General features: G+C 45.8%; 4 protein-coding genes across 4 annotated transcripts in view; 1 reads left to right on the forward strand and 3 right to left on the reverse strand.

Annotated features, from left to right (window-relative positions):
- Window positions 1-4547: 4547 nt before the first annotated feature.
- On the reverse strand, window positions 4548-7990 carry LOC134099456 (protein FAM124B). The gene is made up of 4 exons (XM_062552332.1): window positions 7804-7990; window positions 6796-6827; window positions 6075-6459; window positions 4548-5251 (listed from the first exon to the last, which is right to left on the reverse strand). Exons 1-4 carry the CDS (start codon window positions 7875-7877, stop codon window positions 4720-4722), a joined length of 1023 nt encoding a protein of 340 aa, XP_062408316.1. The 5' UTR covers window positions 7878-7990; the 3' UTR covers window positions 4548-4719.
- A 2011-nt stretch (window positions 7991-10001) lies between these two features.
- cul3b (cullin 3b) lies at window positions 10002-29783 on the reverse strand. Its single transcript, XM_062552333.1, has 16 exons — window positions 29525-29783; window positions 24514-24711; window positions 19607-19720; window positions 18826-18986; window positions 18072-18186; window positions 17309-17537; window positions 16942-17087; window positions 16266-16442; window positions 15757-15927; window positions 15244-15351; window positions 15004-15128; window positions 14620-14716; window positions 12464-12598; window positions 11035-11221; window positions 10697-10842; window positions 10002-10167 (listed from the first exon to the last, which is right to left on the reverse strand). Exons 1-16 carry the CDS (start codon window positions 29585-29587, stop codon window positions 10036-10038), a joined length of 2304 nt encoding a protein of 767 aa, XP_062408317.1. The 5' UTR covers window positions 29588-29783; the 3' UTR covers window positions 10002-10035.
- A 1034-nt stretch (window positions 29784-30817) lies between these two features.
- Window positions 30818-41800, forward strand: LOC134099730 (guanylate cyclase soluble subunit beta-2-like). The gene is made up of 17 exons (XM_062552717.1): window positions 30818-30955; window positions 31143-31216; window positions 31429-31523; window positions 31761-31921; window positions 32050-32149; window positions 32604-32830; window positions 32932-33007; window positions 33420-33523; window positions 33618-33834; window positions 34470-34790; window positions 35514-35662; window positions 36150-36296; window positions 38042-38196; window positions 38762-38916; window positions 39532-39654; window positions 40543-40738; window positions 41273-41800. The coding sequence occupies exons 1-16, from the start codon at window positions 30953-30955 to the stop codon at window positions 40734-40736; spliced, it is 2301 nt and encodes a 766-aa protein (XP_062408701.1). The 5' UTR covers window positions 30818-30952; the 3' UTR covers window positions 40737-40738; window positions 41273-41800.
- Window positions 41801-48374: 6574 nt separating this feature from the next.
- dock10 (dedicator of cytokinesis 10) overlaps window positions 48375-72089 on the reverse strand; it is a 91387-nt gene continuing 67672 nt past the window's right edge. Inside the window, 19 exon segments of the mRNA XM_062552066.1 lie at window positions 48375-49918; window positions 50690-50765; window positions 52715-52853; window positions 54251-54351; window positions 55257-55447; window positions 55937-56147; window positions 56905-57051; window positions 59144-59257; window positions 59812-59934; window positions 60505-60611; window positions 61723-61821; window positions 63389-63446; window positions 64496-64711; window positions 65065-65175; window positions 65449-65631; window positions 66078-66215; window positions 66697-66806; window positions 67376-67485; window positions 68755-68892. Of these exon segments, the coding sequence (XP_062408050.1) occupies window positions 49860-49918; window positions 50690-50765; window positions 52715-52853; window positions 54251-54351; window positions 55257-55447; window positions 55937-56147; window positions 56905-57051; window positions 59144-59257; window positions 59812-59934; window positions 60505-60611; window positions 61723-61821; window positions 63389-63446; window positions 64496-64711; window positions 65065-65175; window positions 65449-65631; window positions 66078-66215; window positions 66697-66806; window positions 67376-67485; window positions 68755-68892 (2431 nt within the window). The 3' untranslated portion in view covers window positions 48375-49859.

Raw genomic sequence — 72089 nt, forward strand, 5'->3', positions numbered from 1 at the left:
ACAGTGTTGAGCTGGAAGTTGGTTTTCTGAACATTCTTAAAAGACAATGGCCGGGTTTCCCAAAATCGTTAAGAAGCTCTTAAGTCCTAAGAACTTCTTAGGAGCGTTCTTAGAACATTCTTACAATGCTCCTAAGAAGTTCTTAGCACTTAAGAGCTTCTTAACAATTTTGGGAAACCCGGCCATTGTCAACGAACAGCTGCCAACTGTTGAATGTAGGGGTTTGTTGGCATTTGGAGCAGTGTACAAGCACCATTTCATTTGATTCCTATTTTTCTGGGCAGGCAGCTCACTGGCCTCCATAAGCACTACCCAGCCGGATAGTCACCAGTGTGCCAACATAGAGTGTCATCATTGTACCAACCATAAAAATAAACACTTATGTCATCTATGAAGTCAAAATGTTTCCATTATGATATCATTGACAGAAGTCTGGTACTTCAGTCAGTCATAAGTTCGAAGTGATCTTTGACTGTCTCTTGTTTATACTGATAGATACATTCATTCTGATATTTTTTTTTATATTTACCTACTTGTTTAAGAGGCACACAAGAGAAGGGGATACTTCAGTAATTATGAGACATGAAGCCCTATGTGGAACACACATAAACCATTATCTTATTAAACCAGATAGAGGCCCCTTCTCAACCTCTCTCCTCGATCCTCCAGGCTCATTCCCACTGATCTAAAACTAAGACTGGATAGACTATCCCACTGTTGCCGCCCCATCATTAGTTTATGTAGATCAGTGGGAACGAGGAGGACCAAGGCACGAAGAGAGGATATGTAAAAAGACGAATGAGAGGTGCCCACAGAGGCCAGTTTGTGTGGGCTCCCTCCTACAATGGACCCTGAGTGGCTTCACCTCTGTGCCTCCCCTCGTGTAGCTAAAGGAGGAGAGCAGAGCGCCTCCTGCTGGAGATGCTGGTATTGCACTTGGAAGTAGGCGGTATCCTGCAGGGAGGATAAACCGATTCCACATGGACGGCATCATTTGTGGACGATTATGTGCATAATTTGCGTCGTTCATGTGGATAGTCCCAGCAGGAAATTGCAAGCTCAACCACCAATCCACATGGACGACATAATGTGGCCATCAGTAATCTGGCACCCAATTGGCTTGTTTGTGAGAATGTTTGTGAGAGTGGAACCAAGTGAGCACATGTTTACAGATGGTGGCAGCCAGCTGGGATGCTAACTGTCTGAAGCTAAGCTAACCCTCCAAATCCTGACCCTGGGGTTTCGCATCGCCTTACAGCCTTACAACCACGTTACAGCTTGCACTTGCACCAGATATGTCCAGAGATGTCCACTCCTTCACAGGGAACTCCTCTCACTGGCACATGACATCTGGCTCCAAATGAGTTCAGGTGAGATTGTGATGTTGTTCTGTACCCAAACCCCCCTTCAGAAATACTCCACCCTCGCCAGCAGGGGGCGCTCAGAGGGCAGATCTGATGAAGAGGACCCTTGGAGGACGACCCTTCTGTGTGACTGACCGGTCCGCCGAGTCAGATGAAGAACTCGTCGGCCTGTAGCGTGTGATTCTGGCCCAGAGACGGACCCGGGTCCCCCCCCGCTGTCCGCTCCTCTGCACTCCGCACGTCACTGCCGGGGCTCGTGCACGCGTCTCCTGGAGACGCCGCCGTGACCTCTGCCCTCTGCCCGGCGCCGGCCGGAGACCCGGGCGCCCACATCCTGCTGATGCCCGCCGCGTGCGGGGGAGCGTGGGGGGGCGCGTGCGGGTCGGGCAGGCAGCGGCTCAGCTCCCTGGCCAGCGTCTCCAACGCCGACGCCCCCACGGCGGCCGGCCTCTCCACCCGCGAGGTGGAGGAGGAGGTGGAGGAGGAGGAGGGCACCACGGCGCAGCCCGTGTCCACGTTGGTCTCCGGTTCCTCCTCCTCCTCCTCCTCCTCCTCCAGGAGCAGGAAGGAGAGCGAGGAGGACGAGGAGGAGTGGTGGTGGTGGAGGTGGAGGTGGTGGGGTTGTGCGGAGCCGGGCGGGTGGGCGGGCGTGGGCACGGGAGCGGGGGCAGGGGCAGGGCTGCTACGCTGGGACGAGTAGCAGGAGCTGCCCGGAGGGGTACTGCAGCAGCTGTCCGAACCCACGCTCTCCCCACCCCCGCCCCCGCCTCCCGTCTGCCGTGGTGCGTACGGCCCAGGCTCGGCGCGCATCCGGCCCACGGTCGCCCGACTCTCTCTCAGCTGCGCCAGCCGGCCGGTGGGGGAGAGGGCGGCGGGCACCGTGGAGCTCCGCGGGATGCCCGCTCGGGAGGCGGGCAGGTTGGCAGGGGTGAGGGGGAAGGCCGACACCAGGGGGCGCTGGGCCTGGACACACCCTTTCACCTGCAGGGACAGACGAGCAGAGCAGGCGGTTAGTGAGGGTCCCCCACTTCACTGTGAAGCGCTTTGGGGGCCTTGAAAACCTAAAACCGTTACATAAAATGCAGTGTGTGTGTGTGTGTGTGTGTGTGTGTGTGTGTGTGTGTGTGTGTGGTTACAGAGGAAAATAGAGCTGCACAATGAATAGATTTTCAGAATCGCAATTTCATTGCAAAGTGTGCAATTAGTCCTGCAGCATGCCACTCTGTCCCAACAGTTAATCTGGTCACATCTATGATTTTCATAATCATGTTCATTGGTGACCTTGTGTGACAGACAGTGAAGCTCACCCATCAGGAGTGCTGTGCTTCCCATGCATTAGGCATAATGCTCCTTTAATCACAAGTGGCTCATCTTAAAGAATCATCTGGAATATTGAACTGAAGCTTGACTTTTAAAACCTCTCTGCTTCTAACAGGATCTCTACCAATGCAACAGTAAGCAACAACAACATCCCACTTTTTTAGATGTTTTTAAATGCACAGAGGTCTGGTATCATATGCAGTAACAGAGAGACTCTTTTCCATACACCTTTGTGAACCACTAAATCAGTGGGTCACTAGTGTACAGTACATGCTAGTGGCTACCCAAGCCTACAGAACACAGGAAGCATCTGGTTAATCATTACATTATTTTTTAATGAAAGGATCAGACAGAGCAGCTGCCCGCAAAGGAAATGTTGATGGAAAAATGGCTTTTTGGAGACAAAGGGCTGGACCTCACGTCCAACGCCCACTCCCCTGTGCACCGCACGGTTCAGTGACCCTTTCCTCTTCATTTGACTCCATCAGTTTGTGTTGGTCGGACATCTAAAAACCTTTTCCTTGGCAAGCTTGATGGCCTGTTTGTATTGGGACTGACAGCCCTCGCTGCTTCAGGAATTCAACCCGGTCCAAGCGGAGGACAAGACCGAGCGAGGCATCCGTACCGTGGCAGGCGGATTCCTCCCGGCGGGAAAAAAACTTTTTCCATGGCTGCTGCGCGGGATAATTACAGAGTGCTCTCCACTCTCCCCCGGCCCACTCAGTCACAGAGAATTTCTCTTGGCGTGTCGGCCCGCTGAGAAAGCCACAATGACTGAGCACGAGCACAGGCACAAGCAGGCCAACCACTGCCCCCCCCCTTCTCTCTCTCTCCGCCATAACACCCCCCTCTCCCCTCCAAACCCCTTCCCATAAGCCTCAGCGGAGCGACAGACAGAACTGCGGGTTTCCACTACCAGCGCTCCAGGCTTCCGTGCTGAAGTGAGACACAGAGCAGAGCAGAGCAGAGCAGGGGAGGGCAGAGCAGCGCAGCGGTTTCACATGCACTGAGAGAGAGAGAGAGAGACAGAGAAAGATAAATAGAAAGAGAAAGAGAGAGAGAGAGAGAGGGAAGGAGAACGAGAGAGAGAGAAAGAGAGCAAGAGAAAGAAAGAGAGAGGGAGGGAGAACGAGAGAGAGAGAGAGGGAGAAAGAGAACAAGAGAGAGAGAGGGAGAGAGAGAGAAAGAGAAAGAGAACGAGAGAGAGAGAGAGAGAGAGAGAGAGAGAGAGAGAGAGAGGGAGAGGGAGAACGAGAGAGAGAGAGAGAGGTTGGAAAAACACCCCCCACAGAGCCTGGGGTCCACAAACATGACCCTGTGTGAGAGAGGAGGAGAGAGGAGGTGCTGTGGTTCTCTGCGCTGTGGTGGAGAGAGGCTCGTCCCCTGACCGTAATCACAGCGCACATTCAGCCTCCTCGCTCAACCAGATGACACAAATCTCTCAACCCAACGCCATCATTCTGCCTACAACTACATAACCAACGTGGAATGTCAATTAGGTAATATAGGGAAAGAATGTCTAGCCACATGTTATGGTTACTGCGGTTACTACTAGAGCCTGCTAGCCAACGATGAGGACATTCTGTAGGTAGGTGCCATGAAAAGACATTTCTTAACTTCCCTCACAGACGCTATACCACAAAAGCAGTAGAAGGGCCAAATATAAAGATACACACAAAAGAGACTGCAGCCCTTATGATGACATGACATGAACAACACACGTGAAATGATGACACATCCACAGCTTATTTTTGTGCAGACGTCCCATTTAGACATCAAAACAGGCTTGGCAAACACTTCCATGGGATGACTAATGATTCATTATGATTGATTTCAGCACTGATTAATGATTAACGTGGATAATGTACAATGTCAAATAGACGACAATACTCTAAAAATCATCATTTACAGTTTCTTTGTGATTTATAACTTATAACTGAGTTTAGCCATAGACGAACAGCCCAACGTAAGCATGGCACCCTGACCACCCTGACGACAATACTCTAAAAATCATAATTTACAGTTTCTTTGTGATTTATAACTTATGACTGAGTTTAGCTCTTAGACAAACAGCCCAACGCAAGCATGGCACCCTGACCTGAAAGAGGATCTTGTTGCCGTCCAGGTCCTCGGTCTGCCAGCGGGTGGCGCTGATGGGCGAGCAGGGGTTGGGCAGCAGCGGCACCAGCTGCCCGATCTCGCCGGCGCGGAACTGGAGCACGGCCGAGCCGCAGGGCTGCACGCGGACGCCCGGCTGCAGCTGCTTCAGCGCCAGCTGGAGGGTGACGCCGCGCGACGGGGGCAGCTGCGGCGCGTACTCGCCCCGGTACTCGCGCGCCGGGTGCGGCCCGGGCCCGTCCAGCGTGAACCAGCAGAAGCCGGCCTTCTGCTCCTCGGCCCGGCGGCCCAGCACCGTCTCGTAGAGCCGCACGGCGTCCTCGTAGTTGTCGTAGGCGCTGTGGAGGGTGAGGCGCACCACCTCGCCCCCGCAGTGCACCGGGCGCACCCCCCACACGGGCATCCCCGCGCCCAGGCTGTAGAAGTCACGGCTGGGCAGCAGGTACGGCCTACAACACACACATCAGAAAAACACAGCAATTTACTTACACACATTATATTTATACAAATGAATATGGAATTTTGTACAGTATGTATAGTCACACTGATTTACATATACCAAATCATTTCATTTATATTATGTGAATAGGAGTGTAGTGACACATGTATACAGGGCACACAAATGATAACGCACAACTTACGCAAGATATGGCATATTTAAATGTGTATATGAATGGTACAACTGCACTATTCAGATCAGCACTTTCCAGACTATTGTGCAGTAGTTCCATAGTACCATTGGACTGTTCAGATACTTCTGAGGACCCCAACCTGTGCTTCTGTTGGGACCACCAGAGTAGAAGGAGTCCCTCATTAAAGTGTGCGTGTGTGTTCATATTGGTCTGAGCACTCATTGGCCCCTTCTCAACCTCTCTCCTCGATCCTCAATCCTCGGTCCTCCGGCTCGTTCCCCACTGATCTAAAAAGAACACTGGACTGGAACTATCCCATTGATGCCGCCCCATCATTCTTTTATAGATCAGTGGGAACGAACCGGAGGACATGGAAGGAAGGATAGATAAAAAGACGAATGAGAAGGGCCCATGGGGTGGTTCTCAAACTCTCTCCTCGATCCTCTGCCCTTGAGGCTCGTTCACTGATCTATAACTAACACTGAATAGACTATCCCATTGTTGCCGCCCCATCATTCTTCATCTAGATAAGTGAGGACGAGGATCGAGGAAGGAAGGGAGGGTGTATAAAAGACCAAATGAGAGGCACCCAAAGAGTGTGTGGCGTGGAGAGGTGCGGGGGGGGGGTGCGGGGGCGGACCTGAGCAGGGCGTTGCTGGGCGTGGTGCTGGACGTGATGTGGATGCCGGCCGAGGCGCGCGGCCCGCCGCTCTCCGTGTGGTGGTACTGCCAGGGCGGGCGCTGCAGGAAGTCCAGCACGCGCAGGATGCGCTCCTCGCCGTACGCCTCGTGCAGGAACAGGGTGATGGCCAGCGCCGGGTAGCCGGCGGACGGGCACAGGTGCGGCCGGGCGTAGCCCCGCAGCGGGCTGGCGCGCTCCGACACGTGGAAGAGGCGCATGCCCGGGCTCACCCACTTGAGCAGGCGGTCCAGCGTGTACTGCAGCAGCAGCGAGTCGCCAGGGTTGGCCAGCAGGTGCATGGTGACCGGGGGGAGCTCCGGAGACGGCACTGCCATCAGCTCACCTGGGGGGGGCAAGGGGGGGCGGGGGGCAGAGGGCAGAGCAAGTTAACCAGAGGGCATGCTGATTATAGACTGGGGAATAGAGCTGGTCCAAATTCAAAGTCTGAAGTCTGAGTGGGCATCGATTGTGCTTGAATTTCCCCTTGGGAATCAATGAAGAATATATCTATGTGTTTTTCTTTTTAGAAAATTAAGAAAAGTTTTAGATATGATGAATGAAAACTACATGGCTGCATCACACAAGCATCATGACACAAACCTATGGTGATACTAGCATGACACAAACCTATGGTACTATAGTGGTAATGGACATCATAGTAGGAAATACTTCTACTTACCGCAGCTGGATGACAGTTTGCTGTAGTCCGACCTGAGAATTTTAGATAGAAAAAAAATGTGCTTTCACAAAACGTCTGTATATCGACATTGGCGATCACTGTTTGTGATCACTGATGCGTTTCCTAACACATGGTAAGGTGATTTCAATTCATTAACCCAACCCCTCGCTTGGTGAGACTGCGTGCCTAAGCTTGGCTTAATATGGTCGCCTCGCCCAAACAGCGTTTCTCCGCTAAACATAAGAGGATGGGGACAAATCGGCTTTCCCCGAGACATTCATTTTCGAAATCAGACGGCACAGCACGTTCGGTTTACCAATGTCATGAACTTCATCTCTGGGCCATACGGTGCTAGCGTTATGTGTTTGACAAACCAAGTCTGGGACATAAATTCAACTTTAATAGGACGCTATCCATTGTACTGTGCCACTGTTCTTTTTAAGCACAACTCCACATGTGAAAACTGAAATCTTCTGAAGGCTATGTGAAAAAGATAAGCTGCATCGCTTCAATTCACGTTAGTTTTTCTGCTGTTGGTCCTGGTTGTCAAGACCACCTAAAGAGGGGGGTTTTCCATCAGTCAACCAAAGATGCATGACCATTTCAGTTTTCTATTTATATGTTGAATTAAGTAATCCCCTTGCTTTGATGACAACCATGAATTTTATGAAAGTGATAAGCTGCTAACTTCAACTCGTTGCAACAAGTTGCTCATAGTATACTGCCTGCGCATTTACCATTTAGACTGCTTTGTTGGAGTAGTTACCGTTATCTACATCATTCAGAAAGTTATATTATCGTTACAAAAATGTCATATTTGTTATTTAAATAAATTGTTTTCGATCAGCAATTTAGGACAAAGGTACTGTGTTTTCTTAACCACTAAAAGGAGAATGTCAGAACCTTATGCCAGCCTAGATACCGCAAACAAACCAACAAAACAGGGGCTAGCAACCAGCTGGCTAACTTAGCCCCCCAAAAAGCTAGCTAACCAAGTAAAAAACTTACTCTGCCGTCTCGGCTCCGGAGTCCACATTCTCATCGTCCGCTCTGTTATGGAATAAATGTGCCTTGCGTAGCATCGTCCAGAAGATCAGATGCCGAGATAATCCTGCTTACATGTTTTCCACAACCTGCCATAAACTTGCATGCTTTTGGACTTGTCGAAGGCACAGAAAAGTCAGTCCGTATCCATCTAGACTAGAGGACAATCTGGTAAGCATCGATTTCAGGGCACCTTGACGTCATCTGCTCCACGATAATTAATTACATTTTCAGGCACCTTTATCTGTCATCGCGCACGTATCTGAACACAACACACGTCTTATCAGCAGAAAAGTGTAAAATGCAAGAAGAAGACTTCAGGAAATCCAGCAAGATAATAAAAAAAAGGTATAATTTTGCGAGGTTGTCATAACCACGAGTGTCCCACACACACAACCGGGGTAATTATGGTTGTGTGCTTATGCACAAGCGGCAGATGGCGGTCGTCTCACCCCGGACAAAAGAGTATGAGCCAGACGGGTTAAGGAGGACTTAATATGGGTCCACACGGGGTGATGAGTGGTCTATGAGCACCAACTTGTTGAGGTCATCATATGTTAACAAGTTAAATCTCTTAATGTAAGCCTTACAGTGTAGGCTAGTCTAGTAAATTGAAGGAAAAACGCCTGTTAAGCGCATTTAACACGTGAAAACATTGCAAATACGGATCGATTTCTTTTGCCACCTGAACTCGTTTTTTGATAGGTGACGAGACTATGGATGGAAAAGGGGGGGGTTAGAGATTATCTATTCTCAGTTTGTTCCTTTCGAGAAGAATTTCATCACCAGAGTAGTCTTGAAAACCCCTGGTCAACATTTTGAGATATTAATTCACACTTTGTACGTCTCCTTAACGCACAGAGGGAGATGAGACACAAAGCAGCAAATCCATTTATTCAGGGTTTTTTTCTACATTTAATATGATGAAAACAAGGCCCTGTACAGTCCACCTCAGCAGTGAGTACAATAACAATTATTTTACAATTTATACACTTTAAAACATGGTGTTCTGTTGGATCCTTTGTTAAATCCTGCAAAAAAGAGAAATGATTTTGCTAGACTGGACATGGAAGATCCCACTATCCAAAACCAAAATAGAGCCGACAGTCCCATTTTACAAATGGCTACACCAATTTGGAAAAAAAAACAAAACAAAACAAAAACAAAAAATAAAAACAGATCAAAACAAAATGAAAATAATCCAAAGAAACATGACCGACTAAGCCACCCAGCCCCCAGTTTTAGACTCTGAATGTGCCATTTTCATCTCTCTTCTGAAAAGGCATGCGCTGGGGTCTCCTGCTTTGACCAGCAGGCCCCATCCCTGTACAATATTTTAAAAAAAGAAAAAAAAAAAAAGAACAAAACAAAACAAAAAAACAGCCTCGTCTCGCCCTGCCTTGCCTCCTCTCATGCATGCATACTGGCATAGCTCCGAAGTCACTGCCCAGGTGAAGCGCGACAGCGGAAATGCCCTCCGTCGCCTTCACCGGCCTGTGGCCTCCGTCTGAAGAGCCAAGGCAGGAGAAGGAGACACTGGGGTCCCCAGGGGCCAGGCTTTCTCGTCTCAAGCCTCCCTGCTTTTACTATGGAGAGCCAATAGTGTCAGACAATTTGTACAACCAGCATGGTGCCACACAACAGAAGCACATTTACACCGACATTCAAAAAATAGATATATAATGGAACAAAACTACTCTGGGAGGAGACTCTTCTCCATTGGTTAGTGGATGGTCTCCAGGGAAACAGGTGGGTGTAAGCCAATCGTTGTCTCTTTTTGAGTTTGTGCACATTTTTTTTTGTATGCTTTCCTGTTCTAACAGGCGGAAGTGAAACAGTGAGGTGCTTTCACACTCCGACGCCAACTCCTCAGCCCCCCCCTCCCATACACTCTGCCACCCCTACCCCTCCCCACCCCACCCCACCCCCCCATCTGGGATCCGACCCAGCTCCTCTGGGACCACAGAAGAGATTTATTTAAAATTACCAAGAGCACTTACCAGGTTTCTTGAAAACATTTCGGTACAGAACTCTATGGTAGGAAAGGCCAGTCCCCCCACCCATCCCATCCCCGCCCCAGGGTTTTGCCCAGAATCAATGAGAAAAAAAGAAACCCCCAGTTCATGCGCGTAACACAGTCCCAAAAGAAAGCTCTCTTGTCGTTTTCGTTTTCCACGTCACTGTATTTTGCATTCTTTATGCTACATATGTGTACACTTTGCGATCTTCGGGTGTTCTTGCCAAGTACTCTCTCTCAATAAGTCCTTCAATGCGCTTCTTAATCACCACAGGGCTGGGAAGGAATCGCGCTCTCAGTTGCTGGGTTACCTGGAGACGACAGAGCGAAGAGAACAAGGAAGTTATTCACGAGCGACATACATCTAGAAATCACTGAAGCAGGCCCTTTGCATGTGACAGGCATTAGAAGATCCTGCTTTCATGTTCTCCAGACAGCCACAAGCTGCAGTTCTTCACTCAACCTCTTTCTGTGAGAAAGCACTGCACCGTTCTCACACGGATCACATATCCTGTTTTTACGCAGACGCCCATGACCTGTTCTCCTAATTACATAACCACTCTTCAATGCACTGAGGCACTCAACATAGCGCAGCTGGGTTACAATAAAGACAAAGAAAATAGGTGTGTGTGTGTGTGTGTGTGTGTGTGTGTGTGTGTGTGGCTTACACATGTGTGAACTACTTCGGATTCATTACACTGTGGCAATACTGTGGACTCTTTTCTTCTTGCAAAATTACGCAAGGTTAGGCTAACATTATCAGCAATGGTGTGGATATTAAAACCAAACTCTTCTTGGAAATTATCTCCCAAAATACGATGCCATTGTTGCTTGTCTCACCTCTGCAACTAGAACATTGTGCTGCATCTTCTTTCTGGACTTCATGATGCGCACGATGGCCGCCTCGATTTCGTGCTTCCTGTCGTCATCCACCTTCTGCCGCGTCTCCTTGCGCTCTGGGTCCGACTCGCCCTGCTTGGCAGCCACTGCAGCGTTGCAGTACGCACACGCACACACACACAGACACACAGACGGATAGACCAGATTCAAGTTAGAGAGTCATGTCAGGCTCAACTAACTTAGAACAGATACATTTGCAGTAAAACAGCAATAGAAAAACCCTTTAACGCCAGGATTTGTGTGTGTGCGAGTGTGTGTGTTGGCGGGCAGGTACTCACCTGTCTGGATCTTTACTCTGTGCAGTTTGGAGGTGAACTGGTCGTTGACAGTGAACACGTGTCCGTTCTCGATCTCCTTGGACTTGGGCTCCTTGGTGAGGACCCGCTGCGTGGGCTTCCCGCAGGCCAGAGACTGCAGCGCCCGCACCAGCTCCCGCTCAGGGATGTCCGTCTCCTGCTGGATCTCCTGCACACGCAACCACCGGCGGATGGATTGGGAGAGAAAGAGAAAGAGAGAAAGAAAGAGAAAGGGGAGAGAGAGAGAAAGAAAGAAACAATTGGTGAGTCAGTGCTTAGGACAATGGTTAGCGCCTTTGCGTTGGTGTGAATGTGTGAGCGAGTAGGTGAGGCACTGATGCAAGTAGACAAGTGCTACATAAATGCCGTCCACTTCCCCATTCATGACGACGTTGACATTTAATGATGCTGACATTTATCCCTCTGACCTCTACAAGGTCACTGGTTCGCTACACCACAACACAGCCCAGCCAAATCCTCCTCAGGTCTACCTCTCTACACCTCAGTATGCATGTATAACTCCTCTGTGGGTCTGTGGGTAGGAGTTATAACCAAACCAGAGTCCAGACATGGACTCATAACTGATGTCAGCATGGGAACAGTTAAGCCTGAAGCTTAGAATCTGTGTTTATCGGCTAAAATAGTGCACGGACACCAGCACAAGGTGGTTTTTGGAAGCCTGCCAGCAAACAAACTTTTGTTTATTCACCCAGTTGGCAATTAGTACATCACGCTACCATGAGACAAGAAGAAGAAAAAAACGAACTGGACAAAAACACAATTTCCCGTCAAAACTGGCCGCACACAGAAGCCACACAAAAGCAGCGGTCTGTGGCGGTTTGTTTTGCATGTCAGTAAACAGGCCTCTTGTGTTCAAAGCTGACTGCTCTTGGCTACGTCCAGAGGCAGGGAGGGTCAGGCATTGTGCCAGCAGCCAACTCTGGCTTGTGAAACTACGGGGTGACCAAGGACTTTAAGAGTCCTTTCCAAAACAGCAGCGGACTCAGGAGCAGGTCTAGTGCTGATCCGGTCCTGGTAGTGATCAGGACGAGAGGCTGGTCAAGGTCAGGGGAAACGTCTACACAGCCAAGTCCAGATTCACTCAAACCCGTGCCAAATTTAAACAAAAGCTGAAGTGCATCTTTGACCAACAGGTTTGCTATGCCTGGAAATGACATAAGCAGTGCACCATACAAAATATTGTGCAGTAGTTGAAAATTTGGTTGAAAAAACAAAACAAACAAAAAAACAATACAAAACCAACATTTGCCATTGTGCATTAAAGGTATGACCCTGGTGCTGGTATCACCCACATTTATTTTGCTGGAGTTACAGTAACAGGGGCAGTGAGTGTCATCCCTGAGGGCTGTGTTGAGATGAGCACTGAGTGATAATCTGAGAGGGCAGTTACCTCAAAAGTGGATTTCTCTCTGTTGTTGAAGAGCATCAGGATGGTCATCTGGAAGGTGGACACCTGCAGTATGTGCTTCCTGGTGTTGGAGCCCGTTACTTGGGCTCCGCCGACGCCTGCATCTGAACCGTCCTCCTGGGAGAGAAGGGAACGGGTAAAACGGTCAGACTAGAACACCTCCAATCTCAACCTTCCTCTTGGCAAGGAATACAGCAGCTAAAACAGTCAGGCTAAAATAACTCAAACCTCACCATCCACCTGAGAAAAAAAAGGCTGTAAAATAGAAAGAGCAATACTGAAAAACAATTAAAACTTTCTAACTACAGTGCCTATAGAAAGTCATCATACCCTTTTGAAATAGTTACTTTTTTTGTCTTACAGCCTGAAATCAAAACCCATTTTAAAAAAAATCTTTTCCAGTTTTATTAACAAATTTAGCTGTACAACATCAAAATAATGAAAAAAAAGTAAACAGTTCTGAAAATTAATAAAAAATGAAAAACTAGAATAACAGGGTTGGGAAAGTCATCATACCCCTGACTTAATACTTTGTAAAGCTTCCTTTTGCTTTCATTACAGCCATCAATCTGTTTGGATATGTCTCTATTATAGCTTTGCACACCTAGATAGGGGAATATTTGCCCAATTTTCCGTACAGAAATGTTAAAATTTAGTCAAATTCTGTAGGGAATGGCGATGGACTGCTCTCTTCAAGTCAATCCACATATTTTCTATAGGATTTAAGTCAGGGCTCTGACTTTGCCACTCAAGGATATTCACCATCCTATCCTTAAGCCACTGCTTTGTTCTTTTGGCAGTATGTTTAGGATTATTGTCGTGTTGGAAGGCGAATGACCTCCCCATCCTCAGCTGTCTAGGAGAGGGACGCAGGTTTTCCTTAAGAATGTGGGTGTACTTGGCAGCATCCATTTTCCCTTCTATCCTGACCAATTGCCCAGTTCCCGCTGAAAAGAAACGTCCCCACAACATAATGTTGCCCCCACCATGCTTCACACTAGGTATGGTGTGTTTTGGGTGGTGTACTGTGTTGGTTTTCGCCAAACATTGCGCTTGGAGTTCAGTGCAAAAACACATCTGGAATATTCTGCTACCATGTGGAAAAAGCTTATATGGTCAGATGAGACTAAGATCGAACTTTTTGGAGACTAAGATTGAAGTTTTTGGACTGAGCTCCAGGCGCTAACCAAACACAATATACACACCCAAACACACCCAAAACACACCATACCTACTTTGAAGCATGGTGGGGGCAACATTATGTTTTGGGGATGTTTCTCTTCAGCGGGGACTGGGCAATCGGTCAGGATAAAAGGGAAAATGGATGCTGCCAAGTACACCAAAATTCTTGAGGAAAACCTGCGTCCCTCTCCTAAACAGCTGAGGATGGGGAGGTCATTCGCCTTCCAACACGACAAAAATCCTAAACATACTGCCAAAAGAACAAAGCAGTGGCTTAAGGATAGGATGGTGAATATCCTTGAGTGGCAAAGTCAGAGCCCTGACTTAAATCCTATAGAAAATATGTGGATTGACTTGAAGAGAGCAGTCCATCGCCATTCCCTACAGAATTTGACTAAATTTTAATAATTCTGCATGGAAAATTGGGCAAATATTCCCCTGTCTAGGTGTGCAAAGCTATGATAGAGACATATCCAAACAGATTGATGGCTGTAATGAAAGCAAAAGGAAGCTTGACAAAGTATTAAGTCAGGGGTATGATGACTTTTCCAACCCTGTTATTCTAGTTTTTAATTTTTTATTAATTTTCAGAACTGTTGACTTTTTTTTCATTATTTTGATGTTGTACAGCTACATTTGTAAATAAAACTGGAAAATATTTTTTTTAAAATGGGTTTTGATTTCAGGCTGTAAGACAAATAAAGTAACTATTTCAAAAGGGTATGATAACTTTCTATAGGCACTGTATATCTTCCTATCAATCTTTCTATCAATCTTTCTCAACTTTACATCACAGCAGGTAATGATGTTGTGCGGCATTCATACTGAACTTTAAATTTGATTAGAAATCAAACTAGCTGTGACTGACTTCTCTTGTGGTGCCCATTATCATCCCTTAAGATACACCAATCAAGCCTGAGTGTTGGGCATAGTGTTACTGTTCATATGTGCGGTACCTTTTTGATAGGGCCGTAGAAGGTGGCATTGAGGTCCGCGGAACCCATGTGATGCTGGAGGGTGAGCTGTCTGCCGCTGTGCTTAGCCAGGTAGAACCTAAACCATACCATCACCACGGCAACACAACACCACACCACAATCAGTTGCCACCCAACGAACAAGACACACCAGCTCAACACAGCTGAACTTTAACACACAAACAAATTAACATGACTCATGAAACTTCACATATTGCCATCTTGAGTTACAATCTATGCTTGCTGCATGAATTAGTAAAGAAACTTTTGGTTGGTACTGTTACTATTATTATGTTATAAGCAGGTTATAAGTCTAAAGCAGTCACAATAACAACAACAATAACAATAACACAATTGTTCCCCGACCTTCTGAAGACCTCAAAGGCATGTCTGGGTGAGGGGGGGATGTTGCATTTGGGTGTGGCTGACTGGGTGGGCCAGTATCCTGTAGTGAGAACTCTTACTGTTAGGTCCACGCCACCTAAAGACACCTGCAGAGAAAGGACAGACGCAACAAACATTACATCAACGGTCAAGAATGCAGCTTTTAGATCAAAGTGACGTTGTCCACTCTGATGGTGAAAGGCAACAGGTTGTGATTCTCACCCCAGTTGATTGTAAATGCTGCCGGAACTCGTCCATGGTTGTGTTTGAGATGCTCATGTCCCTGAACATGCCTTCCAGTTTAGAGGTGAACTGACATCCGCACTCGGTCTGCAAACACACACATCACACTCTTACAAAGGACCACTAGTAACTCATCTCACTTCAACAAGTCATACAAGGGCTTCCCAAATCCTAAACCATTTCTATTTATAAATGTCAAATTTAACATTCAACATCTGTCCAGTTTTCACCTCTGCTCTTCCACAAACAAATTTGACTTATCAACTTCAGCTTAGGTGGAAATACACGACACTGAATTGACGGTTTCATGTCAATTCAGGAAACAACAAAAAAATGTTTTCCAGTTTCCCAAAACTTCACAGGTTTAGCAATACTTCTGCTGACATGGAACATTTTATTTTCCATCATTTCAACATCCAGTGAATGCATGCCTAAAATAACAACTTGGCAAGTGGCTGTGCATCATTCACGCTACTATGTAGTTGTGCTCACCTTGAGTTTGGAGATCATGTTTTTCTCAGAGTCGTCGGAGACGCTCTTGTTGGTGAGGAGTCTTCTGGCCAGGTGCTGCTTGTAGTACCTCTCGAACACGTCCTTCTCCTGCATGAAGCGGAACAGCACCATGGCCTTGTCCAGGATGGACTCCACCTCCTGTTCTGTCAGCTACACACACACACACACACACACACACACACAAAACAGGGGGGAAAAAAGTGTGTGTGAGAGAGAGAGTTTCTTTCTGTGCGCGTGTGTCCTTCTGTGTATGTGTGTGTGCGTGAGAGTGTGTGTGTACTCTGCTTCTAGAGCAGAGTTGAGTGCTTTAATGGTTTTTGCGCATTAACATGTCACCAGTAATGATTTCAGATATTGCAGCTGTGCCAGAGACTTCATTAGAGTATTGCTATGCGAAGAGGGTAAATGACCCATGCTTGTGCTCCGTGTTTATGCGATATTAAAGTCAGATAAAGACGGAGTAGCCGGAGTATTGGCTGGACACTTACTCCCTTGACTCCCTTCTTGAGCTTGTCGTCGATGAAGAGGGACAGGTACTCCGGCGAGCGGGAGTTCAGGTTGAGGAAGTACTCAAAGTCGCCTGCAATGGTCTGCTTGAAGAGGCGGTCATTGTTGAAGGACTCCAAGAGGAAGCGGTCGAAACGAGACTTCAGGTCCAGAAGACCCTAATGGAGATGAGGAGGAGACAACGTTGACCACAATATAATCTCCGCTATGATCTATGCTACGCCCATGTTCTATACCATGTCCATGTTCTACAGACTAACACTGCTGTTCTTCAGCAACAGGGAACGCGTTTACATGCACACTAAAAAAAAACGATTACTGGAAATGATCGGGTAACTGGAATAATCTATTTAAGGTTTATAGAGGTCTTGAAAAAATCAGAATATTGACAGAAACCTAGATTTTTCATAAACCAATAACAGCAGTAAATAGATAATGAATATCAGTTTATTCCGTTTACATGAGCACAAAACCCGATAATCATCCGTTTTTTTCAGTGTGCATGTAAACACACTAATAAGCAAAACCAAGTAGAAAAATATTTACTTTTGATATTCCCACTACTAAGCTTGTTTGAAATGCTGGCTGCAGAGTCTACATGAGGCGCATGTGGCCTCTGCAGTGTGCCCAGAGTGGTGCGTGTGGAGGCGTATTTACCTGGATGTAGTCCACAGGGTTCTTGCCCTCGCCCTCCTCTGACACCAGGGCCTTGCCTTGCTCCCGCAGGTACGAGCTCATGCACTCGCACATGGTCTTCAGGCCGTTTGGCACTCGGCTGAACAGCTTGTACATACAAGCCAGGTCTAGTGGCAGGAAAATATTCTTAAGACTCATAAATATATGGGATACATCAACATAAGATGCAAAATCCACCAAAGGCCAAGGTTTATCAATGGCACAAAAAAAAAAAAAAAACATTTCAATGTTTCGCTAAAACAACCATCGTGCAATGTGTGTCGAACTTCAGCAGTAGTTCAAAGCACGGAGACCTGTGCCATCGTAAACGTGCAAAATCAGGTCTCACCTTCCGTTTTGCCGTTCTTGAGCATGTGGACCAGGCCCGAGTTCTCCATCTCCACTATGGTCTTCATGTGCTTGGAGATGAGCTCGCGCTCCACCACCTTCACGATGGGCTCCTCCGTGGACTTGTCCAGGCAGTGCATCACCCGCTCGATCTCCTCGTTGATGCGCGCCTCCACCTTCTTGATGTAGACGCTGGCACAGTTCTCAGCAAGGAACTTCTGGCTCTCCATCTGAGCAGGGAGAGAGGGAGGGAGGGAGGGAGAGAAGGGGAGAGAGTTATAGCTTATAAAACACTTACATGGCCTCTACCTCAACAACAATCCAAAATACCTCCTTAGGTCTGTACACAGGCATAGTTCCTAGATCTTTTTTTGTAGTAGAACTTTTTGCGTATTCGCACTGCATGCAACAGGGAGCAAAATAACTCTCTGTGGGTAATCTATCCCAGTCACTACCAAATCTTAAATCATGACGCGGACTAAAGATTGCTGTTGCCATGAAAACATTTAGGCCAGAACTCACCAGCCCCCATTCAAATACAACTGCAGCTGCCGGCTATGATTACACTATTGACGAACAAATATATTCCAAACACATGGAGCATCTACATGGTCTGTTTATAAGAACAAGAATGAGATCAGCACTGTAGGAAAGTCCTGCAGCTAAACTCAACATGTGATGGAAATTATCTCTAAATCAAATCTGTGTGCAGTTCAACTGTATGCAAATCAATCTGAATTGACAAGAGGAGACAGCTCACCAACCTGGAAAAATTCAGCTGACATTTCTAAAAACGGAGCCTCGAAATCTTCTTCGTAAACGGACCTCCCTTCGAGGCCTAAAATCATCAGCATCTGGCAGGCATTACGGATGGCCCCCCTGAAAAGGAAAAAAGGAAAGGAGGAGAGAGAAAGAGTGAATCAGATGAAGAAATGGAAGAAACTTGGCCTGAGAAGCCCTCACAATGTGAATAAATCAACAGAAGTGGAAAAAACAGCCCTCCCTGCTAGCTTCATGCTAACTCACTCTGGCATTCCCACTTATACGGCAATGCTAACAAGAATGCATGTGAGCTGTTATTTGTAGAGATGGTTCATCATGTGCCGAGACACATCATAGATCTTGTTCATACAAAGCTGAAAAAAAAAACTGAAGTTCATCAATAAACCAGGCCACTGACTAAAAACATAGTTTAAGGTGTTCTCAAAGTCCTTTCAGGTTTTTGTTTTTTTTTCTGTGCCGTAAAGGGGCATAAATAGTGTCTATCAGATCAGCCATTTTCTTTATCTCAAGACAGTCTGGTAATAAATAATTCATGGAATAAGCAGTTCACTTCACTATTTGCCCCCTGCAAATTGTTCTCTCTCTTATCAGTGTCTGGGTATAAACGCCCACGTTGATCTTCCAGGATAGATATGATTAACTATCAAAGGCAGTGCAATTGAGACCACATTTCCCATTAGGTCCTGTGTGTGTGTGTGTGTGTGTGTGTGTGTGTGTGTGTGTGTGTGTGTGTACCTGTCCACCACTTCTCCCTTCCTCTCGCGGGCGATCATGTCCAGCAGGGTCTGCCGGAGGTGGTCTCGGATGCAGCCGTAGCGCACCACCTGGTCTCGGAAGATGATCAGGCCCAGGTTGTAGACGTTCTCCACGTTGTTCTGCTGCACGTATACCCGGTCCTGAGAGAACGGGCACAACAACAGAGGGCATCAGCAATCAATAAACTACTGTATTTATACTGTTTAGAGAACAAGAGAATCAGCTTTATCGGCCATGTTAGCGTAAACAAACAATAATTTGACTCCAGTTAATCTTTGCCCTCAAGGTACAACACTCAAATAAAACATAGAAGAATAATAATAAAAAAACAGAACAGTAAGACTAGAATGAAGGGCAGTAGAATAAGGCTATGCATAAGAACAAATAGATATCAAACAATAAATATTTACAGTGAGAAAACTATCTAGGTAAAAAAGAGACCCTTAAACTCTAATACTAAAACTAGTCTGAAGAACTAGGACTAGACTGTTTGTTTTCATGCTCCGTCTGTACTTTTAATTCGTATTCCCAGTCGCATTTCACAGTTACGAGCAAATTAACAGACGGTAGCGTCTTGTTCTTTGGCTTGTGTTACAACTGGAATACATCCAAGGCTTTTTCACTTGGATGTGATGCAATACCCAGTTATCACTTCCATGGCAAATGGAACGCAGAACGCAATATTACAGTCCTATTTGGGAAAGAAAACAATCACATGTGTGAGAGCGAGTAAATGGCCATCACTAAGCGCCACACACACCATGTACATGAGGATGTCTCTGATCATGACCATGGCCGTCTGGTGGTCGTTCCACGCCTGGTTGAGAGTCTGCAGGAAGTTGTTGTTGAGGGAGTTTAGCACGTCTTCTCGTACCTGCAGGAGAGAGATGAGACGAGAGAGGTGAAACCGCTGCAGTTAGCGATAGCGATGCGTGGGCTGAGCATGTGTCCTCAGGGAAAAGAAAAGGACTCAGCAATAATCAGAGTTTCATATTCCACTTGATTTTGAGGCATTTTCATACCTGTGCATGAAATGGGATGCACAATACACTGTAAAAACTTTGATTGACGGCATACAATCAATGTCATATAACCTAGTGGGCCTTCAGAAAAGAATAAGCATACAGGGTCACTCAGTTGAAATGCAGAACACCAAAGCCATGCTCTGACTTTTCATAAGGCATTGACACACACACACACACACACGTAGACACACACACACACACACACACACACAGTTTAAACCACATTTCCCTTAAACCTGTTTTCACTGGAGAGAGTATGTGCAGAGCATGAGGTTGCACAGCTGTCAGTCCAGCCTATAAAAGCTGCAGATAATTCTCCATTACACAGACACACAGACACAGACACACACACACACACACACACACACACGCACGCACACACACACAGACACACACACACAGCTGCTCTACGCCCACCTGGCGCTTGTCAGGGAGAGAGCGCGCACTGTCAGGGTCATTTAGAGGCCCACCATTAGCCATTACCCACTCATTACCAGACACTGGCCCCAGCACTGGTCTACACCATTAATACGGAGACGCGGGTTCACTGCCCAATTCGCAGACTCATTATTTCCAATGACAGGCCTGTGAGGAGGACTAAATGTTTAAGCTCGGTGACATGGAGAGACAACTGGCAGGACCATCCCCGGCACACTAGGAGGGTCTGGCTCTTTTGTTCCAGAAATAGGGCTCCTTTATTCTTGTTTTGCTGGTGTTAGGGGAAGGCCTGCTGACCCCCGTGACATATGACCTCCGACCCCCCCCCCCCCCCCCCCACCACTAGCTCGGGACTGCACCCCTTTAATGGTGTTTTGAAGCAGAGGGGCAGAAAGCGTGCTACTGCTGCTACCAGACCAGACGCAGTCAGCACACTGAGCTGAGCTCCTACTCGAGAGGAAAGAGCTTCTGGCCTTTCAGTTGAACGCCATCAGGTTCGGAACAGGTTGTGGAAGTAAATCTGTGTGTGTGTTGTGTGTGTGTATGTGAGGGAGAGAGGGAGAGCGGGAGTATGTGTGAGTGAGAGAAGGAGAAACAGTATGTGTTGTGCTATCTGTGTGTGTGTGTGTGTGTGTGTGTGTGTGTGTGTGTGTGCTATCTGTGTGTGTGTGTGTGTGTGCCCCTGCATAGCCAGCAGGATTACAGCAGCTCCCGGGCACTTGGGAAATGAATGCCAGCCTTGACCTCGAGTCTCTGCATAAATGCCCCACAATAACAGATAAGCCCCTGTGGCTCCGAGGCAACCTGCTGTTGCTGGCGCAGGAAGTCTGCCACAGCGCCGTCTATGGGCCGGCATGGGAACTGCTCATCACCCCCCCCCCCCCCCTCCCCCGCCCCTTGTACTCCATAATGGCTCATTTAAACCAATGACTAACAAAATATCAGCATCAAAACATTACACACAGTCAGAGGAGAAGTCACCACACGGGGCGTGGCCTGGCTCCAACTGTTCATGCCCCAGCTCCAAAAGGCTCCAACTCTGACACTTTGCAGACATCTCTCATCATCTTTGCCGACACCTTCCTCAATCAACACTGGGTGCACTTTTTTGGGGTGTGAGTGCATGACGGACTCCTGACTGTTAATGCTTTCTGCAGTCACATCATGGTGAAGCTGCCACTTGACACATGGTCCAGTTTTGGGCCTGGTGTGGATCCTGATGCTGACACACCGGACCTCCCCCAGACACGGGCCAGATCCGGACCACACTGTCCAGGAGAGCGCATACACACATATCAGCCCAGATTACGCAACTTTTTTTGTGCATTGTAGCCTTCATTAATGAGGCCCCAGGAGAGAAAGCACACAACAATATGTTTGCAAATGCATCAAGCCCCAGACAAACACAACAAACAAAACACACGCTCATACACACACACACACGCACCAAAAAGAGCATGTTTAAACTCAAATGTGATTACTGGTTTCTGGTCAGTGGGGTATACTACGAATCTCGTTGAACATAACCAGGTTTTCTTAGGATAACCTGGATTGCTAAAAACGAAAGTCGCAATCAGAGTTGAGTGGTATTACGAAACTCACTCAAGGATGAATTTATCAAACTAGGCTTTCAGCTCAGTTCTGTGCGCGTTCTCGTGGTTGGGGTGACTTTGACCAATCGGGAAACGTGGAGACGCACAAGACAGCCTCGGTTAACCAACGATTACTTCCGCATTTATGAGCGGCAGAGAAATCTAGGGTGGTCTTTTTTAGTGTCTAACCCATAACATCAATAAATCGATGGTCATCAAATATTGCATGGTATGCACGTCCATAGTAGTGACATATTTGCACGCGCAACATAGTTAAAGCGCCTTCGAGATTCAAAATGTTTGCAGAGGCGGGGCTGAACCTGTTCGAAGTTTGACAGATTAGCACACGTGAGATAACTTCGTTTTTCAAGATAATGGATTGGTTGGAATTGGTCAGAGGGCGGTGATTTTTCACGATTTGAGCTATAACTAAGCACATAACCTGCTCCCGACCAGGTTTGGTTGCGAGCATAAGATACCATGGTGATACAGCGACGCTAAAACAAATCCACTTTCGTATGACAGCATACCCTGGCTTTGAGCGCAACATACCTCGCTAACCCACTAATCGAGATTCGTAGTATACCCCACAGGAGTCTCTCCAATTATCAATATGTAGAGAGACGCTTGGCATTTGGCAGACACCACAGTGAATTTACAGTGGCAGTCTCCAGGTGTGCAGATACCTGAAATACTAACCATGAACAAATAAGCCACTCTGTAAAAAAAAAAAACGAGCACCCAGCAAGTTAAAGCATGGACCCATTTGAATAACAAATGTACAATGCGAGCCGAGCCAAACATTTCATATCACGTCATTACTCCAGTTAGCCCAGAGGGGTCCCCTGCAGCGCAGCAGGACTGGGCCGCAAGATTACGCCACAGAAAACAGGGGAGATAAGGGGGGAGGTAGAGAGAGAGAGAGAGAAAGAAGGAGAAGGAGATAGAGTGTGTGAGAGAGAGACAGAGGGAGAGGGAGAGAGAGGGAGAAAGAAGGAGAAGGAGATAGAGTGTGAGAGACACAGAGGGAGAGGGGAGAGAGAGAGGAGAGAGAGAGAGGGAGAGAGACAGAGGGAGAGGGGAGAGAGAGAGGAGAGACAGAGAAAGAGAGAGAGAGAGAGAGAGAGAGAGAGAGAGAGAGAGAGAGAGAGAGAGAGAGAGAGAGAGAGAGAGAAAGAGAGAAAGAGAGAAAGAGAGGGGCGAGAAAAAGGGGAAAAATGGATCCGAGGAAGGTGAGAGAACCCGAGAAATCCACCTTACATAACACTACGGCATACTTTCCAACTCTTAATTAGTAATGACTGGAAATTATTCATGCTGTTGCAGAAACTACTAGCTTTTTTTGTATAATTCATTTGATATCTGCTAGATAAATGACATGCCTGGCCACCCAAGACAAGCAGCTGCATGTCTGCACTGCCGTTCTAACCATGCTTAATGGTCTGAACATGTAACCTGCTTGTATCCTGTACTCATTATAGGATGACTGCCTGAGACGTTGTCATGTTGCCATCTTCAGCAAGCACACTGTTAAGAGAAGCACTTTAACAGAAGGTCTGGGATGGGTGTCTTTTTTAAAAGTCAGACTTTCTCGCTTCAGCTCATTTTTCACCGAGGCCAGGTCTTTACTCTGGAGATGACTACTACACACCTTTTGTCAGAGCCGGTCTTTAGGTTTTGCAGGATAGTGCCGTCCCGACTGTTGTTCAGAAAGATGCACAGGCTGTTAAGGAATCATTTCGAACCCCTGAGCATCCATCAACTAATGATGTTCATAGTCAATTAATCTGTTTCTTGATCAATCAATTGTTGTTCTTTGGTCCATAAAAAGTCAGAAATGGTGAACAAAATGTTTTGGCCCAAGATTAGCCAAAAAAACTTAGCTTACCGTCATGGAGGATTCATTGAATAGTTGTCACCTGGTGCTCATTACTTATGCCTCTAGCCACATCTGAATCCAGTGGAGATGTTTCAGACCACAGTGACCACAATTGGCTCACATTTGGCAGAGCCCAAGAGCCAGCAAAGTGGCTGCTCTCATCATTTAGACTAACTAACACAACAACACTGCAAGGACTTTGAAGCAGTGAGGTCCTTGGGGCATGTGAGAGTGGGGGTGACTTCTTACTTTCGGTTTGCTTTGAAGATGTATTTTGGGCCATTAGAACCTTTACTGATATGACCGTGAAGAGTACACAGGAAACAAGTGAGAGAGAGAGAGAGAGAGAGGGGGGGAGAGAGATAGAGAGCTAGAGGGTGGAGTATAGAAAGGATCTCAGGACAGACTCAACCCTGGGTCCTTGTGGGCCCTGGACCCTTATATGTGATGCTATCTGGGAAAACCCTTCACAAGGGTGCAATTTTACCAACTTACGATTCTGATACGATCCTAGCAACATCCAAGATTTGGGGAGGACGGTATCCAGGATTTTGCTAGGGGACAGTGTCCAGAAGCTGGTGAAATTTCACCAGAGAGGTTTGACACAGAGGGGTAAAAAAATCAAGGATTTTGGAGTGCACCATGTGAAGGTTCTTCCTAGATCGCATCACATAATGTGGTGTGGTGTGGGATGGGATGCGGACACTTGCGGCGCAGCCAGGTGAGGCCTTACTTTGTTGATGAGGTGCTCGGTGACGACCTCCCGCAGGCCTGTGTACAGCTTCTCCCCGTGCTTGTGCAGCACCATGGTGTAGGCGTTCCGGTAGAGCTCCTCGAAGCTCAGGCCGCTGTTGTTCTTCCTCTGGATCTCCTGGATGGCATTCTTCAGAAGGTCCCAGATGTTGTTTACGTACTTTTCATCCATAGTCATCTGTGGGGACAAGAGGGAGAACAAAGACACATTCAGACAAATGTTGCCAAAAGTCTCAGAGAAAACCCCACCGTGCCCAATCACAGCTTCAGTTGTCATGTGGGGCAGAAATGTGACCAATGAAATCGAGAATCTGAACAGGTAATCTTCACACAAACTTGGACAAAAGCAAAAGTACTAAATAAAATATAAACTCTAATCTGAATAGGTTTCTGTGATGCTTGGTACCAGTGGCACTCTAGTCATTCGCTTGAATTTGGTTCTAGAAGCCCTGAAAAATTAGTGTGTGTGTGTGTGTGTGTGTGTGTGTGTGTGTGTGTGTGTGTGTGTGTGTGTGCATGCATACAGTATGCATACAGTGTGTGTATGTGTTCTGCACTCGCTCGTCTGCAGCGGTAGGAAGTTAATTCAGGTTGTGGTGAGGGCTAGTCACGCAGACAGAGACAGGCCGGCCGGCCCGGCGCAGTTCTCTCCCTCCACTGAGTGGCCCGGTGAGGGCTGGTGCACAAACTGAAAACGGTTCATTCCGCTGGAGTGGGCCTGGCCGACGCTCTCACGAGCCCCCTCAGGTGCACGGGACGCTACCAGCAGGGGGATTTGCATGATGCAACGCTGCAGTAATCAGATGTAATAAAATGCAAAGCATCCATCTCTCTCTCTCAAACACACACACACACACCACAGAAACACACACACACTGTGTAAACCCATTCCAATGACGACGTGTGAGATGCATGGAGGGCCACACTTGTACGCTAGCCACAGCTGGGAAGTGATCTAAGCGTGGTGCAAGGAGAGCAGCATGCAGACAACAGTAATCCACTCCACACTTGGGATGCAAATATTAGGCTAGGCAGGGCTCGGCTCGGCTGTCTCCTGTGTGTTAAAAAGTCTGCATAGAGAGAAAGGACTTGGGTGGCTGAGCTACCACCTAGGGTGAACACAGGAATAAGCACAAGGTAGAGGTAGAGAGAGAGGGCAGAGAGAGAGAGAGAGAGAGAGAGAGAGAGAGAGAGAAAGAGAGAGAGAGTGTGTGTGTGTGTGTGAAGAGAAAGACAGGGAGAGAGAGAAAGTAGAGACAAGAAAAATAGATAGAGGAGAAGTGTGTGTGTGTGTGTGTGTGTGTGTGTGTGTGTGTGTGTGTGTGTGTGAGAGAGAGAGGCTGAACGAGAGGAAACCCAAATGCATAAGTAATAAGTGGGTCTATCAGAGAGCCACAACAGGGGAAGCAGAAGAGAGACTGCGGGGGGTTTGAGCAGGGTAGGAACTACTATTCTGTCTAACACGCAAAGTTAGCGCAAAATTATAAAGGGAATCGGCTAATTAAACTTACTCTGACCGCATTCTCCTTGCCATCACAACCCCAATGTTACATTCTCCTTCACTTCGCTATTGAATCTGTGTGTCCTTTAGTGCGAACAGCAAGCTGAAGATGCACGCGCTGAAGGCACACAGGATGAGATGTTAGCACGCTGAGGCTCACCGGTGCTGCAGGCGTATACATACGCAGCCCACGCAGCAGCCGGCTGAGGGACAGCTGTGGCCCAGATCTGGGCCAGAGTGTGGGCTGGGTGGATGCCAGAGGCAGCTGGGTCTTTGGGAGGAAGGTGTCCTCCGTGCCTTCAACACTGAGTCAGGGCACCGACACACACACACACACACACACACACACACACACACACACACACACACACACACACACACACACACACACACACACACACACACACACACACACACACACACACACACACACACACACACACACACACACACACACACACACACACACACACACACACACACACACACACACACACACACACACACACACACACGTTTGTCTATGTACTCGGCTCGGCGCTGCACAGCGGAGTCCCTACGTATACACAGAGGCTCGTGATGAGATGGGCTGCTTAGCAGGCTGTACAGTACAGCTGCTCATCATGAGGTGGCGTTAGGGGACATCGCCTGCAGCGGATACTTCAGGTGACAGGAAACAGACTCACAGACTGCGGGGGATCTTGCTTTGGCCTTTTTTTTTAAGGTCACAGTTAGACAAAGTAGACAAAGTTCAGATACACATCTCTGTGTCCCGAGTGCTAATGAGTCTAAGATCAAGTCTCTGTTTACCAAAGGTGGTATGAACCTAGCCAATTAGAAGACTGAGACCATTGTGGTCTCTTCAGACTGAAACTCGAGAGATGATTTAAAACGAAGCCTGAATATTAACCTGAGTATGGAATATGCAACACAACCTAAATGCCCCATTCTGGCATTAGTCCTCCTGACAAACAACATGGGACCCTTTACAATAAAAGCTACCAAGTCATATTCAGAAAAAGTGCAGGACAAGGTAGAACATGCAGAACGACTTACAATTCTGCCTGGAGAGGCATTGTCAATGATGGGAAATGTACTACAGCCACCTCACATCATATTGTAACATTGCTACTAAAGTTTTACAGCTTGATTTAATGACAAATCAGTCCCATCAAGGATTCCAGTAATGCTTCTAGAGATTTTGTATCCATTACCAGTTTTGTCAGTATCGACAAGAAGCTGAACACACTGTGATGAACAAAAATGCATAGGTTACTCCATTGGATAAAGCTAACACTTTAGTCAATTTGCATAATATACTTGATTCAAATGTAACTTAATAGGAAAATACTCTTCAGTAACAGACTTTCTATTCTCCTTCCTGTGGTGGATGTTATGTTTGGTAAGGACTTTTTGATCAATAGAGCTGCAACTCCTTGAGTGAAGTGATCTGCCACATTTGTGGTCACGTGGGCCTGAAATGAGGCAGTAAAAACCACAACAAAACTCTCTACCAAAACAGCATAACAGGAGGCTAGGAAGGCCAGTTTGCTATCTCCGTATCACAAGAAAACAAGTTCAGCAAAACAAGGGAATGTGTCAGAGACACAATTAGGGCTTGAGAGCTTCTGCAGCTTGGGTTGTTACATTTCTGGGTCATGAGATCATTACGGTATAGAGGCCCTAGTGACGGTCTATAATGCTAATCCAAATGAGTGGTGCCACCTCTGCACCTTACCCCCCCTGCCTTCCACACACACACACACACACATCTCTTCAAAACAACACCCTCACCACAAATGCAGAAAGCCTCTACAGCGGATCCTGTTCTGGGTTATTATATGAGGTGCACTGGCTGGTGCGACTACTGTCGACTCCATCACAAGGACGATGAGACCCTGAGAGATGTCACAGAACTGACTGCATTCCATCAGGCCGGCGCGAAGACAGTCTGGACATCGCAGAGATGACCTGAGCCACCAGAGGACATTTAACCTAGTGGTCCCCATGCAAGCACATGCAAGCACATCTACCTCATGATAACAAACACTAATCACACTTTTGGTTTTAAAAAGGCAAAGGGCACGCATAAGATACAAAGGGTTGGTCATTTCAAGATGCTGAGAGGTTAAGAATAAAATACTTTCTAGACAAAGCCTGACAAGGTGTTAGAGAGTTTAAAATATAGGCCTAAATAGGGATTGATCACACAGGGAGGTAGGCCTACAACACTTCAAACGCAGTGTGTGCAGAATACTTGCACAACCTGCAGTAACTGAGAGTGCATAACAAATATGACAATAGCAATCATACAGATGGCTTGATCCAGTCCTTCACAGGCAACAAGATTTATGGAATGATAATTTTATACAGATCTGAATATAACCTACAATATCTTGATGTTTGTTTGTTTCAGTAGTAGGAAATAAAACTAGTGCATCTAATTAGGCGAGATTGCTTGATCGGCTTTAAAAACAAACACAAACTGCAGGTTTCCACTGCCTAGCATAGCACACAGCATCATCTGGAGCCTTATTAATTGGTCTTAGCATATAGATAGATAACAAGCATATCAACAGTAGTTTCACCACATCGACAGAACTGTAGTCGGATGTTTACAATATGAACGACAAATTTAATCTTAGGTAGCCAAGTTAACAAACACTTGGACGACAGGCCCTCTTCCTTCTGTGAATGACAAACGTCTCAGTGGTATAACGTTAAAATGTTCAGCCGCAGCCAAATTGGAGTGAATTGATATTGCCACCTTACACCACTCCATTATTTCTACCAATCTAGAGAGCTGTGTTTCTCAGTGTATGATCTTGAAATTGACGTTTAATGGTAATGTTGTAATGCTGTAATACTTGCTGTTGTAATGCCAATGATCAACATAGCTAGCTAGCAGTTTTAACTTGCTGCCAAAAAAAACATAATCCAGGATTTATTGCCACGTAAACAGAGAGGAGATAAGATACTGTGCCACTACAAATTGTTATAATAACCCTTAACACCAATTGTGGAATAACAAAATACACCATGAAAAAATATCAAAGAAGTTTATACGATGGCTAACGTTAGCTAACGTTACGTGCCATCCGTTTTGAAACTGCCCCAGCTACCGTTAGCAAGCTAGCAAGGCAGCTAATAAGTGTCAACAGGGGCCTTTGCTAACTAGTTAGCTAGCTAACAAAGGTACGAGCGAACTGTTTAGCTAACTAGCTAGCTAACGTTAGCTAAATAACGAGTTGCTTGGTGCGGTTTGTTCAAGCTACTTCAGTAAACTAGTAGTAAACTAAATGACAAATCTGACAATGTAATCATGTGTCGTGATACATCATGTATATATATATATCGTGATTGATAACTGTAAAAGTATCTAGCTACAAATTCATTATTATACGTTAGGCCTACAGATCTGCGCATACATCCTCACTGCTTGAGTAAAGGGCTAGCCGAGAAAGTTGTCCTGTCTACGGCCAGTACTTACAGGAAAAGCTCGTATTCTCATCTTGGTGTCCTTCTTGGGGCCGCCTTTGCTAAGGTTGGACATACTTGGGTTTCTTTCTTTAACTGTAACTATTTACATGAAAATCTTCTCTGGGAAGGGACAAAGGAGTAAGTTGGTGGAGCCGACTGTCAGCTTCCACTTGACCTTCCCCGTAAGTGAGTGTCCCCTCTCCTCGATTAGTTGTTGACAATCCGCCGCCGTTTTCACTCAACTCTGCCTCCACATTCAATGATGGCGGACCACCAGCTCTCGCTGAATGAGGCTTATGAAGTGCAATTCACGCGAGAATGAAAATTCTCTGTTGTGAAAATATAGCCATACATTTTTAAATAGGCCTTTACTTTAGGCTACAGAAGATTATTGTTAAACTTATATAGTTATAAAAGACACGAAACTTTAATGCATATTAAGCGTTTATTGTGTTGTAGCTTAATGTTCTACTAACATCCAGAGTTTAATTTGTATGTAACGATTTTGCGGTTTTTGAGAGATAAAAAAAATAATCAAGGTGGTGCCAACCATAGACATATGGTGCCAACATCGTTTGGAAATCTAAATGAAATAAGATGATGATGACTGTTTAGCCTACATTGGAATGCTTACCATCCTGTCTAGTAGACTTGTTTTTATTAACCTGCACACTAATGAAAAAAAAAAAAAAAAAGGTAAGTCATGCCATAGGCAGAGGTAGGGTAGGCTATTTTATTTTATTTTGTAAATCACTGAAGCGCAGCCATTAATATTTAGCATACAGCCTGAACATTTCTTTAAAATCTATTATTTCAACTGCACAAAAAAAGTAGCCTACAAATATGCTAATGTAACCACTGTAACAGAAAAAAAATAAAATAAATAAGAATAGGATAATAGGCTACTACAAACAACTGAAATGATATCCCAAAGCCTTAGGCCTACTTTATTCATTCAAGATAAAAGAGAGAGATGTTGGATGAGCTGTCAATTATTCCATACTTAGAGATGTAAATCAAGTAGGGTGCTGATTTTATAGGCTAATGGAATTGCAGGCAGCACAAAATGCGGCGACTCAAGCCTCGACAAATAGCCTAAGACAAAGCCCATATGCTACATTGGATGTATTGGGGCACTTATCGAGTGTATCTGGGAGATAACAGAGCTCTGTATATAAACTTCGACATTCGCACGAGGCAGTTCGACAACCTGAGATTTCAGCAAGGAATGGTCAATTTCATCTCATTGACAACTGGACCTGCATTCAAAGACGTCATGTTATTTTTTTTTCTCAACAATTAACGACAACATACCGCAGATCTTTCAGGATATAGGCATATTTTTTGTGGAAAGGTAACCATTGACGAAGCTTCAAGAAAATAAAATTGAAAATATGTCAAGTTTATGAAGAAGGCTTTATAAGGTAAAGGAAAAACAATGGTGAGTAGATCAGCTTACACTTTTTATATTAGCTGTCAAATAATTTAAAATAGCCTATGGCGTCTGTGAATTCATGAACAATTTAGCAACACCTGATATATGAATAATTGGCTATTGCCTACACCTCGCGTTTGCAAGTCCATGGCAGTCATTTAATGGCTTCACCATTATTTTCTTATTTTGTCAGTATGGATTTATCAACACGTGTCTGAAGTCCCTTGTGATAGAAAAGTTTGGAGAGGACACTTGGGACAAACTCAGGTAGGCTATATGCTATAGAATGTCATATTAATCATGAACGCAGCGTCTCACGTGTAGCCTAAAGAGTATTTCCAATTAGGTCCAAGAGGCGGCAGTACAGCTCACATTATAGGCTTACTAGTAACTTACTGTTCAAAAGACATGAAACAATTATAAAAAATATCTTGTTGATTTTCATTTATGTTTTTCTTTAATTCATTAATATTTTGCAGGAATGAGGCTGGTGTTCAGGACACCTTCATGACGTATGAGGTGTACAAGGATGACATAACGATGAAATTAGTCTCTGAGGCCTGCAAACTACTTGGTAACACATCTGCTGCATTGGTGTTTTAGGTTCTTTTTAGTCATGCCATGATGTACCAAATAACTCATTATGTATGTATTGACATCAAATAGGCCTTTGTCACTCCTTATTTTCTCCTTCTTCTTCTTCTTCTTCTTCTTCTTCTTTACTGAAGAACTCGTACTGTGTTGTGTTCAATTGCTTATTCCTGTTAAGCATTTTACCAAACAACTGATCACATACTGTATGTATTTGAAGATGTGAAAGCAGACATTGTGCTGAGACAATTTGGCGAGTACTTCTTTGAGTTCTGTAAGAGGTCTGGATATGACCATATGTTGCGGACCCTGGGAGGGAACCTTTTTGACTTCATTGAGAATTTGGATGCTCTCCACGGCTACCTGTCCCTCTCCTACAAGGTAGGCCTACCTTCAACGCTTGCAACTGATGTACTGGACAGGAGGACATTGGTTTGTCATGAATGTACAATTTTACTGAAATAAATCACAGGAACAATATGACCTGACATAATACTCTTTGTTTTTAGGAGATGAATGCACCATCATTTCGAGTGGAAAAGAACAAAGATGGCTCTATGCTTCTGCATTACTACTCTGACCGTAGGGGCCTTTGCCACATTGTCCCTGGTAACTGCGGTAACATAAACATTTGCACCAAATTTGTATCACATTTGTGTAGCTTTTATCCAAAGAGACTCACAAAAAGCTTTGTGTTACATTATTTATTAATTTGGCAGGCACATTTAGCCAAAGCAATTTTCATCAATGGAATAACATTTAGCTATTAAAGTTTAAGCTATAACTACAGCAATCGAATAACATTTAAGCTATTAATATGCAAGCATTCTAACATGTAGCTTTTAAAATACAGAGTTATAATAACTATATATTATATGTAAATGTACAGTATATGAAAATGTGACAGTATATCACAAGAATCATATTGTAGCGGGAAGTGCTCACTTTACTTGATGTTGCTGTTACCCTCTACAGTTTTATCTGACTACACGTCAGGAAGGTATATTCACAGCGTTTCTGAGTCTATCGTAAATATTTGATGCTTTATTCACTCACGTTACAGGTATAATTGGGGCAGTGGCGAGAGATTTTTTCAACAGCACAATAACAATGGAGATAGTGGACCAGACGGAGGAGGCGGACAGGACAGCTAAAAAGGAGCATGTAGTCTTCCTCGTCACGCAGAGAGTGGCAGTGCCCGAGAGACGTGGCGTAGATGATGCCCCCTTGCCCACTACCCAACACCTAGCCGAAACCCTCACACGCGAAGCCACATACTTGGGGAAAGAGGTAAATTGTGTGTAAAGAGTTCCTGAATAACCGTGAGGTGTGTTGTAATCGCTAATGCAGATCCCTGTGATTTCCATTTGTAAAGAATGACATTTTTGCAGAAGAAGCATCAGACTCTTTGCCCCTTCAGGAGGAACCACTGGGAGATGGTCAGAGGTTTAGTGCGTCTTGGAAAAGGTACGCGAGAATCAACACTACAGTCACGGACAGTCATGTGATGGTGAAGTGAACAGGTTATAAGGAGATACTGAACTCCTTTTCCATGTGATTCAACCTTGATCAGTTTGCAATCAGTTTCAGGTATCCTCTTAGTCAAAGTCAATTTTATTTGCATAGCTCAGTATCATACACAATGGTCATTCAAGTGCTTTAAAATGAATTAAAATAATACATATAAAAAAGCTAAAAGAAATAAATTGTAAAAACTTGTAAATAAAAACAAAGAAAATAAAAACAGAAATAAAACAAGAATAAAACAAGATTCATTAAAAGCAATAAGGTAGTGTAGTAAAGTAAGGATTTCCCTCTACTGGTTGTTTAAGGTGACTTTGATCTGATGTTAGCAGCACTAAGTGCTTTTTGTCTGCAGGGAAACTCCTGAGAGGTTTTGAGCCAGTGTATCCTGACCAGCTCTGCATTGACCTGAAGGCGTTCTGCAGTGCCTTCCCTTTCCACATAGTGTTTGATGAGGAGGTACTGTACACACACTCTCTCACACACACACACACACACACACACACACAAAGCCTAGGCCAGATGTAATAGAAAGGAATGTGTGTGTGTGCAGCTGGAGGTGAGGCAGGCTGGCGTGACCATCCAGAGGATCGTCCCGGGCCTGCAGACCATGGGCATCCGACTGGACCTCTACTTCCGCATCGTCCACCCAGGGGTTCCCTTCACCATCCCCAGCATCCGCACGTTCATCAACAGCCACTTTGTACTGCAGACGCGCAGGGACATGATGCCAGAGTGCTGGACGAACAGACCAATGCTGGAGCTTAGAGGTGTGTGGACATACACACACACACACACACACACACACACACACACGCACACACACACACACACACACACACACACACACGCACACATAGACACACACACACAACACACACACACAGACACCCACGTACAACAGCCACTTTGTGCTGCAGACACGCAGAGACATGATGCAAGAGTGCTGGAGGGAAAGACACACACACACACACAAGCACACATACGACGCGCACACACACACACACAAACACACACACGACACGACACAATCTAGAGCATAGCTCACATATAACTGCTGTACGTTGTGGACATGTAGAGACATGATATGAGATTGTTGGGGGGAAGATCCATGTCATAGATATGTATACACACACAATCATTCAGTTAATCACAAACACACACACACACACACACACACACACACACACAGTCACATGCACACAAAGAGAATTATCCATACCAGTCTGGTGAACTAATATTTATGGGTTTCCTTCCCTTCTCTACATAATACTGTTGCATAATACCCACAACACACACACAACACTCTCACACACACACACACACACACACACACACACACACACAAAACACCAACACACACACACGCACACACACACACACACACACACACACGCCCACGCAGGCCAGATGCTGTGGATGCCGTCACTGCAGTGCATGCTGTACCTGGCCTCGCCGCTGCTGCGTAGCCTGCAGGAGCTGGAGGAGCGCAGCATGCACCTGTCGGACATCGCGCCGCACGACGCCACGCGCGACCTCATCCTGCTCAACCAGCAGCGCCTGGCCGAGATGGAGCTGTCCAGCCAGCTGGAGCGCAAGAAGGAGCAGCTGCGCCTCCTCTCGCAGCACCTGGAGGAGGAGCGCCGCAAGACAGAGGCGCTGCTCTACGCCATGCTGCCCAAACACGTGGCCAACCAGCTCAAGGAGGGCAACAGAGTGGAGGCAGGTGAATGACCAGGAGGGCAAGGGAGTGGAGGCAGGTGAATGACCAGGAGGGCAAGAGAGTGGAGGCAGGTGAATGACCAGGTCTAGAGAGTGGAGGCAGGTGAATGACCAGGGGCAAGAGGGCAAGAGAGTGGAGGCAGGTGAATGACCAGGGGCAAGAGGGCAAGAGAGTGGAGGCAGGTGAATGACCAGGGGCAAGAGGGCAAGAGAGTGGAGGCAGGTGAATGACCAGGGGCAAGAGGGCAAGAGAGTGGAGGCAGGTGAATGACCAGGGGCAAGAGGGCAAGAGAGTGGAGGCAAGTGGATGACCAGGACTATAGAATGGAGGCAGGTGAATGACCAGGAGACAAGAGAGTGGAGGCAGGTGAATGACCAGGTCTAGAGAATGGAGGCAGGTGAATGACCAGGTCTAGGAGGGGATGGGTGGAGGAGAGAAGGAGAGAGGGAGGGAGGGAGAGATAAGTAGGATGAGAGAGGGTGAAAGGGTGAGAGAAGGGGGGAGAGAGAGAGTGACAGGGAGGAAGAGAGCGAGTACCGTATTATGAACACAAACAAGTGATAGGAGTTTGAGCATTTGGACATTTATTGTAATGCTTTTCAGCATCAGTACTCCTCCAGTACACCGTGTGATTGTCTCATGAGTGTTTTTCTTACATGATGCTGGACATCACATTCATACAGACAGACATTCCCACATCAAAGCCTGAGTTTTCTTCTCCTCCAGGTGAATTTAAAGAGTGCACCATCCTCTTCAGCGACGTGGTCACCTTCACCAACATCTGCTCCGAGTGTGAGCCCATTCAGATCGTCCACATGCTCAACTCCATGTACCTCAAGTTCGACCGGCTCACCACAGTACACAACGTTTACAAGGTGACACCATGGCAACGATGCACAAATAGCAACATTAAACATTCTAGACTTATACACCATTACGAAGTAATTGTACATTATTGGCTCAGTTTAATAAGAAATCAGCATCAGTACTCCTCCTGTATTTGTTTTTGAAACTGTGTTACAAATAAATGTCTCATGCTGTCTGTATGTGTTTTTTTACCTGATGCTGGACATCTTATTTGGACATTCCCACATAAAATCCTGTGAGCCATGGTGGCATGCTGTCTCAAGTACAAAGTGCTTTGTAATGGCACATTGTTGGCTCAGTTTAAGTAACACAGTTTTGTACTAGGGTGTCTTTCTACTTTGTCTCAGTTCAGGGGTCCTTGGCCTGGAAAACATTGACGACTATTTTCATCTACACCCCTGTCATAAACAAGAGTACAGAGGGCAGGGGTCACGGAAAAAATACTATTCACACATATTGATTACTGATATGTCCGTTATGCTTTTCTCCCCGCAGGTGGAGACGATTGGAGATGCTTACATGGTGGTTGGCGGCGTCCCCATCCCTGCCTCCACCCATGCAGAGCAGGTGGCCAACTTCGCCCTGGGCATGGTCATAGCAGCTAAGTGTGTCACCAACCCCATCACCGGACAGCCCATCCAGGTAACTGCGGAGATGCATACACCAGAGATGGGAAACCCAGCTTCATAAAGTAAAAGTCTTACCACATCTTTGTTCCAACCGTTCACTAAATCAGCTGATTCTTATTATCTTAAGTCTTTAGACAGGTAGATGAGCTAGTGAAATCACCTGTTTTAGGTGCACAGGTACAGTAGCACCAATACATGGTAGAACTTTTACGTTCTGGAGCAGGGTTTCCCATTTGTGGTTTAATACACTAATAGGGAGAAGCAGTGGACAGGCTGGATTAATGGAAGTGACTTAGTGACAGTTTTATTGCTTTGTGGTAAATGTTTGGTTGCACCAGATAGATTCTCAGAATAGGGTTGCACAATTAATTGATTTTTAATTGAAATCGCAATTTGAACTAATGCAATTAGCTAATTGCAAAAAACGCCATTAACCTGGTAGGTTCTTACTCTGCCCCAATGGTTAATCTCATCACATCCATGATTTTTATGTTCATTCATACTCAGTGTTTGACAGGCAGTGAAGTGCACCAATCAGGAGTGCTGTACTTATTACACACTAGGCATGCTCACCAATCAGAGGTGGCCCAACTCAAAAGCGAAATTTGGAATATTGAACTGAAACTCGACTTTCAAAAATGATATTGCTAATTAAATTGCTATTGCAATAACTGTCAGAAAAATAGCAATTGAGATATTTTCCCCAAATTGTACAGCCCTATTTCTGAATTTTTAATTAGACTAAGAGCACACTGCATCTTACCATTTTAAGAGGTTGGGGTATGTAAATGAGGAATAAGTGAATCATTGCCTAGGGCAGTGTGGTCAAGTTGCAATTAAAATCTAATTGAAGCCTTGATGCGTCAACCTTCAGTAGACATATGCTGACTGAAGTGAACACCTTCATTGTTGTATCGCATGAGGACAGTTACTTAAGATTGATGTCCTTTTTTAATGCAAAACATGAAGTGGATACAAATGGAAGGGATCATTATCCCTTGTGTCATTATCAGTGTTTCATTATCGCTGCTTTTCAGTCTTCTCTCCGGTCTTTAATCAAATTATTTTCTTTCATCTTTAACTCACGAGGATTCAGGACATGCTCACCCTACCTATTTTAAATGAAAAAAATAAATCATAGTTAGATTTAAGAAAGGCCTTTGTCTGGTCAAAAATGGCCGGCCTTCAAAAAGAGTGTCCAATATTTGGAACAAGTGTGAAAATACATGGTTATGTTGCCAAATGTCACATTTGATACAGTTACTTGGACTTTAATATCAATTTGTTTGGACTTTTGTCCAAAAGCACACTAGTAATAACATCTCTTCACCAGTTGATTTGGTAACTTTTTGGCTACTTTTTGTACAATTGTAGGGGTAATTTATGTAGGCTATATTGCTTAATTTCTCACTGTTCTACTCTATTAACTACTGCATATTTTTTCATCACCATTTTAGTAAGTCAATGTGGTCAAATGCAACTGTAACATAGACCAGTGCTGTGCAATTCATTGAAATCATATTTCAATTTGACTTATGACTTCTGACAATTATGCAACATAATTGAGCTATGATGAAAATGAATGGTGTTTCCAAAAATAATTGAAGTCTCATTATTGACCAAAATACTGTATGTGAATGTATGATTTTTGCCATAATTGAGCGGCTCTTGACATTAAACTCATTCTGTCAATTTTGATGCAGCAGCTGGTTGCACCAGTCAAGGTTGTGCTTTCTGTTGTTGTGTTTGCTGGTTCAGATCCGGGTGGGGTTGCACAGCGGTCCCGTGCTGGCGGGGGTGGTGGGGGAGAAGATGCCCCGTTACTGCCTGTTTGGGGACACCGTCAACACCGCCTCACGCATGGAGAGCCACGGACTGCCAGACAAGATACACCTGAGCCCCACAGTATACCAGTAAAGCAGACAAACACACATACACACACACACACACACACACACACACACACACACACACACACAAACACACAAACAAACAAACAAACAAACAAACACATGCAGTATATTCACACACATACACACAAACACACAAACACACACACACACACACACACACACACACAAACAAACACATGTAGTATATACACACACACACACACACACACACACACACACACACACACACACATATACATACATACACACACACACACACACACACACACACACACACACACGGGAGTGTGCAAATGAACACATTCACATGCACATCTAGTCTAGCAGGGACACATACAATGACTAAAAAATATTTTTGCCCGAGATAATTCATCATTATGATTATTAATCACATATAATATCATGTGTAAAGTGAAGGACTGTCACAGATATTATATATTGTGTCACCACTCACAATGCTTGCTACAAAGATGTATTGCAATTTATAACCATGTAGTAAAGTAAAGCTATATATTGTAATTGATGCAGTATAACCATGTAATAAAGTGGTGTGTCTGCGCTCCAGGGCTCTGAGGCATAAGGGCTTTGAGACCCAGGAGCGGGGGGAGATCGAGGTCAAGGGGAAGGGGAGGATGCGCACCTACTTCCTGGAGAGGAACCTCACGGCCACCGAGGGTCAGATCATGGGCCGCCGCCGCACCACCACTGAGACCAACACAGGTGAGGAGAGGGCGCAGGGGTAGAGGACAGATTCTACACTCCTGCCATGCCAGCTGAGGAGAGGGCACAGGGGTAGAGGGCAGGTTCTACACTCCTGCCATGCCAGCTGAGGAGAGGGCACAGGGGTAGAGGGCAGGTTCTACCCTCCTGCCATGCCCGGCGATGTGTCATTCACTGAATGACACAGACGGCTCTGAAATGATTATGTTTTGGTTAAGGTCAGTGCACTGGCTCACACCAAATAGCCTTCACCTCGCTCACACCAAATAGTCTTCACCTCGCTCACACCAAATAGCCTTCACCTCGCTCACACCAAATAGCCTACGCCTCGCTCACACCAAATAGCCTACACCTTTGAGACAGAAAGAGCTGCTGTGTGGTTTTGCCCTCCTTGAGATTTGCTCTAGTCTGTGTTGCAGCCTTAGAAGTTCTGATACCTATTATACAGACATTGGCCTCTTGAGCACTGTTCCGACTCCGTTGCTACTCACTGTGGCATACTCTGTGGACGCCTTTGTAATGTCCAGTGTCTCTCTACAGTTTTCTCTCTTTTTTCTCTTTTACCTTCTTTCTCATCTCTCTCTCTCTCTCTCTCTCCATCTCTCTCTCTGTCAGTCCCTCAGAGGCAGTGGATTGACGACTGCCAGACAGCTGTGCCCATGCAGTATGGAGAGAGCCCTGCTGAGACACAGACTCCTCAGGACAAGGAGGCAGCACCCAGAGAGAAGAGCCTCTCAGGTAGAGTGTCCTAGTTAGTGTCCTACAAGAGCAGACAGAGAGAGGAGCCTCACAGTTAACGTGTCCTACAAGAGCAGCCAGAGAGAGGAGCCTCACAGTTACTGTGCGTTCAGACCAAGACCGTCAAAAGCGTCAAAAGCGCCGGAAATCATTCATTTTCTATGGAGAGTCGGCGTTACCGGCGTCAAAAGCGTTCTCGGCGTGAGCGTGGCTTCATGAGCTTCACGGGCGTCAAAAAAAAGTTGAACCTCAGTTAACTTTATGGTAATGAGCTATGACACGGTTCGGCGTCAACTAATCAAAATGTCAAACTGGCAGGATTGCTGCTTGTGGTTTGTTCAAATGTTTCACGTCATGGCTCTGACGCTTTCGGCACCGAACTGGGTTGAGCGTCAGGCTATGAGCTTCACCAGCGACTTTGACGCTTTTGACGGTTTTGGTCTGAACGCACAGTTAGGTAGTGTCCTAGTTCGTGTCCTAGAAGAGAGGAGCCTCACAGTTAGGTAGTGTCCTAGTTCGTGTCCTAGAAGAGAGGAGCCTCACAGTTAGGTAGTGTCCTAGTTCGTGTCCTAGAAGAGAGGAGCCTCACAGTTAGGTAGTGTCCTAGTTCGTGTCCTAGAAGAGAGGAGCCTCACAGTTAGGTAGTGTCCTAGTTCGTGTCCTAGAAGAGAGGAGCCTCACAGTTAGGTAGTGTCCTAGTTAGTGTCCTACAAGAGCAGCCAGAGAGAGGGGTGTGATCAAGGTCTGTCTGATCTGAAAAACAATCTTTTTGCATCAAATGTTATGACATATGATTAAATATGGAAGTAAGAATATATGTGTGTGTGTGTGTGTGTGTGTGTGTCACTGACGTGACGTGACTTAAATATGACTGTAACCACCTGACAGGTAAGACGCGGGACTCTGAGAGCTACGGCAGCCTGCACAGCGAGGGTCTCTCTGAGGACCAGAGTCCAGCGCAGGCGGCAGAGGACAAGATGAGCCGGTCCCCCTCAGCACGGGTCGAGCCCACACAGCCAACCCGCTCAGCGACCCACCGGAACCGGAGAGGCCCTCGAACTGCCTTCTGCACCCTGCTGTGAACGTATGGCCTGTCTGTGTGTCCATTTGAGTGTTTATTGGCTCAAAAAGCATTTCAACTCTGTGTAGGTCAGCAGTGTAGGAATGTACGCACATCTATAAAAAATCGGCAGGTGCTGGTTTTGGGCACAAACTTAGAAAAATTAAAAGATATCCGCACACTGTCTTGTATGCTGCAGTTTAATGGCAGGTTACAATATTTCACTCAGGTCTTCATCAGATAACTCATATAACTCATCAATCATACCTGACAAACACCTGAGCGGTCAAAACGTTGTAACCTGCCATTAAACTGGGAGCATAGAAGACAGCGTGCGGAAATCCTCTCTTTTAACTCTGCATAGGGAGATAACGAGAGAACTTGATGGGTTCTCCTGACCTAAAGTTTGAACTATAGTTTGAGCCAGTACAAAAAACACTCATCAAAGGAGAGAGCAAAAACACGAGCAGACTTTTCCTGCACCAGGCATGTACTGTACGCTGATGACCCCTCCCTTCTGATGCCTGTGTGTTTTCACATCTGTTGCTGCTCTGATAGAATCCGGGCCATTTGGCAGCCGTGGGCGCCAGAGCTGCCAGAACAGGAGACTGGAGACTGGAGAGGCCACTCGGGGTCACCTCTAACATGGCTTCTCTCCGTGAAACAGAAGCTGACGAGGCTACACTCAGAGGAGACAGGACTCCAGATCACCCCGAGATTAGAGACAGATCCACCCTACAGCCCGCCGCACCTCACAGCTGACGTCTCCGATGGGATTTGGGATCAGTTTGATGTTTTGGAAGTTCATCACATGGCTGATTTCCGTTACAAAAAAGAGCTAAAGGAATCTTACAGTATTTTGAGACAAGACATTATAGTAATCTTACAGCAATGCTATATATTATAGTAATCATATCAGTAGTATATTGGGACATGTTGGAACAGTACAATAACACTGCATACTATAGAGGATAACGATATTATAGAGGTATTACTGAACATCATAGAAGTATACCAAAGAAATACTACAAATCTTTGTAGTACTATGTAGCATTGCTGTTGTTCTTTTCCATCACTGTAAATGTCTGCATGTTGTATTATTCTAGAACACACAAGGGGTGGGATTGTCCGCCTCACTCAATGTCTAAGTGTTTGAAATGTCATGTCTGGTTTAATGTAATATTTTGATGTGTTACCTATATGAATAAGCTCCCATTTTTATCTAGTACAGAGGTTTCTGACTTGTTTCTAGATTATGTGTTAAAATGCAGGTCTATGATAGGTATACAAAATATATTATATCTGTAATGCTTAACTGGGAAAGTAATTTAATCTCTTCAAAGAAGTATTGTGAAATAAATAAGTATGAATTTAATACTGTGTATTTATTGCAGATGAAACATGTATTTCAAAGCAAAGGTAGAACATTATCATGTTCTGTGTTTTACCCTCAGCATATGTTTGACTGAGGAAATATATACAATAATAATGTATCATAGTTGAGAATTAAATCAGCATGCAAAGGGTATTAAAGAGCCAAATGTTACTTCTCAATAGGCCGATCTCATGGCAAACATTTAGCGTTGCTATAGCATGTGAAAACAAAAACAGTGATGTTCCTGATTTGATGCGCTGCGTGTGGCAACACCTGACACCGCGGTGCCATCACGGCCAGTCACCTGCCGGTCTGTGCGGCCTCGTCAGTGTTTGGTTATCCGATCCGAGGACAGCGGACTGTCACGGCGCATCGTGAGGAGCGTTTGGTTGCCGCATCCGGATGGGTGGCGGAAACCAAATCTGTAACCGGAGTCAGTCGTGTTCAGGTCAGATGAAACAGAAATCAGCTCGGTGGGGTTTGACCCAAAAAGCACATAAGCCAGTGCACTAAGATTGACTGGCTCGATTGACTCTCTGTCTCTATGCGTCCAGTGAACTGTCTCTCCATCGATCCGATTTCACCGTCTCCAGTGGTCATGCTCTGGTTCGTCCTCAGGTTCTGCAATGTGTGTGTTTGTGCGTGTCTGAAGTTAGCCTGACGAGTCCTCCATCGCGGGGGTGTCAAACGAACTCTGGTCAGGCACACTCTTGGCTGAAACAGGTCGGTTGGTGTAAATATCGTCCACAGGCAGAAGAAAAGTCACAGTTTTCACCTTGGATCTGAAGGGGGGAAAACATGAGAAAATATGTTCTTATACTTTCATGCACTAGTAGGCTACTTCATCTACATATATTGATTCCTGGACATATTTTGCTGACAAGGTTAATTGTAACTTTGTGGTCTGGACGATTCAGCTCATTCATAAACTGAGGTGTTCTGATTTTTTAAAAATCCCTTTTGAAGTCCTTTACCTATTTTTGTTGACATAGTCCTGTAGGGAGCGCCTGTTGGTGAGTCTGTCCCTTGCACTGCTGTGCTCCTCTCTTGTCGAGCTGTTCGGTGCAGTCTGTCCCCGGGTGTGGGCCCCGTCTTGTAGCCTGGCCCACTTGCTGTGGCTAGTGGTGGATTTGTCCTCACTCTTCCGCCCTTTCGGAGGCCCGTCCCGGCCAAGCTTCAGAATGTTGGAGGAGACTGAGTATCTTCGAACAGTCATGATGATGTTCTCTGGTGTTGGAAAAACAAATAGGCTATCTAAAGTTGGGTCTACACCCAATCCACCAGGCTAATACAACACACACAACACAAAGCTATTTGAAATCGAATAATTCAATTAAATTCAATAAATCAAATAGGCCTAATTAGTTTTAAATCCTGTAAACCACAGTGCTACATGTCGAAATTCACTCAGCATAAGCTAGTGCACACAACCATTCATACAGGTAAGGAAGTTGTAGCATACGGTATTTCTCTGTACAAAACAGCACCGGGCCATCAGGCCTACTGTAGGTTAACGTAGCCTACCTTTGAACTGTCCCTCTAACGCAGGTGCTGAAACATTCCGTCTTAAATTTGTGTGTCCCGCGTTGTCCTCCACAGAATCGCTGTCTGGTAATGTTTGTATGGAATTGTTCTTTTCGTCCTCAGTATCCAAGGGCACTTGTTTTATCTCTCCGCGTAACGCTCTATTTTCTGTCTCCAATTTCTGGATTTCGGTTTGCAACTCCATGATCACCTGCGCCAAACTCCGACTGCTGTCCATGGTGCTAATGCGGCTTGTGCCCGTCTGTCAACCACACCTGCTCTCCGGATTCTTTCAAACAACCTTCGGCTCTCCGTCTCTTTTAAAGAGCACCCCGGTTTACTCTCGTCCGTTCCTTTTCACGACTCTTTTTGTCTCTCAATCTCAGCCGGGATCTTGTCTTGAGCAGATTATGTCGCCTTTCACCACCTACTCCAGCTGGGAGCGCTTGGGTGATTGGCATTACGGCACACGGGCCGATGTTTTATTTATCCTCGGCGGGAGGTCTAACGTTTCAGGTTAGGGCTTGTTTGGAAAGTGCCTCGGAGATGTCAAACTGTCTCAAGAAAACAATGGAGACAGAGATCATGTAATTCAGTGAGCATCTAGATTTTTTCTGTCTCCAAGGAGATAAAAAAGCTGATGAAGTTTTAATCCAACTTGTTGGCTTCACAGATAAAGGACCCTGATTAAGATCTCGAGTAACTGATGCGAGTCCCACGGCCTCCCCAAAGACATAAAATATTCAGCAACTCAGTCAACGTAAAGCAACAATAAATCTAAGGTGTCAAAAGACGGTGATGACAGGCTGCCCCTGTTGCTACCATCCCTGCTGCAAGCATAGCGCAAGATGAATTCTCTCTAAATGTACAGTATTTAATTCCCTAGGGGATGGAATAATAAAAGCAAATTCCTGAAACACATACGCACTTACACACATACGCACTTACACACACGCACACACACACACACACACACAGGCTCACACATCTTTTAATATTTGACAGCCAGCTCCTTTTCCTCAGATAGTGAATCTCAGAGTTGTACACTCTGCCCTCTCTATCAGCCTCATATCTGATTCAGCCTTGGCCACCACATCCCCTATAGGCTTCCAAGTGTTCGTTACTCCTTATTCTTTGCTATTCACTTCATAGAATAAATAACAATGCATGCAGGAATGTCTGTCTTGGGCCTTACTTTCATCAAACACTGAGTAAATCAGGCAACACTTTCACTTTGTATAGATTATTAGATATCATACAAACTTTGTCTCTGATTGTAATCTCAAATCTCTCCCTCTCACCTTCCATGAAGAGATATAACTGCTCGCTGCTAGCCAACAGGTTTCATTCATATTTACATGACAAACACAAACGAGAATCACTGTCAGAAATAAGAGCATTTATACACATTTCAATTCAATCCCAATTAGATATGACAAAGGAGCAATCAGAATGTAATGAGCCTCATTAAGGGCGGTGTGTGTTATTCATCACGGACGGTCCAATAACATGAGCAACGCTGCTGAATATGCATCGGACCACACACACACACACACACACACACACATAAAGCGCGAGGTCACACAGAGGTCTGATAATTACAGGCCAGGCATGAAATAAAGAAAAATAAAAAATGATTCATCGCCTTTTTGATGTGCACCAAATAGTCTGCATGCAATCAGTGTCGAATGAAAGTCTGACCAAGCCTGCAAAATGCACTCCATATACAGTAGATCGACTTGAGGCACAGCAGCCTAATGCATGTTGAAATGATGACCTTTTTAGCATTAATCTTTTAGAGACCACAACAATTTCATCTTTATTGTATGGCTTATTGTAGAACATTATCAATATTTTGGATTGTATCATCATGATTCATTTTTGTCCAATTGAGCTGAGAAGCACTTGGGTGCTATGTTACGTGTGTGTGTGTGTGTCAAGATTTGTTTTTCCAGAGGAAACTCACTTTAAATTCAACTGCACTTACAGTAAGTGTTTGGTGTCTTGTGTCTCCCCCTATACATCTCAGCAACCCCTGTGTGTGAGTGTGTGTGAGGAAACCTTACGTTCACAGCATCTATGTAAGCTCAGAGCAGGAATGTGTCCGTTTCTCACCAGCGTAGTTCTCACACACACACACACACACACACATGGCAACCCAACTCCCACCTCTGTGTGTGGCCTCGTCGTGATTCATGCATCTTACATGAGTCCGTCTGCGTGGAAGAGAAACTCTATCGCGAGCACAAAAGGGGCCAGGTTCAACAGCGCAACACACAGGGTGTGCAAGATCAGTACAGTATGTGTGTGTGTGTGTGTGAGTGTGTTTGTGTGCATGGAGTGTGTGAGTTTGCATGTGTGTGCATGTGCACGTGGAGAAGGTGTATATATGAAGAGTGATTTACCCTTGTGTGTATGAGGAATGTGATGTGTGTGTGTGTATGTGTGTGTGTGTGTGTGTTGTGTTAAGGTGTGTTGTTTATGTGTGTGTACACTACAGTGTGGCTGTGTTTACATGTCTATGTGTACTGTATGTGGTAAGTGTATACAGTACAAGACTGTATGCCATCACAGGGACAACAATACATAACAGTGTTAATCAAGGCTAATGTTGATTGTTTTTAAAGGGTTCTGTAATAGATACTTATACTGTGCAGAGTGCTGCTGGTTGTTGTGCTATAAATCGTATGGTAATGTATAGTTGGACTGTTAATGGTATAGTTTTTATGGTAGATAATGGGTGCTGTATATGGACACTGTTAGGAGTGGGATGTTGCATCAGGCCGTAAAAGTAGACAAAGAAGAGTGTAGTTTTTGGTGTCTACTGAGCAGTGCAAAGCAACTCTGTATCATGCTTCACACTTCATAGACAGATTTAACCACACATGGCTCATCTCTCTCTCTCACACACACACACACACACACAGACACACACACACACACACCATACACAGGATATACTCATGCAGTACATATGTTCGCTTTGAGACTAACTCTCTGCTCCGGTGAATTAGGGGCCACTTTAAATTGTTTCCATTTACTTGTGGTCTGTCCTGAGGCTTAGTATGAATTAATAAGGAGGCACTCTGTTCCTGTGCACTACATGGCCAGTAATTATACCCATCACACAGGGCGCAGATCTACCATTCCATCTCCCTGCAGGATGTTTCCACACAGTGCAGGCACTCATAACAAAGAGCTGCTGTCACTTTAATAAAAAGACATGGAAATTTTCCCTTTTTCCCCTATGAGATAACAATCAGTTGGCTGCAATCAATGGCTTTATTTACACCCAAATATACTGTATGTATTAGGTAGTATTAGGTTTACTAAATACATGTATTTTGATGTAGACAAAGCGACTGATTGCTGCTACAATAGTACTGTAGTTTTCTAAATTTGACTTGTATTTGTTCTCTCAGTGTGGAGCTGTGGGAGTGTGTGTCTTTCCATGTCAGCAGAGGAAGTCTGAGGGCAAGCGTGTGAAGACAGACATTTTGTAAAGAGAGTTACACCTACAGTACAAGCAATACACACACACAGTGCAGTTATGTGTGTGTGTGTGTGTGTGTGCGTGTGTGCGTGTGTGTGTGTGTGTGTGTGTGTGTGTGTGTGTGTGTTATTTATACAACACAACCCTGATACTACCAGATCAAGATGGACACTCAGACTACACATAATCTTCTCCTTGAAGGGCTGTCTGCCATTTAAGACACTTTATCACAACTCAAATGTGTGCCTGAATGACTAAAAGGCCCAAATTGGTGACCACTTGTGTATAAATGGTCTTCTTTCTGCAGTAAGCATTGACATATTGGTTTCAGATTTGATTGGTTGCCTGCAGGTTGATGAAACATGCTCTCCAGGTGGGATCGTTCAAAGACGCAAGACTCAAAAGAGTCGTTTGGTCCGTTTGGCCATCGCTGGCAGGCGGGGCTGGGGGGAGGAAGAAAGGCCCTTTGTTGCGTCTGGCCGAGGCTGCGACCGCCGGACGGCACACAAAGGCCCATTCTCATCACGTAGCTCCACTTCACACGCGCGTCCCTCTATTGAGCGCGCCGAGCACCCGCAATTATCTGTAATTACGCAGGCGATGAGCCCCGCCGCCAAAGGGAGCGAGAGGAAATGACCTGCCGCCGCGGCCCAGCTGGCCATAGACGCCGCAGCGCCTGGCTTCTCTTGGACAACAATGCCACGGGGGGAAAAAAAGGGCTTGTCAGCGAGAGAGCCAGGCTTTCACCTGTCTGCACGCGAGAGAGAGAGAGAGAGTGGTCCGACTCCCCAGAGGACGAGAGAGGGATATGCTCGGAGGATTAAGCGTGTTGCATGGGATTAGCTGTGATTGGAGACGGGAATGCAAACAGATAATTCACTGAGAACAAGTTAGAGGACTCTTGGGGTTATGGCTAAGGTGCAGTGTGACCTGCTCATATCTGACTGCCATATCAATTTCCTTCATAAAGTCTGCAGCATTATCTCTAAAGTATGCAACATTAATTTGCTTACATAAAGTTATGCAGTTTGTACAAGACCTTGGTGCAAATGAAAACACATAGCCTTACATGACCTTTCATATCTACAGAAATCATAATAATACTGATATTAATGTCTGTATGTATATAGATGTCTATAGAATAAAGATGTCTGTAACCTAGCCTACATAACAGTGTGAACATTAACTTCCAAGCCTATCGGGACCTTTAGTTTAATAAATCTGCATCAGCATGTAAAGCTCAGATTAATCACATCCACGGGTGGACATTAACAAAATTTATTTAAATGTTATACATAAAACTTAGTTTCTTCATTCATTTGTTTTTTTTTTAATTTATCCAAACAAAAGTTCATATATTGTTTATATATATGTATATAAAAAAGGAACATTTTAAATATTAATTTTTCTTATTTACAATTTAAAACAGTACATGAAATAATAATAATAACAACATTATCAATCGTAAAAATGTTATAAAACAGTAACTGCTCATCTTGAAAGACTGCGACGGGTGTGTGTGTGTGTGTGTGTGTGTGGGGATTCACATGGTTAGGAGGAGACAATGCGGCAATGCGGAGGATCTCTACATTCAGACAGGTACTGGAGGTGCGCTCAACAGGGCGAACAGGTGGGCAGCATGGGTGGGGGCTGGGCTGACAGCCCTTGGGCAGTGCCAGCTGTGTGTGAGAACCATATGTGTGTGTGTGTGTGTGTGTGTGCGCCACATATGGAGAAGGCGTTGTTTTATGAACCCATGAACTGAGACCAGAGACATAGGCTACTGGGTTTGCAATTGTAAAATGTGAACACAAATAAAGGTATTAAAATGTGTGTGTGTACTGTGTACGTGTGTGAGAGAGTTTGAGTGAATGTGTGTATGTATGTGTGTGTATGCGTGCTCGTGTGTGTGTGCCTCTGTGTGTGTGTGTGTGTGTGTGTGTGTGTGTGTGTACTGTGTACGTGTGTGAGAGAGTTTGAGTGAATGTGTGTATGTATGTGTGTGTATGCGTGCTCGTGTGTGTGTGCCTCTGTGTGTGTGCATGTGTGTGTGCGTGCATGCTCGTGTGTGTGTGCCTCTGTGTGTGTGTGTGTGTGTGTGTGTGTGTGTGTGTGTCTGACGGGTGTGTGTGAAGGTGTGTGTCCAAATGCAGAGCAGGAAGCCAACATGACCCCTGCTGACCGCACCTCGAGCTCATTAAGGTCACTGTTTTTTTTTTCTTTTCTAAGGGAAAGGGTGCAGGAGAGAAGGCAAACTGCAGGTGGAGGAGAGTGTGTGCAGAAGGAGTGTGTGTGTGGGTGTGTGTGTGTGTGTGTGTGTGTGTGTGTGTCTGTGTGTGTGAGCGAGAGAGTGTGTATTTGCTGAAGACATTATTTGTATGAGGCGTCTGTGTGTGTGTGTGTGTGTGTGTGTGTGTGTGTGTGTGTGTGTGTTTGTGTGTGTGTGTGAGAGAGAGATAGCGTAAGAGAGAGAGAGAGAGACAGTCTGCTATATCAGGAAAAGCAAGGCAGGTGTCCTTCCACATAAAAAGCTACACACTACAGTAGCCAAGGCCTACGACTAGTCATCCACAGGACTGCAACCTTTCACCACGACTACACTCCTTTATCTTCAGCTTCCCTTTTGTCACACCGCCACTTCACAGCTCACAGTTTCCCCTTTCCGACTGCACAGATCAAGGCAATAACACTGAACATCGGCTTCCGTTCCGGGCGCCATTTTGGCTCCAAAGGCTCCTCGGTTTCCAGGCGGTCTACAGGCTGCTCAGCAGGCGCTGTGCCGCTCCGCCCCGGGCTGTCTTGTGTGGGGTATCTTCAAAAGGCACAAACAGAACACAGACATCTTAGATAACGCATTGGGTCCGTATGGATACAACACTGAGCTGACCTGAGGTTTTTGGAGCTGACAGCTGATGTTTTAGGAGAAAGAAAACTCTTTTCAATCATCAATTATTACAAATATGCATATAAACAATACACAACATGATGGTAACATGAATGAGTGGTATTTCAAAATACAAGTGTAAGAATATTTTGGATGGTATGTTGATACGTTTTCATGCATATGAATAATAAATACGATGTATTTCAGGAGAAGAGATAATGACAGAGAGGAGATAAGAGGGAGAAAGAGGAGAGGAGAAAAGAGAGAGAACATGAAAGAGAGAGAGAAAAAAGAAGAGAGGAGAGGAGACGACAGGATAGTGGAAAAGGAGAAAGTGGTGAGAAGAGGAGAGGAGAGGAGAGAAGAGAAGTCGAGGCAAGCCATGTGACCTTATGAGGGGCGAGGAGTGAGAGAGAGAGGAGACGAGGAGAGGTGATGAGAGGAGAGGGACAGAGCGAGAGAGAGAGGCAGAGAGGGAAAGAGAGAGAAAGAGAGAGAGAAAGAGCGAGAGAGAGGCAGAGAGAAAGAGAGAGAGCGAGAGAGGGAGAGAGAGCGAGAGAGAGAGAAAGAGCGAGAGAGAGAGAAAGAGAGAGCGAGAGAGAAAGAGAAAGAGCGAGAGAGAGAGCGAGAGAGAGAAAGAGCGAGAGAAACAGAGAGAGAGAGCGAGAGAGTGAGGTGAGCGGTGGAGGCGAGACGTACCCCCTTTGGAGGCTGCAGGATGTGAGGAGTGAGAGAGGGTGGAGGGGCTGGAGGAGGAGCGAACACCACCACACAGCTGAGAGGAGGACGAGAGGAGCAGAGCCACGCAGGAGCAGAGAGACACACGTCAACAACAACAACAGCAACAACAACACAACACAGCAGCGGCAGAGAGACACACGTCAACAACAACAACAACAACACCATACAGCAGCGGCAGAGACACACGTCAACAACAACACAACAGCAGAAAGACAGATGAACCACAACAGCTGCTCACAGCTGCACATTATGCACACTCACGTAGCAAAACACACACACACACACACACACACATGCTGCAACAAGTAAATTCAAATAGGAAAACACAAACACACACACACATGCTGCAACAAGCACACTCACGTTGGAGAACACACTCTCTCTCTCACACACACACACACACACACACACACACACGCTGCAACAAGCACACTTGAGTTGGAAAACACACACAGAGAACAAAGGCACAGAAAATACTGGAACAGGAGCATGGAGATAATGGAGTCAGAATTACAACAGCAAAGTAATGACAAAGTGAGAAAGAGAGAGAGAGAGAGAGAAAGAGAGTGAGAGAGAAAGAAAGAAAGAAAGAAAGAAAGAGAGAGAGAGTGAAGAGCGGAGAGGTGAGATGAAGCCCATTCCACAGCTGAGGTCTCAGACAAACTGAGGCTTTGTGTTATTATTGATGCGTCACACTTAATGGGAGCCCAGCTGTCCAGACACACACGCCAGTCACACTCCAAACACACCTGTCCACACCTTCAGTCCGCTCACAATCACTCTCCCATCAGGCGCCATGCAGTTATACAGAAATCAAATCAAATCTGGTGCACTGCTGTCGTCTTATGCTATTGTGTTGAACACCTTAGCAGGGGAAGAGGTAACTAGTCTACAGTAACATATATGCTTATTTACTATAAATCTTTACATTGTTCACGTAGAATGTTAAACATTGTTAAATGTTACATTGTTAAATTACCCCTTTGTATGAAATGCCCCATTAATACAGTAATTTCCCGCATATAAGCCGCATTGTGTATAGGCCGCAGGACACTGTTTTATGCAAGTTAAAAGAAACAAAACCATATTAACACCATATTAATTGCCCCCCCTGTATTAACCTCATAGCGGAAGAAATGTTGCAAAATCAATGTATAAGCTGCGGCTAATAGTCGGGAAATTACGGGTAAGCACATTAAATGCACTATATAATTAAACTGGCCTTGCCTAAGAGAGGTGTCTGCCTGGGGTTGGATGTACACTCACGATGCGGTTTAATCCCCCACTTAGTGGGAGTAGTGGAGGTGTCTAGCTGAATATCACTAATGTTCTTGCATATCGGCTTACACATTCTGTGCTCGATTGGTTTTGCCTGAGTGTTGACCCATCTGATGGCCCTGTACAACACCATTAAATATTAAGACCAAGCGTGCTGGTTCATGATCAGCTAACTGCTGTGTGTTTATTATGACATGAGCAGGACGTGTGTGTATGTGTATGTGTATGTGTGTGTGTGTGTGTGTGTGTGTGTGTGTGTGTGTGTGTGTGTGTGTGTGTGTGTGTGTGTGTGTGTATGTGAGTCTGAAATAAATAGACTAAATGGAACAGAACAGAACTCAATAGAGTCGACTTGCATTGAACAGAGTTGAGTAAAGTTGAAAAGAGCATCATACAGTTCAAAGGAGATGAAACGAAAATGGCTGAATACACTCTAAAAATGAATGTGTTGAGAACACTACATCTCTGTGTCCAGATAGGGACAACACTGTTAGCGTTGTTTCCAACACATTCATTTTGAGAGTGTGGAGTTGAGTAGAGTTGGGTAGCACTGAGTGGCGTTGAGTAGCATTGCGTAGAGTTGATTGGGGGGAGCGGGGTTGAGCGGAGTTGAATACAATTCAGTAAAGGTGAAATGAGCTTCATCTAGTTAATTAGTTAATTAGAGTAGAATAGAGTAGAGTAGAGTAGAGTTGAGTGGGATACCTGTTCGTTCATGATGGCGGAGAGTTCACCGAGCATGTCTTTATAGTGCGCCCTCATCTCCTCCTGATACTCCAGCTGGTCCTCCTTTATCAGGCGCTCGTTCACATCCAGGGCCTGGCCACACGCATCCGCAAACTGCCTGCAGGGGCACACACACATACAAACATGTCACACACACACACACACACACACACACACACACACACACACACACACACACATACACACACACACACACACACACACACACAGCCACACACAGAGTCAGGAAAAAACATCCTCTAAAGACTATAATTAACCCAGGCATAGGGCCATGTTTTGACTGAATAATTACAGTCTTCACTTTCACACGTTGCTCTCTCACCGAGACCCCAAAATAACCACTGTTCCTGGAGCAAAATCACACACGACTCAAAAGAAATGGGCCATTTCCGATTTACCACAGACGCACACACACACACACACACACACACACACCAGGGGATACCCATAAGACCTCACACTTTGGGAACGAAATCATTTGATTCTTCACAGAAGCGCTGAGACTGGGTGGTGTATCACTTACAGGCAGTAGCATGCATGTGGCTGACTTTTATTTGGGAAATAATAAATGGGAAAAATGTATCCTTTCAAACATTGGAGAATCCTTTTAAAACACCAGCATATTATTAACATGTCAACAAATCATCTGCAGTGAGTTCACGGAGCATAACAAATAGTTTTAGAAGACTGGTCTAATGTTTTTCCAATGTACGTGCCATTATCTCATTGTCTGTAACCAGTTCCATTGATTATAGTGGAGGCTAATTGTTGTAGCATCTGCTCCGTAAATGGAACGCTTCAGTTACATGGCTGGTGCAGCCTATTTTATACGGTCTATGGTAGCCTGCCTGTAGCCTGATCACAGCTGATCTCAACTGCTGACTCACTTATTCTGCTCACCACCAACCACACAGCTGAACCAGTTACCAGAGAGAGGGAGAGTGGGGCACGTAGGAAAACATAGCAGAAATGAGTTCAGTCTATAATGATGTTAATACTGAATGAGCTCCGAAGGACAAAAGTCCAGGCTACAGTAAGACACGCTGGTCCTCTTAATGGCACTAAAGAGTTATGGCGCCCTCTAGTGGCAGCTGTTATGTTGAGCCGACTCTCAGTTTACTTACCGTAATTTCCCGACTATTAGCCGCGGCTTATACATTGATTTTGCAATATATCTTCAGCTCTGAGGTTAATACAGGGGGGCAGTTAATATGGTGTAAATATGGTTTTGTTTCTTTTAACTTGCATAAAACACTGTCCTGCGGTTTATACACAATGCGGCTTATATGAGGGAAATTACTGTACTGATTGTGGCTAGTGCCCATATAAATGTAATGCATCTATGTGGTAGCCATCATGCCACCTTTGAGCAGATGTGTTTTCTTAAAGAGTTCATAACTATGCGTACATCTACCCTATGCGAACCATCACCAAACTATCATGTTCCTGCTTTCTGCCTTCTGGTGTACAGTAGGTGTGTGTAGGAGTGTGTACCTGAAGATCTCCTTCAGCAGTTTGACCTGGTTGTCCGGGTACTTCTTGGCGTTCTTCTCCTCCAGGAATGCTCGGGCGTACGCCATCGGCCCGGCATTCACCTACGGACGGAGTTAGGCAGAAAACAAACTTTAGGCCAACAGGCACCGTAGAGTCAACAGACTAGGAAGTGTGTAAACGCATTACACTTATTCAATTCACAATATCAGCAGGGAGAGACAAGGGCCGTTGTTTTTTTCCCCTTTATGTCTTACGATCTGTATATGATGTGGAAAAAAGGGCTTTTCAAAGTCATAAGAATTCCCATTCACGGACATGCCACTCCTGTCTACCAATCTAGAACTGACCAAGCAGAACAAATCTGAAGTAGCCTATCATTGTCTGTGAGCGAAGATAAGATATCCATCCCATGGTCATTCTCACCTGACCTTGTTTGACCCCTAAAGAGGTGAGGAAAAGTGTGAGCATTAATGTCCATCTGTCTTCAACACACTGGTCACCTCAGCTAAGCTCGTCAGACTTATCTCCTCCTATGTGCTGGATATACAGACATAAGGTCACCAGAGGGTCATCATAGACAGTCAGGGGGGTCAGTCGGAGGTCGTGGGGTGTAATGCAGGACTGGGTCTGGACCCCTGAACCTACAGTAATCTCTTGACACGCATACACAGGATTACCACACAAGGGCTGTTTCCTTAAGAGCCTTGGTCTCGGTCTCGGTCTCGGTCTCGGTCCCTGCTAGCCCACCACTGACCAGTACAGGACCAAAATATGATTTGACCATTGTGTTCTGGGGGAAGATCAGTTTAATCCAAACTCCAATCCTAAACCTTACCCTAGGACTTCATCTCTCTTGCTGATTCCAACCACCAACTTTCAGATTCCAAAATTCCAAAGTTTAAATTCATACAAACAAGAATGATGATCCATGATCATTCTCTACATGTTTCCTATCAGACAGTGTGTGTGTGTGTGTGTGAGTGAGTGTGTGCGTGCGTGTGTGTACCTTGACGCTAACGCTGCCCTGCAGCTTGAGCTGCAGCCGGATCATGTCCACCTCGTCCATGCCGCAGAGCTGGTTGAGCTCGGACACCTTGCGGGACATCTCGTCGATGGCCACCTCGATGGGGTTCATCTCCGTGCTCTGCTGCTCCACCACCTGGATGCGCTTCTTCAGGTAGGGGAACGACGAGCTCGCTACAGGGCACACACAGGAGGAGGAACAGGGTGTGAGATGACCGACAGAGAGTGAAAGAGACTATGAGAATGTAAACATCATTATGTCAAATAATAATAATAATAATAATAATAATACAAATAAAATACTACTACGACTACTACTAATAATAATAAATAAACTAAACTTACTCACAATACCATAAAATTAACCTATGGAGAAATGCATACGCATTTATTCACTTAGCTGACATTTTGTTCAAAGTGTGCTTTTGTACAGATAAATATGACCTTCTCCATCAGTGTATGCGTTCTGTGGGTGCCCAGCCCATTACTCTGGTGTTGCCACTGAGTTTAGTATTTATAGAAAGTGATCCGTAAACAAGGTTACTACATCCTAAAACGAGGTGGAATCATCTCGTAAACGAATGATGCAAATGTAGAGTCATAACAGTCAGAGTCGGACGACTGATTATAAGCGAGGATGCGGTTGTCATGGCGACGGCTCACTGGTGAGGATGGTGCGTCTCTTGCACTGTTCCTCCACGTCGCCGTGCTTCTTCCCCGACAGCGTGAACGGCGTCTCGAAGACGAAGCGGCTGATGTTGTGATGCCGCTCGAAGTCCGTCCGCTTCTCCTGCTGCTCCTTCTCGTCGAAATAGGGCACCACGTACGTCACCTGGATGTAGGCGTACCTGGGGTCCAGGTCTTTGGGGTTCACCTGAAGACAGAGGACATTGAAATGAACATTTGTCTTTGTGAAAGTGAAAACAATTGAAGCCTTGAAAATGTTAGCATGTTATTATGGAGCAACACTATACAATGATGGTGCAATACTATTGCAACTGCTGGTAGACTGTTGCAAGCAGACCAGTATTAAAATAGCAAAGCATTCCCTCTCCACACACCATTTTAGAATTATATGAAAACGTCTACTTTTAAGATAAATACATTGTGGGAATAGGTGAATGAGTCTCATTCCTCTTACATTTTTACACAAGCACTATAGTTATTAATTACTTATAGTGTAGTTACTATTAGTTACTTATAGTGTAGTTACTATTAGTTACTGATAGTTATTGTACATTGGGACCATGGCCACGAATTAGGCTTCCATTAGCTTGCTGTGTATTTTGGTGACAGAGAAAAAGGTGTGATGAGATCAGGAGAGACAGGAGGAGAGGAGGATAGAGAGAAAGACATAAAAGAGTGAAGAGGTCAGGGGAGAGAGGAGGAGAGGAGGACAGAGAGACAGATAAAGGTTTGATGGTGTCAGAGAAGAGAGGAGGACAGGAGGATATAGAGACAGAGGTAAAGGAGTGAGGAGGGCAGGGGAGAGAGGAGGAGAGGAGGATAGAGTGAAAGACATAAAGGAGTGAGGAGGTGAGGAGGAGTGAGAGAGGAGGAGAGGAGGACAGAGAGACAGAGGTAAAGGTGTGATGATGTCAGAGGAGAGAGGATTGGTGAAAGTCTCCAACCTTGTTGGAGTCCTGGATCATCTTGACGTTGTCGGCTCCAAACTTGTCGGAGTAGAGCTTGAGGAGCCTCTGGGAGATCTCGGACAGACCCGTCAGCTTGGGCTCCTTGTAGATGAACTCTTTACTCTCCTCCTCCTCAAAGAAACCCTGAGGGAGACAGCAGCATAGCAAGGTCACCGTCATGCCACACAGGGGGGCACACTGACCTCTAGTGGCGGGGAAGGGAAGTGCAAGAAATCTGGGCGTGTAACTCTAATGGATGTGCAGTAAATATACGATAAATGATGTGCTTGTGTGTGTGCGCGTATGTGTGTGAGTGTATGTGAGTGTATGTGTGTGTGTGTGAGAGAGAGAGATGATAGAGAGGGAGAGAGACAGAGAGAGATGGAGAGAGAGAGAGAAAGTGAGAATGTGGATATAGTATGTGAGAATGTATGTGTGAAAAGCACAGCAACCACACTTGACATTATTAAAAACAAAGTTAAGACAGTGGTCATGTTGTTAGCGCACAATCCTGCTTCAAGAAGAGTAGTCCATTACAAGAGTTATTCTATTAATAATAATAATAATGACACAGGGGTGCTTCTGCAAGTCAGACAAAGAGGTGGTTGGCATGGTGACGCCCATAGCAGCACTTTGTACCACCCAATGAGTATCATTCAGCTCCAAGGTAACATGGAAGCTTCTTTATACTGCACACCAATCATCTACAAGTGCTATGAAATACAGTACAATGCTCTACACCACTCACTCCATCTAACTATAACACCACACACTACTGTATACAGTATAATACATACACGCCGTCTGTACTTTTAACCATCTATGATAGACTACAAATCAATACATGATCAAAACTGCAGCACACTATGAAACAACTGAGTAATCTGGTAATTAATTGTGCATCACATCATCTAACTTTATTTAAATAAAGTCGAGTTAAATGTAGATATACAGTATAATGTGTTATATATCTTCATCTAACTGTAGTGCTTGGGTCATTGGGATAAAGGAGGGTCTATTTCAGACTGCATTCTACTGGAGGAGACGCTTCAAACGGGAGGCAGAGACTCAGGCAGAGTAGCATGGGCAGTGCTGTGTTGTTAAGCCCCCAATGGTGCTAGTCTAGGACTGTCCAGTAGACAGAGACCTACTCAGGCCTACGGTCACTACCACTGGACGACTATAGCCCCCACCCCCCCAACACCTACTGTAGTGAGCAGTGCAGACACTAGTGAATAGGCATATGGGGGTGGTGGGGTTGAGTGGGGAGGTATTTTAGGGGAGACCAGGAGTCACATGGCACATATCATACAGCGTTCTGTGTGTGTATGACTATGTGGGGATGTGGGGGGAGAGAGCGAGGGCGAGAGATTAGCGCTAGCTGTGAGGAGAGAGAGAGGTTAGACGCAGAGCCGGCCGGCCAGATGGACGACTGCGAGGGGGGGAGGGGGGCAGAGCGAAGAGAGAGAAAAAAGGGGAAAAAATTATAGTAATAATAAAAACTTACCGCGGCCTTGACATTAAGATAACCGAGAGAAGAGGACAAGAGCAGACGAAGGGGAGTAAGAATTGAAGACTTTCAGAGATGAGCAGAAGAGCTGGCACACACACACACACACAGTCCTAACAGCAGAATAGCTAGATAGAAACACACACACACACACACACACACACACACACACGCACAGTCCTAACAGCAGGAGAACTACACACACACACACACCCCTAATAGAAAGAGAGCTGACAGACAGACAGGAGCACAGTGTGTATATATTGTATACCCCTGAGTGTAGCTATACTTTCAGCTTTTCATAAGTTCCCCTTTTTACACAGACATTCCCACAGAGCAGGAGAGCGTCCTTCAAAGCCCTTCAGTGAAGGAGTTGCAGATGTGCCATCATCAAGAGCGATCATCAATGTGACGTGAAAAGGTCCTCTTAACATGGTCTGCAGTGCCTCCCGTGTGCACATGAAATCCACACAACTCTTACAAGAACACACACATACACACACACACACACTCCCTCACTCATGTACACATATCCACATCTACGCAAACACATAGTCTCTCTCACACACACCCAAACAAACACACTCCCCTCACACCCACGCACACTCCCTATCTCTCTCTCTCTCACACACACACACACACACACACACACACACACACACACACACACACACACACAGATAGAGTCCTAACGGCCGTTAGAGGTGTGTCCTGGTGTTTGCTCACCTGGCCATAGAAAGCCACGCGGTAGTAACGGCCAAACAGCCGCTTCTCCGAGTTCACCACCTCCGTCACCTTCAGATACGACCGGTGGATGTCGTAGTACAGCTCTGACAGGCGCTGTGGGGCGCACACACACACACACACACACACACACACACACACACACACACACACACACACCACAGACGAAACAGAGTTAAACAGAGCCATTACAATCAGACACAGACACATATAAATGAAGACATAGAAGACCATACTAATCTTACATGCTCATACATGTATACTGTATATTTACACAATGGCCAATATGTTACATGGCATAGTAATAGTAATAGACGTCAACGCTTGAGGTGGTCCAATTAAGTTATTAAAACTAAATGGCCACAGCGCCAGTGTAACACCAGAGTTAGCCATAAGGGGCAGTGTAACACCAGAGTTAGCCATAAGGGGCAGTGTAACACCAGAGTTGGCTGCTGCATGATCAACTAATTCGAACAACTAATTAAAACGTTAAGCTATGGGAGTCCATTGCTATGGTCACAGACAAAGACCAATTTCACATTTAAATCTAAATTCAAAGGACTGTTTATGATGTTTGTTTTTCCACGTTGATCAAACAGACTGAGGCTTTCTGTACAGAGGAGACTTTTAGACGAGATGCTCAAAGTCACCTTGAAATCCCTCCGCTTCTCGAAGACGGCGATGACAGGCTTGTTGATGTCGGCAATCAGCTCGTAGCGCTCTGATTTCCACAGGTAGTCCACACACAGCTCCAGCTGCTCCACCAATGTGTCCTTCAGGCGCAAACAAACAAACAAACAAACAAACAAACAAACAAAAATAAAAACACAGGAACGTCTTTGGTACGCAACTCCACCTTGAGTCTACAGTACTCTGAGGTATCTACCAAAACCATGCATGTTAGCATGTCAAGTAAACAATTCTCTATCCCGTTAAACCAAATATAATGTAACATATATTATGCATAATATACTTATATAGAATAGCATATACAACAAATTTGCTATCTTAAAATGAATACAGTCAATCACATTGATCAGTGGGCCAGAGTTTGTGAGGAGTGTTCTTCTGCCAACTCGCCTGGACCCAATGTGAGGTAAATCTGACCTACATCAGAGAGGGTTAAAGCGGAGCGAGAGGCGCAAACGTTCGATATCCCACTATGACGTCTTTGCAACACGCCTCTTTAAGCAGACAGGAACTGTTCGAATTTTGCTTCCATAGAGATGCATTACGTTGCTCTATCTTGTCAGTAATGAAGGATCTTTGCCTGCATGTCCCTACACGGCTCAATCTGGCCCTACTCTGGCCCATATGTGGCCCGGACATGGCGGGTGTCGTACCTCGGTGTAGGGCGTGTCCTGAGTGCCGGCGTCCTCCTTCATGGCCCCCTCTTCCTTCACGTTGGGGGAGATGCTCATGAACGCTGCCCAGCCCATGCAGAAGGAGGCTGCACAGCCAAACAGGAAGTGAGGTCAGGACATACAGGACGTGATGTCACAAGCTGCACTCACAGCCATCTGATGGACTCATTCATTCATTCACTCACTCACTCACATAATTCGTTCAACCGTCCATCCATGCATTCATTGATTCACGTCCCACCTCAACAATTGATGTATCCATAGCATCACTGCCATGTCTGTGTGACATCAGAACTGTATCACAGGACTGACACATTGGAACAATCTTGTGACTGGCATGCAGTCTTTGTTTGAGAGTTTGAATTCCCATTGGCCAGACATGTGGAACCGTTATCAAAAACCAACCAATCAGATCTCACTGCCCATGCAGTACCACAATGCCACCCGCTAGAGTGTGTGACTATCATCGCTATGACAACAGTCCCACATGAGTGTGATAGGGGAATCAAACACCAGTGCTCTAACAGAACACACACCACACCACCTGTGAACTCATGCTCAGGGTCTGACTGTGCGTGCGTGTGTGTGTGTGTGTGTGTGTGTGTGTGTGTGTGTGTGTGTGTGTGTGTGTGTGTGTGTGTGTGTGTGTGTGCGCGTGTAAGTGTGTGTGTGTGTGTGTGTGTGTGCACTGTGAATCATTCAGAGAGGAGCAGGGGGAAAGGGTGCTGAACCAGTGGGAAAACAGCAATGATAACACATCAAGACAGAAATAAAAGGAAGAGACTTCACTCCAAAATCACTCCAAAATTCACTCAAAACGTCCAAGCCACCTGAAAGGACATCCCTGCACAGACCTATAATGTTTGGTCTACAAATAAGAAATACAAGATGCATTTAAGTGTATCTGAACAACACACACACACACACACACACACACACCACCACCCATACACTGATAAAAAATCTAACTATGAAAATATTTCACACAAAATACTTTTCCCTTCGCACCACTACAAAGCACTGCAAGAACACCACACTGTACAAATCAAAAGAGGGGGGACTAAACTATAAATTACTTGATTCTAGAACTTTCTTTACACGTCTCTGCTAAGACTAGTCTAGTCACCGCTCCACACGTTGGTTGAAGATCTATTTTCGGGGTGCGTAGACGAGGCAGACGGCGGAGGGGACACTCACTTTCTCCTTCTCGGGGGGTTAGTAAGGGGCTACAGTTAATTGCATTGGCTTCCTCAGGGGCAACACTGGACATCCGGGCCTTTTCAGGTTTCCAATAGCCTGCGTTGCAAAGGAGGGTCAACAACAGGTTTACACGTCAACAGCTCCACAGGGAATCCTCGCTATCGGCGCTAGCACACGCATGCACACGCATGCACACGCAAGCGAATGCGTTGTACTGCACGGACACGGAAGCGCATGCTTGGCTACGGCACGGACGCGGAAGCTCGTGCTCGGCTTGGAACGCGGTACGGACGCGATCATGCAGCGTTCGTCAGGCTCGCACATGCAGACGTGACAGCAGCGGGTTCTGGAACAGGTCTAGCTCTGGACTAAGGTCAGGGTGGGGTCGAACTAAGGTCAGATCAGGGTCAAAATAGGTCCATGTCAGAGCCAGACCTCTTCCAGACTTCTAGATGCTATGATCTAATAAAGGCTCACTACTGAAACATGCAAACATGCAGAACAAAATATACTCATAAACATGGTAATTTTACATAATAAGAATAATAAGAATAATAAGGCAATTATTAATGCAATTCTTATTTTTAAGACTTACTCTATGCAGTACTTCAAATGCTATGGTTGTTTTAATATCCCACCTAGTCTAGCAAATAATGAGCATGAGACCCTGAGATGCCCTGAGGATGTTGGGCTATTCTAATGACCACAGCGTCTCAGGGGCGTTTAGCGTGTGTTTAAAAGCATGCTAACGGAGCCGAGTGTGAAACGGTGTTAGGAAGCCTGGCCAGTACAGGAACACACAGCTGGAGATTAGCCGTGGGCAGAGAGCCTGGGTAAACACAGGCCTGTGTGTGTGTGTGTGTGTGTGTGTGTGTGTGTGAATTAGTGTGTGTACTGTATGTGTGTGTGTGACCGTGTATGTGTGTGTGTGTGTGTGTGTGTGTGTGTGTGTGTGTGTGTGTGTGTGTGTGTCTGTGTGTGTGTGTGTGTGTCTGTGTGTGTGTGTGTGTGTGTGTGTGTGTGTGTGTGCGCATGATGTAAGTAGGTGTGTGACTGTGTGTGTGTGTGTAGGTGTGTGAGTGTGTGTGTGTGAATTAGTGTGTGTACTGTATGTGTGTGTGTGACCGTGTATGTGTGTGTGTGTGTGTGTTAGTGTGTGTATGTGTACACTTAAAGGCTGTTATTGAGCAGGCAGCAGCTCAGCAGTTAACACAGGCCTGCCACCACAAACCCGTCATCAGTGCTCAGCCCCTACAGCTCACAAGCACGGGTTACAGAAGCACTGTGGTGAGACACTACACCAGCAAGCACGCGCACCCGTGCACACTCACACACACACACACACACACAGCCTCACACACATATGGGTTGCACACATACAGATGGCAGGCAGACACACACAAACACTCACACATGGAGATGGCACACACTCAAACACGCAAACACATATTTAATGACAAACATACAGGCGCATAGACACACACAAGCCCTGTGATGTACACACAAATATAAACGCACAAACACATAAAGTTAAAGACACACACACACACACACACACACACACACACACACACACACACACAAACACACACACAAAAGCACAAAAGCACAAGAGCTGAGACTGTGGAGGAACAGCCATGCAGGGCCAGCGGGTGTAGCTCACCTCTCCTCTTCAGGGATTCAGCAATCAGTGCCGAGATATGGATATAACACATGGCAGCCTAGAGAGAGAGAGAGAGAGATGGAGAGATGGAGAGAGAGATGGAGAGAGAGATGGAGAGAGAGAGAGGAGAGAGATGGAGGGAGAGATGGAGAGAGAGCAAGAGAGAGAGAGAGAGAGATAGAGAATTGAATTTCAAAAGCCCTTTATTACAAAAAGTGATCAAAAAACATTACAATGTCACTCCGTCATCTTAGAGGTATAAGAGAGAGAAAGAGAGAGAGACAGAGAGAGAGAGAGAGAGAGAGAGAGAGAGAGAGAGAGAGAGAGAGAGAGACAGACAGAGAGAGAGTGTGAGGGATGGGAGAGGAAACCTCAAACATATGTAATGTACACTGTTGTCATTTTATAGCATAAGTGGTTCCCCAGAAGCTGGGAGATCCTTCAGATCATGTGATTAGAGACCCATTTAGGTTGATCTTGACCGCTGTAACCATGTAACCGGACACCTCACTCCTGCCGTAGACAATGTGCTCCTGGACAACGTCACTGTCGACACACTAAACTGCACACCAAACATCAGCCCTGTCTGCAGTCTCCAGGCAGTATGGCCCTTGTGAGTTGGCGTACCTCTGACAGATCTCAGCTATCCTACAAAACCTTTAAATGTCACTTCTGTCTCCTGTTTTCAGCATGTGGTATGGCCCTTGTGGGTTGCCGTACCTCTGACAGATCTGTTATCCTACACACCAAACCTCCAATATCAGTCCTATCTCCTGTTTTCAGCATGTAGTATGACCCTTGAGGGTTGCCGTACCTCTAACAGACCTTAGGCTATCCTACTACACACCAAACCTTTAAATGTCACTTCTGTCTCCTGTTTTCATCATGTAGTATGGCCCTTGTGGGTTGCCGTACCTCTGACAGATCTGTTATCCTACACACCAAACCTCCAATATCACTCCTACAGTATCTCCTGTTTTCACCATGTAGTATGACCCTTGTGGGTTGCCGTAGCCCTAATACGCCTTAGCTATCCTTCACACCAAAAATGTCACTCCTGTCTCAAAGTCTTCGGCATTTAGGTATGACCCATGTGGGTTGCCGTACCTCGGAGAGGTCTCCGCTGCGCACGTGGATCTTGGCCATGCTCTCCAGCCAGGTGCGGCGCAGCTCAGGTGTGCTGGCGTAGGAGTTGGCCAGGCTGTACTGCAGGTCCACCAGCATCTCGGGGTCCTTCTCGTGCTCCTTCATCTGAGACGTGGCCATCAGCACCGTGCGGATCCGCTTGGTCAGGTCCTTCACCTCCGCAGGGAACGACGTGCTCTGGAGAAAGGAAAGAGAGAGAGAATAAGAGAGGAGGAGAACGGGTAGAGGAGAACGGATGAGGAGTGAGGAGGGGAGATGAAGAGAGGAAAGGAGGAGTAGAGAGGAGGAGAAGAGGGGGAGAAGGAGAGCAGGAACAAAGAAGAAGAGAGAAGAAATAAAAAGGGGCGGAAAAGGCAGAAGGGAGAGGAGTCATACTTCTTCTCGACATTCAACATAAACCATGTAGATGTATAGCTATGACTGACTGACTCAACCACACACAGCACTTAAAGATCTCAGATCACAGAACATAAAGAATAACAAGAGTAAAGGCGTGAGGTCAGATAGGTAAGAGTGTGTGTGTGGCTCACCTTGAGGGGGACGTCCCCGTTGGAGAAGTTGTTGATGATGGCCAGCGACTGCTGGAAGCGCGAGCCTCCGATGCCCCCGTCTGCAATCAGCTGGCTGACCGCTTTGATCACCTGACGGACACACGGACAGGAGGACAGACACACATGAAATTTAAATGTGAAATGCTCTACGAGCACTGGGGTTTTCATTAGCTGTTGCATGAATATTTTATGGATCACAAAAAAATGTAATGGTACGTTTCACCTAAATTTGTGCTTGCGAACACTCGAAGCAGTGACATCAAAGTAAATAAACACACACACACTTATCACTTGTTAAACAACACACACAGACACACACACACACACACGCACACAGACACACACACACACTCTGATACCCACCTGCAGGTGTGAGCGCACGATGGACTTGCCCTTGGTGAAGTCGAAGTTCTTGCGCATGAAGAAGTAGAGCAGGGCGGAGGCCTCGGTCTGGGTGCTGCAGGAGCGGTGGTTGCAGCACTTCAGGATCTCATAGCACAGGCAGCCACACATGTCCGCCTTGCCCTGGAAGAACGCCGATGGGAACTACACACACACACACACAGGGAGAAACAGAGAGGGGGGGAGAGATGAGAAAAGAAAGAGAGAGAGGGAGGAGAGATGGAGAGAGAAAGTAAAACAGAGCCAGAAAGAAGCAGAAATAATAGAATGAGAATATATAAAAGGATAGAGTAGAGAAATGAGTGAGAAAAGGGATGACAAAGAGATGACATCAGAACACATACTATACTATGCAGCACAATAGATTAATTCATTCACACTAAATTCACTCATACGTAATCACTGCAGTATAGTGTATAGAAAATGCAGACACATTATACGTTGGGGGATAAACTCATTTCGAATTATCCGTTAATAATCTCTATGTGTTTATTGCGAGACGTCTGCCACAGCAGTGCAGCCGAGCCCTCATATAAAGCAGGTGATGTTGGGCACACAAGGGTGTGTACGGCGCTGATGACGACGCCCACCTTCTGGAGGAAGAGGCGCAGCGCGGCGAAGACGTGTCGGAGCGTGGTGGTGGACTGGTTGATCTGGAAGAAGAGCAGGTACGTGTCGAACACCTTCTTCATCAGCGAGTTCTGGCCCTCCTCATGCTGCAGCTGCTTCTGTTGGACCAGGGGTGGGGAAAAAACAAAACAAAATATGTATGTGCACACAGACAAATACACACACACACACACACACACACACGTACACACACGTACACACACGTACACACACACACACACACACACACACACACACACACACACACACACACACACACACACACACACACACACACACACACACACACACACAGAGTTCTGCTCTGGCCTGGTCTGAAACAGTTCAGTATACAGTATGTTCTCTGAATCAGTTCCAGTCAAGGCATCCACCAGGGGGAAGCAAAGCACTATTCTCCTGTTAGGACAGCTCTACACTCTGCCTTGTGCTGTAAAATGATACTAACACACTCAATCCATGTTCAAGACCACACCGCGGGAAAGTCTACATTTACCTCAATACATTTAGCTCAAGGTAAAGGTTTATGACATGAGTTAAGTCAATGCAGACTGAGGGTAAGATGGAAGGTGGCCAACTCACCTTGTGATGTTGAACAAACAGACCAAGCACATCCAAAACAGTCAGGGCCACTTCAGTGGAGAGGTTAGCCTCAATGTCCATAGGAGTCAGGACATCACCCTCAGGGATATCTATAAAACACACACACGCACACACACACACGCACGCACGCACACACACACACACACACACACACACACACACACACACACACACACACACACACACACACACACACACACACACACACACACACACACATACACATACACACATACACACACATACACACACACACACACACACACACACACATACACACACACACACACTTAATAAATCCAGTAGAGCATTAGAATATTCCTTGAAACATAAAAGACAACTGTCTCATTGACTCAGATGGCTGACTAATATGGAAAAAAATGTATAGCGTGTGCTATAAAAATAACACTACGGGTCTTAAAATGATCTATGAGCATGTATACCAGAGACAGACATCCCGAGTTCAGAAAGTAAAAGTACTGTCAAGTATTTGATCCAACCATTTTGGTACACCAGCTCATCCTAATTAGCCAGGCAGATCAGAAAATTAGTGATATAACCTGTGTTACTGTAGGTAGAAAGAATATATGGCAGGACTTTTACTTTCTGGACTCAGGATGTGGCTTCATGGCTAAAGGATTCTCTGAGCTGTCTTTACCTGACTCCATCATCTGCAGGAGTTTGGGGTTGGTGAGGGCGTTCTTGCCCCTGATGATGGGCATAGTCTGGGAGCGGGCATGCCTGTGCCCGTCCTGCCCAGATTGCATCCTGGGTAACAGAACATCCACGGGCAACATGATTAAACAATTCATGGCACAGAAGGAGAACAAAAAAATTAGCAACACCTCTGTCAAACTGTTTCTCTGGTTCACCTTCCTTTAAAGCACATGTTTTATTCTCCAAGTTCAGGTTCAGATGACTTGGAGCCAACATTAGGAGGTTAAATCTATACAGGTTAACCTTATTAGAGCAGGGTCTGGCATGTAGCACAGTGCATGTAGTGCTATCACAAAGACACCGAGTCAGAGTACACAAACAGGAAGTAAGGCAGGGGGCATGCTGGGATACAAAATGGCCACCAAACGGTCACATGACACACTTGCACTGGATGTATGTAGACTGTGGGGGGACAGGAGGCTCTACCACCACCAACAAGAACTACGCGATGATGAGCTGTGGGGGGGTAGGGGCTCACACACACGAATGAGTGTATAGTGTGTGTGTGTGTGTGTGTGTGTGTAGAGTACTGTGGGCATTTGTAGTTGAATCTAGGGAGTATGACACACACAGATATTGTGAGGTCATTTGCACTAAAAGGTCATTTTTGGTCATTTGCGCCAAAATCTAGGGACAGCTTGTTCTTTGAATAGGTGTTGTGGATATTAACATTATGACCTAGGAGATATTTTAAGACCAACCCGCCCTTGCACTCTTTACAGCAATTATTTTCAGATATAAACAGGAGAGGTGTTAAATTCCTTGTGCTGTAGGAATGGGATTTTCCCACCATGGCCAATCAACAATCTATTTAATAATACAGTTGAGACAGCCATCTTGCTAACGCTAACTGAGACGGCCATCTTGCTAACGTTACCTGAAACGGCCATCCAGGCCACTCACTAAGACTAAAATAACCAGCTCTCCATGTAGCACTAACCAGTCTAGCCAGTTACAGCCCTCTTAAAGAAATAACACACAGAGCAACTTATAGAGCAATGCTGCCTCACAAATGACTGACGGATGTTGTTTGTACACTTGTCATTGGACAGCACATCTTTATCTGGAGAATTTGAATCAGTAACTTGTCACGATGATCCTAATTGAACATCTGGAGCCGGTCATATGATTGCCCAGCAATATTGCTCAAAGTCGCCCAATGTATCATCACTTTTGCAGTGTGATGTCTGACTACTAGAGCATGAGGCTTATGACTGATAGAAATATCATCTATGCATTGCTATTGAGTTGAAAGTAAAGAAACCACACCCCCTGGTTTAGGAGTGAGCCAATGGCAGGTGGCAGTGGGCGGGCATTTACCATTGTGGGAGGATTCCTGAGGACTGGTGGGAGGTGCTAGAGCCCTTCAGGGTGCCATTGTTCTGGGTGGCCTGAGCCAGTTTTACTGCCGCCGCTAGCTTCCTGTTCAACAACGAGCCAATCACAGCAGAGGTTACTCTAGAGGTTACCTCCACTGTCATCATCATCATCATCATCATCGTCTTCAGCACATGCATCATGTACAAACATCCGGATTCCGGAGACAGGCTTCAAGTGAACTGGAAGGCTAGGATCAGCTGTGTCAGTGATTGAGTTGTTTAACGTTCAGATCCTGGAGAGTTAGTTCCATTAGAAGGTACGTATACTAACTGGCTGAAAGGGTTTCATGGAGTAAGCGATGTGATGTTTATTAGATCTTTTTTGCTGCATAATAATGCCTCAAGCTCCGGGTCTAGAAGGACCTGTAGGCCACGCTAGACCTCATCGAGAAACTGGGATGATCTTCATCTGGCCAGAGTTAACACCAGATATAGGCTAGAACCCTTTAGGTTAACACCAGATATGGGCTAGAGCTCTTTCAATTATCTAATCCCTCTGGAGCAGATTTAGGACCAGTTTCGGATACACAGATTAAGCATAGACCAAAAGCTCTTTTTGAGAAGAAATCTTCATTGCCATCCTCTTTCAGTCTAGGCTTAATCCTTTAATGGGGATCCAGCCCTTAACATAAGATTAGTTAGTTAGAATGTTTTGTGACTGCTGTAGATATTAGGCCTGTCAGGATAACTATTTTTGTTGGACGATATTTTGTCCTAGAAAATATTAATACCGTAATTTCCCGACTATTAGCCGCGGCTTATACATTGATTTTGCCAAATGTCTTCAGCTATGAGGTTAGTACACAGGGACAGTTAATATGGTATCAATATGGTTTTGTTTCTTTTAACTCGCATAAAACACTGTCCTGCGGGTTATACACAATGCGGCTTATATACAGGAAATTACTGTATAAACAGTATCATTGTTATTTTACATCATGTAATGCTGACCACACAATAATGCAAGTATAAGGTCTCCACCTGCAGTGGCTGGTACTAGATACGATCGTAATGTTTCAGATGAACTGATGTAAATTGTGTTGCTATGCTTTCAGCTGCTCATTTTTGAGACTGAAAACACACTGACTGAGCGAGTGCATGCACGTTTTTAACCACTGGCTCTGGATAAGAGAGAACAGATAAGCTGCACATTATTCTTTTAGCGGACACTTTCACGAATAGGGCACACATCCGTATATGTGCATATTCATTTGAATGTTTGCTGCCTGGGATTACAACTATGGAAGACCAGATGATAAAGCTAAACGTTTGCATCAGCAAATTGTTGCCAATTAAATTATCAGCTAAAATTACGATATTGACAATAACTAAATGGCATCATTATCGTGACAGGCCTTGTAGATAAAAAAATCTATCTCTGACATCAAGGCAAGTTTTTTTCCCCCCCGAACATGCTCGAAAAGCTGACATGTTAGGGTGTGTTAGCAGAGAGCGCTTCCTAGCTGACATAATATTGGCAACAGGAAGCTATCTGAGACTGGCAATTATCCTGATTAAACGCAGATGTTTTGTCTGTTGGGTTGGGTCAGTCTAAATGGTGTTGTGATTGAGGCCAGTGAGTGAGTGTTTGTCATGATCAGGCTAACGATGAGGGAGGGTGAGAAAGAGAGACACATGTTATGGTTCACAATGACAACTTCCATGAAGCAGAGAGCAATTACAGTCAGGCATGCACAACTTTACGCACGTCAAAATACACACACAAATAGACAGATACAGGTTGTGACACTATCTTACACACACACACACACACATACGTACGCATGCACTCGCACACACAAATGTATGCACACGCACACACAAACACACACACGCGCACACACAGACACCCATGTATATGCACGCACACACACAGACACGCACACACACACACACACACACACACAAACACACACACACTCTGAAGCAGGAGGGCTGGTTAACATCACTGGAACTGTCACAGCTCTCTCAGGCCGGACGGGAGCGTTGTTTTTAAAGGGGTCAATGGCACACATTAGGGAGGAGAGCCATTAGGACGTCAATAAGGGCAGTGAGCGCTGGCCACTGGCCACTGGTCAGGCTGACACACAAACACTGACGGGACAGAAGCCACACTGGACTGGGACAGGAAAGCCACAACGGACCGGGATAAAGTTCACTACGGACAGGAAAGCCACAACAGACCGGGATAAAGTTCATTACGGACCGGGACAAAGTCCATACCAGACTGGGACCAAGTTCACATCGGACCGGGACAAACACAACGGCACAATGTACTGTATACTGTAGATGCTGCGTCGGCACCAAATCTGCACCAAAGTGTGCAGAAACTGTCACATGTCAATTTCAATACCAGACACTTCAACTCTGAATGCGCCAAATGGCAGCTGGCCCCCAAAACAGATACGGCACTGATCTGGCCCTGACTCTGCTAATGGGTGTTGGAGCCAAGTTATCTGTTCCCGAGTCGGCTGCGGTCTTTGACCTAGTCATTACAACCCATGACCGTGAGCCATGCTAAATGGATCGACATCAACAGTGTCCTTTCCCCCTCTGGGCAGCTGAAACTGTAGGCAGATAACAGAACTCTCAGGAGAGGATCTGACCATAACCTGGCCCTGATGCGACCCTAATTTAGCCCTGATGTGGCCCGAATGTGGCCCTGATCTGGCCCTGGTGTGGCCTCATATGGCCCATATGTGGCCCATATCTCCTCCAGTGTCTATCAGTACTACACTGAGGGCTGAGAGCTGAAGGTGAGGGGAGAGCAAGTAAGAGGCTGTGCTGCTGGAATCCAGTTAAGAGGCTTCACACAGGAGAAGATCTGGCCCTGATGTGGCCCTGATGCGGCCCTGATGCGGCCCTTATCTGGTCCATGGGAGTGTTGGTCTGAGAGCGAGCGAGAGGCTGTGCTGCTGGAATCTAGTTAAGAGGCTTCACACAGGAGAGGATGCTGAGCACAAGTCATCAAAACACACCCAACCCAACCAGCCATCCAGCCAGCCACCCGCCCACACACACACACACACAAGGTTCATTTCAGGATCAAAGCGTAGTGCTTTCATACCGCCCAGAGCAGAGAGAGATGGAGAGAGGGAGGGAGGGAGAGAGAGAGAGAGAGAGAGAGAGAGAGAGAGAGAGAGAGAGAGAGAGAGAGAGAGAGAGAGAGAGAGAGAGAGAGAGAGAGGGGGAGAGAGAGAGGGAGAGGGAGGGAAAGAGAGATGGAGAGAGACGGAAAGAGAGATGGAGAGAGGGAGAGGGAGGAAAGAGTGATGG

The sequence above is a fragment of the Sardina pilchardus genome, chromosome 13, assembly GCF_963854185.1.
Source record: "Sardina pilchardus chromosome 13, fSarPil1.1, whole genome shotgun sequence".
In the NCBI taxonomy this organism is placed as follows: domain Eukaryota; kingdom Metazoa; phylum Chordata; class Actinopteri; order Clupeiformes; family Clupeidae; genus Sardina; species Sardina pilchardus.

Coding starts and splice junctions, on each gene's coding strand:
- LOC134099456 (XM_062552332.1), bottom strand. CDS start 7,877: ATGCTACGCAAGGCACATTTATTCCATAACAGAGCGGACGATGAGAAT. Junction 6,460..6,795: donor CAAACTGTCATCCAGCTGCG/GTAAGTAGAAGT, acceptor TGCCCCCCCCAG/GTGAGCTGATGGCAGTGCCG. Junction 5,252..6,074: donor CCCAGCAACGCCCTGCTCAG/GTCCGCCCCCGC, acceptor TGTGTGTTGTAG/GCCGTACCTGCTGCCCAGCC.
- cul3b (XM_062552333.1), bottom strand. CDS start 29,587: ATGTCCAACCTTAGCAAAGGCGGCCCCAAGAAGGACACCAAGATGAGA. Junction 19,721..24,513: donor CCGAGCACCTCATCAACAAA/GTAAGGCCTCAC, acceptor TCTCTCCTGCAG/GTACGAGAAGACGTGCTAAA. Junction 18,987..19,606: donor GAGACATCCTCATGTACATG/GTGTGTGTGGCG, acceptor CCGTTCTCTCAG/GACCGGGTATACGTGCAGCA.
- LOC134099730 (XM_062552717.1), top strand. Junction 33,524..33,617: donor ACATAGTGTTTGATGAGGAG/GTACTGTACACA, acceptor GTGTGTGTGCAG/CTGGAGGTGAGGCAGGCTGG. Junction 34,791..35,513: donor GGGCAACAGAGTGGAGGCAG/GTGAATGACCAG, acceptor CTTCTCCTCCAG/GTGAATTTAAAGAGTGCACC.